This window comes from Grampus griseus (assembly GCF_964374135.1).
Source record: "Grampus griseus genome assembly, chromosome: 7".
NCBI lineage: Eukaryota > Metazoa > Chordata > Mammalia > Artiodactyla > Delphinidae > Grampus > Grampus griseus.
The window spans coordinates 35,312,771-35,384,859 of NC_139001.1; the positions used below are offsets into that span (position 1 = coordinate 35,312,771).

Genomic DNA, 72,089 nt, shown 5'->3' on the forward strand with positions numbered 1-72,089 from the left:
ACAAAGCGGTGTCTGCAAAGGTTGGGAAAACTGCAAACTGCAATCACCTGCCTCTGGGGAGGGCTTAGGGTGAAGGGCCATAGCTGGGCAACACCACAGGAACAGGAAGCAAGCAGGAAGCAGCTAGTTCTTCCTCTTCCTGCCACCTTTCTGTCTCCCTTTGGCGCCCCCGCATGGAGACAAGTGGCTGAGCATTTTTCTCAGTTGCAGGGCATGTGCATAGCTTATTAATTAACCTATTTACAGCTTATCGATTAAGCTGTGCTGCAAACTATGATCCTGGGGGATGAAGTAAACAATTCAGCTCTATCATAATCACAGGAGTCAGAAATGGCCTCAGAGAAGTTATAAATGGACCCTATGCTTATGTGGAACCAGTTTCCTTGGAGAGGAACATTACTTTGGTAGAGAGTACACACAGCTAGGAGCCAACAGTTTTTATTCTCTTTCTGGCTCTGCTACTGAGTGGGAAGTCTTATATAAGCCACATAATCTCTTGTAAAATAACAGTAATAAAAATTAATTCTTGTATGGTGCTTATCATGCATCAGGCACTAAGTGTTTTACATATATTAACTAATTTAATCCTTGCAACAGTTCTATGAGGAAAGGGACTTTAGTTACGTCACCTAAGGTCACAAAATAGTGAGGAAAAGACCAGAGCATGAACTCAGCAGTCTGATACACAAATTTTCTCTTCATTACCAAGCGTTGCTGCCTCGCGAACATCTATATGAGGCTTATTACATGCCAGGTACCTTTCTATACCCTTGAAACAGAGAAAACCCCTCTGAGGTAAGGACTGTCTCCCCCATTTTACAGATGAGGAAAATGAATCCAGGAGGCTCTCTGGCCTCCATTTCTCTGTCTGTCAAATGAGGAGGTTGGATCAGCTGACACTGAAGGATGTTTCTGCAAGATGCTAAGATTCTATTACAAAAGAACTCAAGGGTCCTGGCTAAAACTGGACTAGAAAGACTCGTCTTACACATTTGCAGACCCTCTGATCTCACAAACTTGATAATAGCCCAGTCGTGTACAAAAGTACAAAAATTGCCAACTTGACACTGGTTATTATTCCTCATCATCTATTCTCTTGCTAGGAATTAGATGGGAAATAAAAGGAAGGGTGTCAACAGCTTTAAAAAAAAAAATTCATTTAGGATAGCATGTTTCTCGCTTTTGGCAAGTAGCTCCGAGACCATATCCACATCTGACTCTAACCCTTCGTGTTAAATTGGGAAGGGGATAACACAAACTTTTTATCACCTTGCTCTCCCCCATTTTTATACTGTTTGACTTGTAGATTTTCAGTCTATCACAAGCCTTTGAGATAGGTTAGTATTTTCATAGCAGAAAGGTTCAGAGACTAGGGAAGCTCAAGATCTTGCCTGAGGACACCCACCTGGTAAGAACTGAACTGGGATTTGAACTTGTGATGAGTTTTACCTAAAGTGACAGTATCAGGACTGCGAAGACTAAAATTGATCTTGTCTTAGAAATCCCTTTTTTTAAAATAAAAACTCTCCTGTCAGTGTATAGAACCTTGTAACTCTTGACAAGTCAGGGATAGGGACATTGATAAATCTGCAGCCCTTCAGTCAAGTGACCTGACACCAGTGAGTCGCTGGCAGCAACACTGCAGCAAGTCACAGGCCAGCCAGGTCCCACGCTGACAAGGTCTGGGGGTCCCCAGGTCTCTAATGTCCCTAGGAACTTCACATCACACTATGGGGCCTGGTATGTGAAATATGGACCTCAGGAATTCAGTGATTTTTTTGTAGGACGGACACCCATCTTCTCAGAAATGTTCCTGTGAAAAAAATTGTGCAGGTAGGCAAAATCAAGCCCTCTCTGTTCACCAACAGATGACTTTAGCCAGCATGTTTACAGTGCCACTTTTATAAAAGTTCCTGATAGTCTTGTGGACCCTAACCTGCTGGGAAATGAGGGTTTCCCACAATAACAAGAGGCCTGTCTCAGAGAGAGATTTGATTCCTCATTTGAACATCTGTAGAACGCCTTAAATTATTTAGACAGGAATGAAAATGAAGGGAGGAGAGCAAACCTCCCCAGGGAATGGTCCTGGAATGCAGGTTCCATGTGACTTACTCTAAGAAGGGTTCAGTGGAAAGAGGGTGGAGAGCTGCTTCAGTTTCACCCCCTCCCTCCCCAGAAAGGCCAGAAGTCCTTTGGGAATCCTATACTCCCCTATACAGTACACCTCCCACAGCTTGTGCCCCATGTCTGCCTCCAACTTGGAAATGAATTACTGTAATCAACTATCAAGGTCAACAGCTAATTGAATCCAACACTACTGAAGGGAAGTTGGAAGGCTTTGGGGGTTTGTTACATTGGGCTCAAATCCTCCTCCATCGACTGTGCAAACCTATGCAGGTACTTTGAGCCTGGGTTTCTTCATTTGACAAATGAGGTAATAATACCCTTCTCATTGGCTGGTGTATTTGTTTCCTATGGCTGTCGTAACAAAGTACCACAAACTAGGGGCTTAAAATAACAGAAACTTTTTCTCTCATAGTTCTGGAGGCTGGAAGACTGAAATCAAGGTATCAACAAGACTATGTTCTCTCTGAAGGCGCTAGAGAAGAATCCTTCCTTGCCTCATCCAGCTTCTGGTGGCCCTTGACGTTCCTTGGCTGATGGCAGCATAATTCCAACCCCTGCCATCTTTGCATGGCCTTCCCCTCTGTGTCTCTGTTCTCCCTTCTTATAAGGATATCACTCATTAGATTTAGGGCCAACCCGAATCCAGGACGATCTCATCTCGATCCTTAACTAATTACATCTGCAAAGACCCTATTTCCAAATAAGATCAAATTCTGAGGTTCGAGGTGGACATGTGTTCTTGGGGTGGGGGGGCACTACCAACACAGGATAACTGGTTAGGGGGTTGAATGAGAAGGTTGTAGTTAAAGCACCTCATATAATACCTGCACATTATAGGTCTTTAATAAATACAGGGGTGAATATTATTTTCTGTTATTATTGCTGCAGCTGGGGTCACCTTTGCTTTTCTAGGGAATAAAGACAAAGGTTTGATTTGGGAATGAAAGGACAGGGCTGGGGAGTAGCAGGGGAAGGGGCAGCAGAGAAAAAGTAGGAAGTTTGGAAAACGAGAGGAGAAAGTGCTGAAGGGACACACACTGCCTGGGCTTGCTTGGCTCCTGTGCCCTCAGAGGCCAAGGCCTGGGATGCACTCGGCATTAGGCAGGAAAACTGGACACCTCAGCCTGGCCCAGGCCAGCCACCTCCCATTGTGGCCTCCTTTCCCTGAGGGATAAGAAACTGAAGAATCTGGGGAAAGAAACTCTCTATGTGCCCACTTCTTCCTCTCCTTCTGGTACAGGTATTTCAGAATTTTTCTTATGGGAGTGGGAGAAGAATTGACTCTGGAAGCAAGAGTCGCAGAGTGTAGAGGCCTCCTCCCTGAAAAGTAAGTGAATCTCAGCGCTGAGTGTGGAGAGAAACTCCTGTTATTTCAGAAGATTCCTGAGTCCTGGAAATGAACCAAGCATAACAAAAATATGAAGTCAAAGGCAGCTGGAAAAGCTAGGCCTCTTCCTCCCCAAGGCCAGAACGATGGGCATCCTGGATGCTCTAAAATTAAGTCAATTCTGAAGACACCAAAATTTCATCCTGATGTAAATTTTACACTGCCAAGCACTGTAGCTAATGGTTTGATAGAACTGTGGTACATGTTTAGGTCACTGGAAGAGATCGAACGGCAAGAAGTGAGTCATGACTAAAAATCATTAAGTATAAAGATTCTCTTGAAGTCTAACTTCTTTCCTCCAGAGACCAGGCCCAGTAGCCTGTCAGCCAGGTGTTTGTTTTTTTGTAAGTGTTCATGAACACTCAGTCTAAGTTCATGGGCTACTTCTCAGAATAATGTTTTAAACAAAACAAAACAAAATAAAATAAATAAAGTAGTACAAAGCAAACTAATAATATCAAAAGACAGTTATTAAAATACCAACAACAAAACAACAGATTTGTGATATGGTCCATATGTGTTTCTTTCTTAATGTACTAAATCACAAGATCTAGCAGCAGGTCCTACAGCTACTGTAATTTCGCAGTAAGGAGGGATATAAACGATATTTCAAGATCTCTGCAGAAACCGTGGTGAGTTCGACAAATATCCGTGATTTGCTGTCTACATTCATAATTGAAGAAAATGCTAAATTTCAGTTGGAGGGTAGTGGAAATAAACACAGTTCTTTTCTCATCCAAGTTCACAGAATTCTATTCTTAGGGATCGGTGGGCCCCATATTTAGAACCCCTATTCTGAGTACACTTTTCAAAAGTACCCAATTTTTGGTGGGGCTCTGCCAGCAAGCCCAAGTACCAATTCCGTTATGTTAGCAAAGGAGGCCCCCTGCTGGCCAAAATGCGCATGCCATCCATCCCAAAACATTTAATTGGCCGTGTTAGAAAACAATGGGTCAGGCAATTAATTCACTGACTCGCATCAAGAAATGAAGCGCGGAAGGCTGCTTGTCAGCCAGGCCCCGGGGTATCTAATCAGTACAGATTTAAAAGCCCCATTTGGCTTAATGGGCAAGTGCTGATGGCTTGTGCTGTTGTTCATTAGCAGAAGAGGTGATGCCAGCCTGGACTGCTGTTTCTAAGGGGGCCGCTTTCTACTCTCCCGGTCAACGACAAATGCGGCAGATTGCTTAAAGGTTACATTTCCCCAGGGGCTTGTCTGACCAGGGTCTTTAAACTCTGCTTTCAGTGCTTTTGGAGCTTGGAGCCAAGGGCAAAAGAAGAAGAGGAGATACGAATTCAGGACTTAGTATGTGCTAGAAACCAGGCTAAGTTATTTTCACTTAAGCTATCGCAGTTAACTCCTCAAGCAATCCTGCATGAAGTTACTATTATTATTATTTACAGAGGTAATTGAGGCTTGGAGAGGAAGGCTGTCACTTGCTCATGGTCGCTGTGAATGAAGGGCTGTGTGGGCTAGGGGTATGCGTAGCACATCTGATGCCCAGTTTCTGCCGCCAGAGGCAATGAGATTCCCACACCAGTGCCGACTACTGTTAGCACAGAGTTCTGGGGCCTGTTGTCTGGTTTGAGCCCGAGGCTTCACTCTTACTGATGGCGTGAACTTAGACATGTTTATCAATCATTCTGTGCCTCAGTTTCCCTATCTGGAAAAGTACCGGTTGTAAGAGTTGTTGTAAAGATTAAACGTAAAACCCACAGAACGGTGCCCAATATCTGTAGATATTCAAGGACTGATAGCTATTATTACTCTGAGAAGATACTGCCTCCTGAACATAAAAGCAGCAACACAGCAGCCAACAGCCTAAACCAGTGTTCCTCAACTACAGGCAGTTTTGTTCCCTGGGGGGCATTTGGCCATGTCTGGAGACAGTTTTGGTTGTCACAACTAGGGCCCATCTAATGGGTAGAAGCCAGCGATATCGCTAAACATCCTAGAGCGCACAGGACAGCCTCACCACAAAGAATTATATGGCCTCACATGTTAATAGTGCTGAGGCCGAGAAACTCTGCCCTAACCCTGAACACCAGTGAGGTGGAGAATATTTTGTCAGTTACAATGAGGGGCTAGGTTGAAACTGGAAGCCCCCATCCTAATGGAGGGAGGCTAGGTAATAACCAAGTAAATAAACAGGAAACTATTAGATGACAAGAAATTCTGTGATAAAAATAAAGCAGAGTGGCAGACAGAGAGTGATGGAGTTGGGCTCTTTCTAGTGGATGAGCAGAACGTACTCTTAGAGGAGGTGGCGTTTAAGCCGGACTTGAATGACGGGAAGTGACCAGACATTGAAGATCTGAGCAAAGAGCCTGGTTGGCAAAGGAACAATTCCTGCGAAGGTGTCAAAGCAGGGACAACCTTGATGTGACTGAGGACAGAAAGAATAGGAAGTTAGCAAGTAGTGGTAGGGAGGGAAATAGGGAGTCAAATAAAATTCCAATAAGGCGTCACAGACGGCTTCCTTTAGATAGTCCTACTTCTTGATGTACTTACTCCCTAGGAAAAAATCTTGCCTCAAAGTATTTGACAATAACTAAAATATGTGATTTGTTATGTGATATAAATTTTAAGTTGGTTTTAAAATTGTTGTTGTTGTTTCCTTTAGGAAGCAATAACAGGGAGTCTCTTCCCTGGCAATGAATTAGTTAACAAGGTCAATTATTGGATTTGGTTACTTCCGGTTTGAGATAAACCATATTGTGTCTTCCCGTTCTCTGTAGCATGGGGCTTGTTCAAATGCAGTACCATAAGAGGAAGTTTAAAAGGAGGGAGACCAGAACACAGTTCCATTTTGCTCCGTTTGAGCCTTTCAGCTGCCCTGAGTAGAATGCAATATTTTGAGAATCAATAAAGCCGGGATAGGAGGCGGGGAGGACGGCAGGCAGAGTGCCAGCCTTGCCCATAGCTACTCTGCACTCACAACATCAGAGGCTGAGGAAAGGTCCATAAAAGGAATCGATTATCTAATTCTTCCTCTGTTTCTGGTGAATTTCTCACATATTGCTGAGCCAGAGTTGTAATTTATTAAGCAAGTAAATGAAGTAAATTTTGATAGAATGTCTAATAGACTGGTTTATAAAATGGAGTGGGAGGGGCAGGCAGAAGGAGGTTTCTATTTTTGAAGATGGGATAAACTATATTCAGGGTCCTCCAGGCAGAAATGTGTGTGTGGTGTAAATAACAGGGACTGAGCCCCCAGAGGTCTGGACAGATTGTTTGGAGCATCCTTAAACAGCTCTAGAATCGAAAGTCTTCTCCGGTGCTCTGTTACATTTAGTTTAAAAAATTTGCTGGGCATTGTTTAGGACTATTACCAGACCCCAGTTAGAAAGCACACGGGCTCCTAAAGCTAGCTCTCAGTTAGTGAAGCTGGCAAAGCAAGTCAGCCAGCTACCAGAGTCAGCACTGGTTCATGACTCAAGTAACCCAATTAGGGCAAATTGCTGTCTCCTCCTCTTCCTTAATCTTAGGACCCCTAGTTTTATTCAGGACAATAAATTATACTCAGCTAAAAGACTATGTTTGTATTTCCCACCACAACCAAAGTTGTATGTGGCCATATGACTAACTCCTAGCCAATGAAATTAAGTGGAAGTGTTTTGTGTAAACTCTTGGAAAGCATCTTAAAAGACAGCTGATGTATACACTTAGCTCATTCTTTCCTTTCTCCCCTTCTGTTGCCTGGAATATGGATATGATGGTTGGAGCTCTACCAGCCATTTTGTGCTATGAGGACAGGGTCATACTCTAAGGAACGTAGTGGTGACTAGAAAGAGCCTGGATCCCAAAGACCTTTGTGGAGTTGGCATACCAGCCCAAAGAATCCTATCTCTGGACTTCTGTTGTATGTAAGAGAAATCAACTGCTTCTATGTTACTTAAATCATGATTTTAAAGTTTTTGTTTAATGCAGTCAGAACTAACCCTAAATGGTACACCAATATTTGTATAATGTACCCATATTGCGAGATTGAATGACCAAGATTAAGTACTCTCATAAAGCCTTATTTTATCTAAGTTTCTTAAAATTATCATTTTGAAACAATAAACAATTTATAGTAAGATTGACACTATATAAAGTCTGACCAATTTTGATTTAATCTAAGGGGTATTTTAATGCACCTTGGCAGATCTCATCAAATGAAGAGAATGGAATTCAGGTGTTCTATGGCCTTTTTCATTTAAAACTGGTTTAAGACATCTGCAATCATTGGTGTATACAGGACTAGAGAGAGACTAGAGAGATCTTCAGGCTCCTATAGCCGCGTATCAATAATTCTCAGTTTATGTCACCAAAAGATCCCAGAAGTCCCTCTATTTCTTGAGCCTCCTGATCTCCCAGATGCAATCGTGTGCACTGACTGGCTCTACAGTAGCCATCCCTGGGGTTAAAACAAGAGAGAGTTCTCTGCAGCTTGTGGTAATCATTACTGCTGCTCACCAAATGCTTCTCAGACTCTGCCTTCCAGCCACATGATAGAATTGTACTTCCTGGATCTCTGTGGTTGAGTAGGGCCATGTTCTGGCCAGTGAATTGTATCACCTCCAAGTCTGGCATGTATTGCTCACGTGAGACCCTTCAGAGTTGTATTTTTCATTTGCCATAGTATCAGGCAGTGGCTGCCCATCACCTGTGTCCAGGAGGGAAGGTGATGCCACCACTGAGCGGTGTCTCCAAGTGTCTCTTATTGGACATGTAGTTTTGAACAAGAAATATACCGTTTTTTGCTTCAATCCATTGAGATTTGGAGATTGTTACTGCAGCATAATCTATATTATCCTGACTGATGCATTACACCATCCAGAAAAAGGCTTCCGAGGATGGCAGTAATCACAGAGGAACTGAATGTTATAATCTATGGTTCCAGCAATCAGAGAAGACATGAGGGTAAAAGTTCCCTCTGATTTGACTCATACATTTAACCCTTTTAAATTCTGTTAAAAAACTTTTTTGTTGAGAAGCTGCCTATAACATATCTATGTACAAAAATCTGTCAGTAAGCAAAGCAATCCTGTTTCTCAGTGACTTCAGACCCTAACGAACTTACTGCCGATCCCGCATTTACATTCCATACACAACTGGCTCCACCGTGTGGTGTTCAGAATAAATAACATTTATTATAGGACTATAAAAGCAAGGTCACGTAGCTAGTAATACCATATACGCCTTGAGGGGGGACTGTACATGATAAAATAAATTACATCCAGCTTGCTAGGGCATTAAATCAAAAGCAAGAGGGAAAATATTTCTGTCACGTGAGCCAGGAAATGCAACAGGAGTGAGGCTCGCTCATTTATTTGTTGATTCAACTAATATTTACTGAGCTCTACTATGCACCATATATTATTCTGGGCCCTGAGGATATAGCAGTGGAGAAGACTGACAAAGTTCCTGCCTTAGTTGGAAAGACAGACAATGGAACAAATCAACAAAGTAATATTTACTACAATGTTGGATGTGACAAGTGCTATAAACCAAATTAAATCCAGGTTAGGGCATAGAGAGAGATGGGGAGGGGTTCTTTTAAATAAGGTTGACAGAAATAAAGGCAAACAATCCATATTTAGCTCTCCCAAAGTTCATTTAGATAAATGACCCAAAATATCAAATACATAGAAATATGAACATTCTCTTGCAGACATAAAAGGTTAAAATGCTTCAAGATGCCCAAATCTTGGTTTCTAAACATGATCCTGCCTCAGGCTCTTCAGGCTGGCATAACAGAAACACCATAGCCTGGGTGGCTTATACAACGAACATTTATTTCTCACAGCTCTGGAGACTGCAAAGTCTAAGATCAAGGTGCCAGCGGATTCAGTGGCTGCCGAGGGCCGCTTTCTGGTTCCTAGGGGGCCACCTTCTCACTATATCCTCACATGCAGAAGGAGGAAGCTCTCTGGGCTCTCTTTCATGAGGTCACTAATCCCACTCATGAGAGCTCCACCTTCATGACTTAATTCCTTCCAAAGGCCTCACCTAATAACATCCAACTGAGGATTTCAATATATGAGTTTGGGAGGGACACAAATATTCAGTCTATAGAAATTTCCCTGAAAAGAAATGATGACTCCTTGGAGAAAGCACTGATTTTTCAAATCTGAGGCAGGAAGTGGACAAGAAGATCCTGGGACTTGTTGTTGTGCCAGAAAACACAGAAGCATTCAGACAGGGTCGTGACAGTCTTTAACTTGAAATAGCAGATTATAGGGGATCCCACTGGCAAACTGGGGGCGATTTAAGCACCAAGAAGAATAACTACTGTAATTGATATTACATTGAATGATTAAAATTCATGAGTTTGTGGTGAGTTTTTTAAAGGGAAGGGGCTCTGCTTTATAGAATGCCAGCAAAAGGTATTATAGAATTAGAGAATCATTTTGCTAATTATAATGGAATACTGATTCATGTAAGGATTATCTTGTATATTAATTTCCTGTTGCTGACGTAACAAATTACTACAAACTCAGTGGCTTAAAACAATACAGATTTATCATTTTATAGTTCTGGAAGTCAGAAGTCTAAAATGAGTCAGCATAGCTGTGTCCCTTTTGCAGACTCTAGGGGAAAATCTGTTTCCGCCTTTTCTAGTTTCTAGATGCCGTCTACACTCCTTGACTCTCATATCACTGCAACCTCTGCTCCATTATAACATCTCCTTCTCTCTGACTCTGACCCTTCTGCTTCCCTTTTATAAGGATCACTGGGATAACACTGGGTTCACCCAGATAATCCAGGATACTCTCCCCATCATGAGATCCTTAATCATATCGACAAAGTGCCATTTCGCCATGTAAGATAAAACATTCAGAGTCCAGAGCTAAGGTTGTAGACATCTCTGGGAGCCGTTATTCAGCCTACCACAAATTGTATGTGTGTGTGTGTGTATATATGTACATATATGTATATACATGTATATGTATATATAATGTGTGTTATATATTATGAAGTACACAAATCACTTACAAGATATTCTTGAATCTAATTAAGGCTTTAGCCCTAACTTCCAGGTTATAGAAATGACATCATAATAAAATAATCAAACACATTCAGGATATGGGACATGCTGTATGTCTACTATCTCCTCAAAATTGAAATGTCATACAAAGGATGGAGGATATCCTAAAAATTTTAAGAAGACTTAAGAGATAATAACAAAATACAATGTGTGAACCTTGCTTGAATCTCAGTTCAAAAAGATATTTTTAAGACAATTGGTAGAATTTTAAATTTGTTTTTAAATATTAGATGATATGGAATTATTGCTAATGTTCTTATGTTTACATAAGATAATGTCTTTATTTTGGGGGAATGCATGTTGAAATATTTAGGAGTAAAGTATACGACGCCTGAAACTTACTTTCAAATGGTTTAGATAAAAACCGTGTGTGCGTGCGTGTGTGTGTGTGTGTGTGTGTGTGTGTAAAGAGAGAAAAGGAAAAAGAGATAGCAAAATGTTAATGTTTGATGAATCTAAGGGAAGAGTATATAGTTGTTTATCATAAACTCCTAGAGAAAGCATAGGAGGTAATCTCCTTGACACTGGTCTTGGCAAAGATTTTTTTGGATTTGACACCAAAGCAAAGGCAACAAAAGCAAAAATTAAGTAAGTGGGACTATACAAACTAAAAAGCTCCTGCACAGTAAAGGAAACCATCAACAAAATGAAAATACAACCTGTGGAATGGGAGAAAATATTTGCAAACCACATATCTGATAGGAGTTAATATTCAAAACATACAAGGAGCTCATACAACTCAACAGCAAAACCAAACCAAAACAAACAAACCCAAATAACCCAATTAAAAAATGGGCAAAGGATCTGAATAGACATTTTTCCAGAAAAGATACACAAATGGCCGACAGGTACTAGAAAAAGTGTTCAACATCACTAATCATCAGGTAAACGCAAGTAAAAATAAAAACCTAATACCTGTAAGGATGTTTATTATCGAAAACTCAAAAGATTAACAAACACTGGTACGGATGTGGAGAAAAGAGAACACTTGTGCACTGTTGGTGGGACTATAAATTGGTACAGCCACCATGGAATACAGTATAGAGGTTCCCCAAGAAATTAAAAATAGAACTAACATATGATGGAACAATCCACTCTGCATATATATATCCAAAGAAAATGAAAATGAAATCATTATCTCGAAATGATATCTGAACTCCCATGTTCATTGCAGCATTATTCACAATAGTCAAGGTATGGAAACAAACTCAATATTGACAGATGAATGAATACAGATATGGAATATTTGTGTGTGTTTGTGCATGTGTGTGTGCGTGTGTGTGTGGTAAATTATATAATGGAATATTATTCAGCCTTAAAAAAGAAGGAAATCCTGTCATGTGCTACAACCTGAATGAACCTGGGGGACGTTATGCTAAGTGAAATAAGCCAAAAAAGACAAATATTGCATGGTATCACTGATATGTGGAACCTTACCCCCTCGCTGCAAAAATAAAAAAGACAAAAAAAAAAAAACATTGAACTCACTGGGAGCAATTGGATTGTAAGATCTGTAAGGATAAAAGCTAGTGAGGTCAAGACAAATACCTTAGGACCCCTACCATACAACCTTAAATGGTCAAAATCTTTGGTGAAACGACTCATCACAGTAGGGATAAAACAGCTATATTCAATAACACGGATAGGAAAATTTTCCTGGGGTAGAAGATATGCCAATTTACTTCATCTGTATCTAACATAATTTGGGGGGAAAATTTAAAGATCGTTTAGAGACCAAAAGTGACCCAGTGCATCCAGCCTTTCAACCATCTCTAAGAAGGAGCCAGACGCACCAGTAAAGCCATGTTGGATCAGCTTGGCCTTCACATAAATATCCCCAAGTGACCTCAGTCAACACCACATAGAGCAGACAAACTTTCAAGTCAAACTCTGCCCAAATTTATGAGTAAAATAAGTGATTGTTATTTTTAAGCTACTAAGTTTTGGGTTTGTTAAATGGTAATAAATAACTTTCAACATTACCGCAGTCAGCTTTGATAGTGTCCTTGCTTCCCAGCCCAAGAATATGTCTCAGGCTACTCTTGCTTGTTTTCTGCATAGACCTGGAATTGCTCCCAATGCCCGTCTCCTTTCATTGAGAAACCATATACAAAGAGCATTATTTGGGTATCAGGTACTTTTTTTAAGAAACAAAACATTACAGTCACATTCCACTCCCGTCCTCCCGAGGTAGTTGTCACTATAATGAGTTTAGTGCCATATTAATCTCTTGCATTTTAAAAAAGTTTTACAATTTATGTATATTTTCACAAACAATAAATCACAGTGTATTTCATTGATTCTAAACCACACATTCACCATCCATTTTAAAATCACTGGAGATGCATCTTACAACAGATGGGAAGTGATAGTTTAACTGGTTGCATTTTTTTTCATTTTAGCAATATGTGCCTTACTGATCTATTATCTGTTTCATCTAAGATTAGATGAAACATAGATTAGCTCTTTTATACTTTATAAAAAATTTAATCATTTGAGCTTATTTTCCTACAAATTACTTTTCTTGCTAAATATTTTAGCAAACTTTGTTTAGGTATAATTTGCATTAAAAATATATAATAATGTAGGGGCAGGACAGGAATAAAGATGCAGACGTAGAGAATGGACTTGAGGACACGAGGAGGGGGAAGGGTAAGCTGGGACGAAGTGAGAGAGTGGAATGGACATATATACACTATCAAATGTAAAATAGCTAGCTAGTGGGAAGCAGCCGCACAGCACAGGGAGATCAGCTCTGTGCTTTGTGACCACCTAGAGGGATGGGATAGGGAGGGTAGGAGGGAGGGAGACACAAGAGGGAGGAGATACGGGGATATGTGTATATGTATAGCTGATTCACTTTGTTTAAAAAAACAGTATATATATATGATAATTTACATATAACAAAATGTACCCATTTTAAGTCCACAGTTTGATGAGTCATGATAGCTGTACAAAGCTGTTTAACTTTTCATTATTAAGCTATGAGCATTATTTATATATTCTGGATACAGGTCCTTTGTCAGATATATGGATTACAAATAGTTTCTCCCAATCTTTGACTTGGCTTTTCATTTTCTCGCTGCTGTCTTTCAAAGAGCAGAAGTATTAATTTTAATAAATTCCAATTTAGAAATTTTTCTTTCACGATTCACACTTTTTGTCTCCTAAGAAATCTTTCTCTATTCCAAGACAGCAATTTCTGTTTCCTTCTAGAATTTCTAGAGTGTTAGATTTTGTTAAGTCTATGATCCATTTTGCAATCTAAATTTTGCACTAAAATTGTGTATGGTGTGAGGCGAGAGATGAGGTTATTTCCTATTTGAATATATAGTTACCCATTTGTTAAAAAGACTTTTTTCTCATTGAATAACTATGGCACCTTTGTCAAAAATCAGTTGTCCAATATGCATGGGTCCTTTTACTCTATTCTGTCCACTAGCCCCTAACATTTCTTATAAAACAGGTCTTCTGTCAACAAATTCTCTCATCTTTTCCTTGTCTGAAAAAGTCTTTTCTCACCTTTTCTGAAGGATATTTTTGCTGAATATAGAATTCTAGGTCAACGGGTTTATTTCCTACGGTACTTTAAAGATGTCATGCCAAGGCCTCTAACCTGCATAGTTTGAGAAAAGAAATATAGTCATTCTCTGTATGGAATGTGTCTTTTTTTTTTCCTCTAGCTGCTTTTCTAATTTTCTCTAGTTTTCAACAATTTGATTATGATGTACCTTAGTGAGGTTTTCTTTTTTTTTTTTTTGCAGTACTTGGGCCTCTCACTGTCGTGGCCTCTCCCGTTGCGGAGCACAGGCTCTGGATGCGCTGGCTCAGCGGCCATGGCTCACGGGCCCAGCCACTCCGCAGCATGTGGGATCTTTCCGGACTGGGGCACGAACCCGTATCCCCTGCATCGGTAGGCGGACTCTCAACCACTGCGCCACCAGGGAAGCCTGTGAGGTTCTTTATGTGCTTCCCTGCTTGTTGAATTTCTTGGATCTGTGGGTTTACAGTTTTCATCAATTAGGAAAACTTTCAGACATTATTTCTTACATTGTTTTTGTCTCCCCTATCCCAACTTCTAGGAGTCCAAATACAAGTATGTTAGAAGACTTCATATTACTTCATAGGGGAGTAAGTTACTGTTCTATTTCTTTTTTCTCTTTGTGCTTTAGTAAGCCTCACTGATTTTTAGTACTGTAGTGACCCATCTGCTATAATTCCATCTGTTCTTTCTCATCCAGCTAGTGACCAAAGAGGTAATCAAATAGCAGCAGTGATTTTGAAAAAGAAATCTTACACATACTTGAATTATTGGTATAAGTGTATTAACCACAAATAAAATATTTAAAGACTATTAATTTTAAAATGTGTAATTTTTTCAATATCTTCTTTACTGTCTATAAAATGAGTTTGTGTATATATACATATACATGTAACATTAGAAATGATACTGAATATGATGCCAATGATGGGCTGCTGTAATTTTTTTACTTTGACTTCCTTCTACAGAAAGTGATGACAATCTGTGGAAAATGCTTTATTGTATCATGCCAATTTACTACAAGGAGTATTTCAAAATAATACAAAAGTAATCCACAGACTTGATTAAGTGAAGATCAACTGATCTGAAAAATTTTTCTTCCTTAGGTCTTCTCAGTAATTGCTAAAAGTCCAATAAGCTGATTTTTCCAAGATTGATTATTCTAATAACTTTGGGTGTTCAATCCGTGAAATGGTCCAGTCAGGCTTTACTCCTTGTGTAAACTCCCTCTGAAATCTAGGGAAAAAATTATAAATAATGTGAATCTTATATCAGTCCAAATACTTCCTGGATAACTACATAATTTGCAAGTATATATTAGAGGCAGTTGTTAGCAAAAAGCTAACAGTTAATGGTAAATAAAAATCAAAAGTTTAATCTACTAATTTGATCACAAAATATATCCCCACAAAATCAGAAGTGCATTCTCAACTAAAATGAGTATTTTTAATGGACTGATCTACATACTCTCCAACATCTGCCAGTCCTTGAGAGGAACTTCAGTGTTATTCTATTGTTAAGTACTAGCCATAATATACGCCTAATACGAGGAGAAATAAATTGGAATATGGTGATAAAAACAGCACTTTCATGGAAGCTGGTTTATGTGGTTAGACTTACTCATAGCTTGCATTAAGACCAATCTTGAAAATAGCAGTGTTTATGAGCTGCCCGTGATCTTAGTAGGGAATATCAGAAGAACCAAAGGTTAGTGTTGATTATAGTGTTCTAAATGACATCTTAAAAAAGAGACAATTCAGCAGATTTAAATTAAGTATTTAAATATACAGAATATTTTGGGTAATTACAAATAAAGCAAAATTCAAAACAGAAAAAGAAAAGAAAAAAAGTACATCTCCTTCAAGAAAAGTGAAGAAAAAGAAGATATAATTCCCTTTACCTTAGCAAACCTGCATATTTTCTTTCCTAGGTCGTTTTTGGGATTTGTTCATTATTTTAAAGCAAATTTGTATAACTCTGGTGACATAACAGTATTCTCTTTTAAATAGATATTAAAATATGACATAACAGTATTCTCTTTTAAATAGATATTAAACTATGTCTCCACTGACTCGCTTGACTTTTTCACTGTTCCAAATTTTATTAGTACAATAACACACTAGAGTGTCTCTTTTAAATAGTTTGTTAACCTCCTGTTAGACAGTACCTCCTTAAGGGCAGGAACCCTTCAATTCTGTATCTGAACCCCTACCAGAGTACTTGGTAAATAGGAGATGGTCAATAAATGTCTAGTGAGTGGATGGTCCATGTGCCAATTATGGCAGATCTTATTTTCCCAAGATGGTCATAACTACATCTTGCATCCCACATGCTCTTCTGCAACGTGAACTTGCTGCTGCCCCATGAAGAGGTGGAGTCTCTCCATGCCCTTTCACCGTGCAGATCCTGTGACTGCTTGGACCAACAAACCATGGTGGAAATGATGTTGTTCCAATACTGGGCATAGCCCTTTACTGGTCTAGCATCTTCTGGCTTCTGCCTCTTGGAAGCCAACCACCATGTAAACATGTGACTAGCTTAACACTACCACAAGCCCAAGCCGCAAAGAGAGGCCTTGGAGAATGAGACGTCATGTGGAGAAGCCAAGGAGCACCATGGTGCTGCCCACATGAGTGAAGAAGCCATTGTGGAAATGAACCCCTAGCTCCGGCCACCCCACTTGATGCCAGAGGGAGCAGAGAAAACTCCACAGCGGAGCCTTTCCAAAATTCCTGAGCAGTAGAATAGCAGGCAAAATGAATGGCTGTTTGATGCCACCGAGTTTTGGAGTGGTTTGTAATGTAGCAATAGACAGCTGAAATACAGTTTAATTAAATTCAGCAATATTACCTCTTCCTAATTTCTGAACACTCCTGTTTCATGGCCAGTGTGTCTTTCTGACTTTCTCTCTTCATAAATAACTTGTCAAATTTCAATCTTTTTCTCCCTAAATCTCCCTTTAGTTTTCATACTTTCATACTACCTTCTACTTTCTAGAGAAAGGAAACAACGAAATGTGATTAGACTTACTCATAGCTCGCACTAAGAAGTTGTTTAGTTTCCACGTTCTGATCCCCCAACTTAACCTGGAACACACTGGCTCCACTTATAGTTTCACTGGGGATGTTGGCACTGGTTAGATACCAAAAGCACATCAGGATGTTAACAAACTTCCTTCCTTAGAGAAAAAACATACACACATACAAATACAAATCACAATAATCTATCATTCTTATATCCTTAATGAAATCAGCAACTGGCAGTAATTATACAGCTGTTACAGACCAAATTTGGGGCTCATTCTAGTCTAACTTAAGATACCTGTATTGACACGTTTTTATTTTTAGAAAATTCTCCTGGGGTTTATGACACCTTCCTCTCTGGATCACAGTAGTAAGAGCTACTATTTACTGAGCAGGTACTTTTTACCAAGTGCACTACATGGATTACTTTCAATTTGTGGCATTTTCTAAAATTATGATAACAGATATCTATTGTCAAACCAAAAATGAGGGGGGGGGAACACTTTTTTGCTGCTATGTCATTAACTTAACCCCAACTGCCAGAAAGAAGCCTTCTATTCTACCCCTAATTCACTTTACTATGCCCAGTGATTATGACAACGTCCTGTGCAAAAATCAGGTAGTAACCATGGTGCTAAGATGCAATTTGAAATATTAGGAAGAAGAAAATATTTATCATTAAAAGTACCTTTACAAATGTTTCAAATTAATATGTGTGTGAAAATTTTTTCACTATTAACAGTCCTCAGTCAGAACTGCCTTAGCAAGTGTGTAAGCAAAGAGTAGATTTCCTGTGTGCCTAGCACATAATACACTGCAAATATTTGTAGAAGGAGTAAGTCAGTAAGTTTTCAGGGAAAATAGGACAAGGAGATGAACAAGATAAAGGCTAAAGTTCCTTTCAACTATTTTCATCGTCTCCAAATAAATCCAATTTGGGAGTTCTGAGTTAATGTTACTTTCAAAACAGTCTTTAGCTAATATTATTTACTTTTTCTTTTACTCTTTACTCCTACTTAACATACAGCTAGACACCTAAAATATTCAATTGTTTTCCTTTCAGTTAGGAAATCTGAAACACAAATATTTTCATGTTAAGGTATGGGAGCAGCTTGTCTTAGACAATTTTCTTTAACTTAAGTTACAATGCTCTCTTCTGTGAATTAAATAACATTAGGGGAAAGTTCTAGATAGAAAGGCATAAGAAACTATTACCATGTCCCAAGTCTTCCAGAACTAGGGCTTTAAAGAATGAATATATTATTTTCTCTGCAGTTCTATAAATATCCACTTGTACCAACAAAATGTCACTATTCCATGATTATTCACTAACTTAGCTTATCTGGACAATCGTGGGTCATTTAAAGTTGACTATGCTCCAGCATTACCTTTCTCATCGTAGTAAATGGAGATGTCTCCTGTTGATGTATATACAATTTCATCTATGTCAGCAGCAAGGGCATTTTTATGGTTGTCAGGTAGTGAAGTAACCTTTTCTTTCAATACACGTAGTGTCTAAGTATGGAAAAAGCAAACCATAGTTCACTTGTTGAATTTTCAAAAGCTTTTCAAAAAGTGGAGTGAATTCTTCATGGAATGAATTTTGTAAAAATATTTTAAAATTTACTGCCATACTTATTCATTTTCAAAAGCAAGGCTGAGGGGCTTCCCTGGTGGCGCAGTGCCTAAGAATCTGCCTGCCAGTGCAGGGGACACGGGTTCGAGCCCTGGTCCGGGAAGATCTCACATACTACGGAGCAACTAAGCCCATGCGCCACAACTATTGAGCCTGCGCTCTAGAGCCAGAGAGCCACAATTACTGAGCCTGCGTGCCACAACTACCGAAGCCCGTGCACCTAGAGCCCACGCTCCACAACAAGAGAAGCCACCGTAATGAGAAGCCCGCACACCACAACGAAGAGAAGCCTCTGCTCGCCGCAACTAGAGAGAGCCCGTGCGCAGCAACAAAGACCCAATGCAGCCAAAAATAAATAAATTAAATTAATTAATTAAAAAGAAAAAGCAAGGCTGAAAGGGATCTGATTATTCAATTAGATAATTCGTAATAGAACTGTTCTTATACAGAATTCTATATAAGAACTGAAAGACATCATATTAACTTACTTATGCCTTAAGTAGCAAGTCATTCTATACTTTTATATGACCCCAAGTACCCCAAAGGCAAGATACAGGGACTCTACTTTGGCTGATGGCATGCATACTATTTTATTTTATTTTTTATTTTTTTATTTAAGGGTGATTTATTTTACTTAAGGGTGGCAGTGGGAATAGTCATAGATTTCTAATACAAACCAAATACAGAAGTCAAACAACCATAAGAATAATGAAAATCTAAATATTAAAAGCTAGTCTTTTAGGAGAAAAATAAGGAGACTTTTTTTGTTTGTCAATGGTAATGGATATGTAAGGATATTGACAACATTGGAATAGCAGAGGAATTGAAAATGCTATACATTGATCAATGGGAAACTAGCTAAATTAATTATATTGCATATACACAATAAAACACCATGAAGAAAGCAAACACATATATAGTCTTTGGTTGAACCATATACCATTCTAAGTGCTCTACATTACATATACTATCTCACGTGATTTCCCAACAATACTACTACTATCCCACTTTACATATAAGACAAGAAGTTAAGTAAGCATGCATACTACTTTAAAACATAAATAAGGACAACGTATATCATTCTACTGCAAGAGAATAATACATTTATTTTTAAAGGAAAAATAAAAGTATACTTTACCTCTTTGGCCACAAGTTCTTCCAATAGATCAAACTTACTCTGTGACAGCAACTTGGACACATGAGCAAAAGCCTTAAAAAAACAGTGGGGGGAAGGTGGTGATTATTATTTCAAAATATCATGTGAAATACCATACAATGTACAATGCTCATACTTGAATGTCTAAGTGTAACAAAGACTATTTTATGATAAAGGCAATAGACAATGTCAAACACTAGATATCGGTGTTAGGCATAACTCCTCCAAAGTTGGTTGACTTTTCTTTTCTCATATAGCCTTCCCACATGGGCTGAATTGTGTTCCCCCAAATTCATATGTTGAAGCCCTAACTCCCAGTACCTCAGAAGGTAACTGTATTTGGAGACAGGACCTTTAAAGAGGTGATGAAGTCAAATGAGGGTGGGCCCTAATCCAATCTGACTGGTGTCCTTACAAGAGGAAATCTGGATACACACAGAGATACTAGGGCACACATGTACATAGGGGGAAAAAAAAACAACATGTGAGGACACAGCAAGAAGGCAATCATCTACAAGGAAAGGAAAGAGGCCTCAGAAGAAACCAACCAACAAGGTGCCAACACCCTGTACTTGGACTTCTAACCTCCAGAATGTGAGAAAATAAAGTTCTGTGGTTTAAGCAACCCAGATTGAGGTATTTTGTTGTGGCAGCCCTAGAAATAATGGAGTTGAATTTTGAGGAAAAGCACACTTCCAAATGGATTCAAGGATCCCTTGCAAACACTTTAGAGGATCTCAGGGTTCAGAAACACTGTATGTTTTAGTAAGCCTTTGCGTGCAGAAGATGGGTGAAATTTGGTAAGAAGAAACAAAGACCATAACCATCATGTTGAAACCCAAACATGAGACTCTAGTTTGTGTGGCCAAAGAAGATCACACCTGAGCAAATTATCCTATAAGGTAATAATGAACCATTAGGAGGCTGCCCTGATAAGGCTTTGGTGATATAAGATTGCCTAACCTAAACAGGCTTCTAGGAAATAGCCCTCTTTTTCATAGAAAAGGCCAAAATATGCTAGCAAGATACAGGAAAACAGACAGTACATGGTTAGTGGTTTGAAAGCAGTAATAGGGAAGGTATCATGTCATATGTGCATATCAATGGAAAGTAGGGTTTGTGGAGCTAATAAAGCTGTTTAAGGACCACCTATTCCTCTGGCTCACATGATGAATAAAAGCTTGCCTAGATTGGTATAAAATAAGCTACAGGATATATCGTATAACGCAGGGAATATAGTCAATATTTTATAATAACTATAAATGGAGTGTAACCTTTAAAAATTGTGAATCACTACATTGTATACCTGTATTATATATATATATAATATATATAATATTGTACATCAACATACTTCAAAAAAATTTTTTTTAAATAATTTTTTTTAAAAAAAAGCTTGCCTAGATTGTACTTAACCATCTCAACTTCTAGTGACTCTGGAGGACCAAGACTGCTTATAGAGTGGGTTACAGGACAATGCACCTCAGCACTTGCTAGCTATGCATCCTTGAGCCAATCGTTTCACCTTTTTAGAACTTGATTTTTATCATCTGAAAGAATTAGACTAGGATAATGAGCACGAAGGTCCCTTTCTGTTTTATGTTCTATGATTAAAAACAAAAAATCTTAAAGAACATGATCTAATTGATAACTTGATATTCACATCCCAAGATAACATCTTATTGATAGGAGGTTAGTCTAAGGAGAAAGGGCAAATTGAGCCATGAGAGTAGATAATCTACCCAGTGTTTTTGCATCAGATTATTTCCAAGCCCTAGAGTTACATCTATGCAAAGGAAGGTATAGTTGCCTTATGAGATATAGTAGGAGGAAGGTTTTTCAGCTATGTCCTTTGAAGTCGTACGTGTTGAAAAACTGGTTTGCTTGATCCGAAAGGTATGTTAAAGTAACCGCTGGTTTAATGGAATCACTAAATATTTGCCATGGATGACCCAACATTCTTTTTGGAAATCAGAATGGTTAAATGCACAAAAATTGACTTAGATGAGGCAAGACTGTATACAAACTGGCTGATGAAGGGGTGCAGATACTACTTAATAGCAAGGATAAGGGCTAAAATAGCTCACAGCTGGAGAACCTTTAGGATCAAAGAGTGACTAAAAAGTGTCCCATGCTCCTCTGTGTTCAGAGAAAATAGGGACTTAGGCTTGAATCCTGCCCATAGTGGGGAGATGACTTCCATTCCTTATTGACACATAAATAAGCATGAGGTAGACAAGCTCAAGTCATCAGCAGAGTGGTGGAGAACAGTAGCATCATGCCCATTTACCTCTGCATGGACAAAAGATTTTGAGAACTGACACGAGCAGAGGTTTATCCCTTACAATGCTGTTAATCAAGCTTGCTCTTTACTTTTTAATTTTTTTATAAAAACATAAATCAGTCAGGAGTTGACTCGGGGAAGCAAAAGCAGGAGTTAATATTGACATTGATTATAAAGTTGAAAACATTTAATTTATAACTGACAGGTCACATAAATAAATATCAATGGCTGTGTTTATAGAAATAATCTGAAAAAAAGCTAGGATTAAATATATCAATACCAGCATACGATCAATTTTGTCTTTTTCAGAAAAAATAAAGCCATGTAGCTTTTATGTGGCAGAAACAGGCTTTGAATCCATTTCTGACTCAAAACCTGTAGAGAGTAGAAAAAGTAATTAAGGGACTTCACCTTGGTGTCTCCATCGAAACCCTATTTCTCGGCGACCTTGCAACAGAAGCAGAAGCTTAATTTAAATCAAGAAGTGGCCAGAGGGCTCTGTGTCTGGGTCACTACCCACATGTTATCATTTGAGACCCAGTGGAAACCTCGCCGCTAAACACTTCTGCGTGTCTAACAGTTGAATGCATGAGAGGTGGAGAGATTATTTGTAGAGAAATAAACAAACCTGCTTCGCTCCCTCTGAGAATTCTGCAATGCTGAACTCTTGGTCGAAATAGGCCCAGATAAGGAAGGAGTAAATTCGAGTCCGAATCCAGTTGATGGGGTTGGAGAACCCCAGGATGATCATCTTGGTTTTCTGGCGCTGCTGGGGCTGCTCCTCGGTGCTGTAGATTCGCCGAGGGCAGGAAGGGAAAGCGGGAAGGGTTGTGGGGAGTCCCAGAGGGCTGAGCAGGGGACGCTGAGGAGCTCGAGCAGGCAGCGCCAAGGCCGCGGAGGCCCAAGAGACTCGAGGAAACGGGGCCGCTCCCGAGCCGAGGCGGCGGCGGCAGAAGCAGCAAAGTCCAGCCAACGGCGGCCACACGTCGGCCGAACCGGGAGTCCAGAGTCGGGCAGCCGAGCCCGGCAGAGGCCGAGAAAGCAGCAAGCGGGGTAAGAGACTGACGGCCAGCGCCATTTTTGTGACCTTTCACCCCTTGCCTGTGCAGTACGGAAACAAAGTCGGCGGGAAACCACCTCGGCGGGACTCGGAGAAAGAGGCTGGAGAGTCAAGCTGGCCGCTTACTGCACCTCTGGTGAGTTCGCCACTTCCCTGCTCTCCATCACATGCCCGTCGGCCCCCAGCCCCGCGCTCGGAACCCGCCGCTCTCGCGACTCAGCCGGCCTCGTGGACCTTTTCTCTCCCGGACCTGTTTCCGGGCGGTCCGCGCGGTTGGAACGTGTTAGGGCCGAGGTTCCCAGGACTTGGAAGAGGACGGGCGTGAGCAACCATGGCCGAGCAGTGCTTCCCGGTACCCCGGCTCGAGGGCGTTTCGCAGGAGCAGTTCATGGAGCACCTGTATCCGCAGGTGAGGCCCTCTTGCGGGGCAGAACCGCGGGAAGCCGGTGGATACCCGTCCCTAGCGCTCCAGCGGCTCCGAATTGGTTTCTTGCGATCCAGGGTGTGGGAGGAGGTGGCTGTCGGCCTAAGGTGGGAGGTTGGCCCAGCGGCCAAGGGAGAGGGCACATAGGGGATGTTGACTGGCTCATCTGTTAAGTTTTCCGTTCCACGTTTCTGGGGAGCAGGTTGACGGCAGAGCGCTGGCTACGAGAAATATTTTGCCCAAGAAGCCCTACTAGCTGCTTAGCGGCCTTGCGGGAGTCTGATTACAAAGTCTTCTACCGTTACCATGGCAACCCAGGGAGTTCCCCACCACCACCACCACCAGTTTTCCATCGGGTTTTCTAAAATCTAGAGGAGGTTTCGCCCCCAACCCCAGCCAGTGGCTTGAACGGCGCCTGTCAGTCTACGCGAGTTACTGGATCTGAAGAAGTTTTTCACTGCACTGAGCCAAAAGGGGAAGCAATGGGAATCCCCCGACAAACTTCCAGTGGTCTTGGATTCTAACTAACGTGGGTTCTAGTTCAGACGTTCGATTCTCTTATACGTATAATTCGAACCTTAGTTCTCAGAGAAAAATACTAATGGGGAAAAAAAGTGTTTTTACTTGCCGTGCTTTGCAAGGGAATCCAGGCTTCAGAAAAACTAAGATAAAGAGGCCAGCAGATATTTACAGAAAAAAAAAAAAAACCCACAGGTTTACAGTTAGCCTGCTCATGATAAAGAAACCCGCCCCCCCTCCAGCAATTTCAGTTGATATTTACACCTATAAGGGTGGTCATTGAGCTACAGTCCTTACAAAAGTCAGGGATGAACTTTTTTTCTTTTAGGAGTTAGCAACCTATAGGGAGGATTCAAGCCTTAATTTATTTGGGAGACTAGTGCTAGATAGGTTGCTGTCCTCCCTACCTCACTGCAGGACACGTTAGTATAAGATGCCTTCAGGACAGTATTATGAAGACCAAATGATGTATGTATGTGGAAATGCTTTGGAAGATGAATAGCAAAAAGAGTTTTGTAATTTAGGCTTCCCAGACAAGACATACAATATGTCACAAAGCATCACTAAGCTTCATAAAGTGGAAAATTACAAACAACACTCTGGTCACATGTAATAAAACTAGAAATTAATAACTAAATTGCAAAACAAGACATTTTTACCTGAAAACACTGAAGAAAAGCTGTGAGGGGTTATAGTCCTATCAGATTTTTTTAACATGTTTTAATATTTAATAGTGTGGTACGGGTGCATGAATAGACAGACTAGAGGAATAAAATAGAAAGTCTGGATGAAGATAGACGTGTGTACACACACAGAAGTATTTATCCAGGCTCTGGAGATATATATATATATGGAAATTTAGCATGTGATGAACGCGACATTTTAAAAATCACTGGGGCAAAGATGAACTTTTAAATAAATGGTGCTTGGACAAGTGGATGGTCACAGTCATTTAGAAAATGATAAAATTAGATTTATATCTGACACCGTACAGAAGAGTTATCTCCAAATGGATCAGAGATCTAAATAAAAAAAAGAAACTACGTTAAGTACTAGAGGAAAACATGGGTAAATTTCTCTGCAATCTAGGTCTATGGAAGGGCTTTCTAACTATGACTCAGGTGCGATAAATGATTAAAATTGTACATAAAATACAAACTGGGAGAAAAATATTTGCAACATATTTTATTAAAGGGCAGTAAAAGCCCATGTACGTAAAGAACTTTTAAAAATTAATGGGGGGAGGGCAAAAATCTGATTAAAAAATCAACAGTTGACAAAAAGATAAAAACGGCATCTAAACACATGAAAAGATGTTCAGTTTTATTCATAAGAGAAATTAAACTGAGATACCATTTATCTATAATATTGGCAAAAATCAAAAGGCTTTAATAATAATATTCTTTGTGGGTCTGTGAAGAAGCTGGTACTCTCACGTTTTATGCCAAGTAGTACAACCCTCATGGAGGGGAATTTGGCATATCTAACAAAACTATTGATGTGTTTACTTTATGATATAGCAGTTCCTCTTTCGGAATTTACTCTGGGGATATATTTCCAACAGTATGAAAATTTCTAGTGTTTATTATGCTTGCGAATTATTACAAATAACCTAAAAACGTATGCATAGGAGACTGATTAAATTGTCCATTTACACTAAGGTGTACTAAGCTGTAAAAAAGAATGAGGGAAATAATCTGAACTGATAGTAGTGATTTCCAGGATATATTTTTAAATTTTTAAAAAAACGCAAATTACAAAAACAATACATAATAAGACACTTTTTGTATAAAAACGAAGGGGAAATAAGAAAGTATATATATTTTTGGTCACTATGCAAAAAAGAAATACAGGGACGATAAACCAGACATTAATGAGACTGGTTATGTATAGGGGATGAGTGATTATGAGGTGGGTGATTATAGATGCGGTGACCTTTTTTGTACAATTTTGACTTTGGAGATCACGTTACTGTTTTATATTCTACAGTAATAATAATAGTAAAATTAACAAGGATAAGGAATGGTTCAAAAAAACCAACCAAACTCTAATATAGAATATAAAAGTAAGAAGTGAACCTAAGTAAGGGAGAGGAGGAGAAGTAACCTAAATCACTTTTGAACACAATTCTTTGATTATATATCAGTCTAAAAACAAAAAGAACCATAAACAATACTGAATTCTAGTTTGTAGACTTTTTTTTACAGTGGTATAACTTAGCAATTGCAAAAGCACTTATTGTGAATTCTGGGATTGTACAATTGATTAAACATTGAGGATGATAGGAACCAGGTTTCCCACTAAGAGAAGGGAGTTTACAAATATATAAACAATGAATATTAGAATAAATCTTGTGGTATAAGATCAGAATTAGGTATCCATATTGGGAGTATCATGGTTCATCATACATCCATTAATTGTGTGTGTGTGTGTATAGTACATATTGAGAGAGAAAGAGAAATAGATAGATATAACTATATGCATATGCAGAATATGTGTGTGTATATATATATATTTGGGGAGGAGTGAGTATATACACACCTTCATGTGTTTCCTAGCTCTGTCCACTGAGAAGGCCTAGAAGTAATGACACACCAATAGTCATAAACACATTCAGCACCCAGATCATGGTTTCTAAACAGCATTCCCCACTAGAAGAAACCAGAGCTGCTTGAAGAAATGACTAGAGGGCTGGGACAGAGATGTAAAAGGATACTGGATTGTGTTATTTTTCCATAAAGTAAGAAGTGCTCAGGTAAAACGTCACAAGAGGCAGGTCGAAGGGACTCCTGCTGGCCAAATCTGGGATAACTTGAGCATCAAAATTATGTCAGTAGACTATAACTCAGTGAATAAAATAAGTGAATGGAGAAGTTAGAGCTGATTTTTACATTAGAATACCAACTAGTACATGTAGAAGGTGATGGAGTTTTTTTTTTTTATCACGATTTTTACACTCATCGTAGCAATACTTGATTGAGGCAGGAATTACCAGTTGATCAAAATTAACATCATAAATAATAGGGAAAATATCATGTGCTACCTGATGTGTTGCACTGAGAAAGACACAACATTGCTTTTGTGGTACATTCTTTCCAAAAATGTGTAACCTGAATCTAATCATGAAGAAACATCGGATAAACCCAAGTTGAAGGGCATTCTACAAAATAACTAGCCTACTCTTCAAAAATGTCAATGTCATAGAAGAGAGTCTGAGGAACTGTTCCAGAGTAAAAGAGATATAGTAATTAAATACAATGTGGCATCTCAGATATAGGGAAAAAATATAGAGGATATTATAAGGACAGTTAGCAAAATTTGGATACAGTCTGGATTAAAGTATTATATCAGTGTTAAATATAATTTTGATAATTATTCTGTTGTTATATAAAAGAATGTCTTTGTTCTCAGAAAATATACTCAAGTTTTAGAGATAAAGGAGCATGATGTCAGCAACTTACACTGAACTAGTTTAGAAAAAATTAAATTATCTTTAATATGTTTCTCTCTGTACACATATAACAAGAGTGAGAGCAGATGGTAAAGTAAGTGGAGCAAAATGTTAAATTAACAACTAGTGACTCAGAGTAAATGGTATACGGGAGTTCTTTGTAATGTTCTTACAACTTTTCGTTAAGTTTAGAATGGTGTCAAAATAAAAAGTTGCAAACAGTATTTGAGTATAAAGCACAAATTTTAATCAGTTGTATGTTTTGTCATAAATAACACTCTAGAGAATGCTTTAAATAATACTCAGATTTCTGTTTCTAAGCTTATGGTGGCACTTCTGTTTTGTTTGGTTTTGATTTCCTAATGTTAAAATTTTGTTCTAACTATATTACATGGGTCCTCTTCCTGTTTTAGTTACAGCATGAATTGTCAGAAGGTTTGATTTTTAGCATCTTGGGATAAAGAATCATTTCTTATTTGTTTTTATCCCTTTATTACCAAATACAGCTCCTGATACATTGTTGGTTTTCCCTAATTTTTGGTTGATTTTTTCCACACAGAGAAAACCTCTAGTGTTGGAAGGAATTGATTTGGGGACATGTACAAGCAAATGGACAGTGGATTACCTAAGCCAAATTGGAGGGAGGAAAGAGGTGAAGATTCATGTTGCTGCAGTTGCCCAGATGGACTTCATTAGTAAGAACTTTGTGTATAGGTATTTTCTTCTGAGGTTTACTCTGGGGATACACATAACTTTTTTTAAACCTTTAAAATATTTTTGCATTATTATACAAAGATTATATGGCATTTTCTCTTTTAGCTAGTTTGATATAATTGTGGAATAGCTTACTAATTTTTAAAGAATGGCTTTTAAAAGACAAGAATTCTGAGCTTACATAATTATACAAAGACATTTCCAAAGACCATTTTAAAAATATAGTGTGTACCCAATACCTTCTGGAGTCATGGAAAGAGCAGAATTTCTGTAACTAAAGTTAGATTCATCTAAAGCTCAGTGTACTGTATTCATTCAATGCTTCATTAATTACTTGATCCTCCCACATTAGTAATTGTTATCTAGAGTAATAAATTCTAAAGTTTTCCTTTATAACCTATTTTGATTTTTAAGTGCCTTATTTTGGGAAGATTTTTTAATTCCAGATTGTTTTTAGATAAGTATAAGCTCATGTTTTCTTTTTCTGCCCTCTCCAGAAATATAAGACAAGTGGTTACTATGTTTGGTATAATCTTTTATCAACTTAGATAAATCAGGTTTAATTTTCTTTTTTGTCCAAATAATCTTAAATACTTTAAATGTCCCTCATGGTTGTCGTTTTATGCTTTGGAATGTCTTAAAAGTAAAAGATAGGTAAATGCTGTGGAATATCTAAACTTGAAAGCTTTAAATGCTACAGCCTTATAGATTTAATATGCTATTTATTCCCATGAGTTTATTCCCTTGAGTTTCACTAAAAATGTTAAATTTAAAAACAAACAACTTTCAAATTCTGAGCACATGCAGTTCCCAGCAAATTCAGTCTATTGAAAAACCATGTTGTTCACAAAAGACTGATTTTTAAAGAAAGGTGGCTTTCACTGTTCCTTCCAGAGTTTAAAGATGAGTTAAACAGAGCTTCTAATGTCCAGGGCCGTTCTTTTCTCAGTAGAGTTTCCCAAGTTCATATAGCAGCTTGCCAAAGCATTTCTCGGTTTTTGATCCTTTGAATATTTGCCATTACAGTTTTGGTTTTTAATAGGCCATGGATTGAATTTAATTACCATAAATTTTTCCAAGTGTAAGAACTTTTCATTTTTTATTAAATCAAGAAAGTGGAAGAAAGTGCTGGAATGATGAGCATTTTTCAGCCTGCAGTTAATGATGTTTATTTTCCAGGGAGCCCAATGCTGTAACAAATGGGTATTGAAACTTCATCTTGAGTTGCCTTGATGTTATGTCATGTCCTATAAACTTTTCAAAACATGTTTTTGAAGCACATATATTATGTAATAGTTCCTATTCCAGCTTCCTCTAAGCCTTTCACTACAGCTACTAAGGAGTTGCAAGATTAGTTTCTTAGAGTAAGAAGGAGAATAGATTTAGTCATTTTTGGCAGTTATCAGGGAGTAGGAAAGAAGGGAGGCATCTAGACCAAAGACAGAGACTAGAAAGTAAGAAAACCTACGCACATATATAATTATTATCAGTTCAGATTAAGGTTGCATTTCTGCTTTTTAAACATTTGAAGATAAATATGTTTCCAAGTCTTAGCTTTTACTTCTCTCCTCTTGGTAGCTCTAGCTGTTCTTCCAGAGTCAGTATACTATAAAAAAGAAGAGCCTTGTGTAGTGAAAGGATACAGTTGTTATTCTTCTGGCCATAGATTTTTTTTTAAGTCTGAATCTTATATAAGCTTTGCTTCACTGCTTCTGCCTATCACATCATCTGACTCCTATCATCATCCTGCTCTCATTGTTTGTTATACTTTCATCATTCCTGATCTTGATTTTGTGAAGCAGCCTTTCCAAAATGGGGAGCAGAACAGTGAAGATTTTTTTTCTTCTTTTTCTTAATGTTGGTAACTACTGCATGCTGCTGTATTATCATTGTTGTTAACCCCACCACCTGTCCTTTATTGAACACTTACTATATGTCAGGTACTGTGCATCCTAGATTATATTGCTCATTTAGACTTCTGTGAGGTAGATTTTTTAAATAATAATTATACAGATGAGGAAATGGAAGTTTAAAAATGTTAAATAACTTAAGATTGTATAGCTCTAAATGTTGGAACTAAGACTTATACCCAAATTTGCCTGACTCCACCAAGTCCTAATAATCCTAAGTCCTCCTTGATACTACCTCCCTTACTGGTCTGTATGTCAGTCCAGACAAGTGGAACTTCTATAGCAGATGCCCTTCTTACTGAAACATGCATAGGATAGATAAGACCTTAAGGCCAAGGAACTTAACAATTCATATACCTCATTTCCTCTTCTCTCAACTTAGTTTCTGTAGAAGCTCTGACAGGTACTACGACCTAAAGGAGAAGGTTGCTGGGGGCACCCGAGTTCTGCTTATCTGGACTGAGCTACTCTATCTGGCCTCTTCTTGTAAAGGTCTTGGGTTCTCTCCAGTAAAAAAGCCTTAGCAACTGCACCAATTTCAGAGGTAGTTTTGGCCCAGAGAGGCTTCCACATTGTTCCCAAACTCTTCAAAGATGCTTTGGTAGGAATGAAGAGTATATAGTGAGGTCAGAGATGGAAAACATTGAACAAATAAATTTGTTGATATTATTAGCCAAAACTGTAGTAGTAGATTGGTCTGAGTAGATGACAGACTCCTTTCTTCTCTCTTGAGTGCTCACTCTACATAATTATCAGCAGTGTGTCCTCAAATTCTGATTGACACCTGCTAGTCCATAATCTGGCATCAGACTCACTTACCTTTGCAAAGGAATACAAGGCAGGAAACAGTATTGCAGCAGATAGAATCAGTGGGAGTCCTTACACCAATCCAGAAACCATTTTTTGGCTCACCAAGTGACAGCTTACTTGTAAGGGAACAAGACTGACTATAGAGGTGGATTACAGAAACACCCTAGCTTAGCTAAGCCACTTAGTGCGCAGAAACCAGCAGCATGAAATGGCTCATGACCTTGGCTTCTCAGTTCCTCCAAGGAACATGCTCAGTTACTGAGTTATGCTGCACAGGGAGAAGCCAAGTCCTCTGCTTCCTAACAGGTGGCTATAGTCCACTCACCATCCTTCTAGTCTAGACACAATAAATAAGGGGTCTTTTTATTTATTTATTTATTTTTGGCTGCACTGCACAGCATGCCAGATCTTAGTTCCCCGATCAGGGATTGAACCTGTGTCCCCTGCAGGGGAAGCGTGGAGTCCTAACCACTGGGCCGCCGGGGGATTCCCAAAGGGTCATTTTTTACAATAAACAATGTTACCTGTTCTGACAGCTGACATTCCACATTTATCTTAACCTAGTATGTTTCTAGGAAAACATTGCAAGGTCATCTTCTTACAAGGAAATCTTACCTCCCCAGTACAGATATCAAGTGGAAAGATATTTGGTAATAAGAGTGAAAGATTACAGGTATCATCTGCAGATAGGGGGCAGTACATTTGATTCTAGAAGGTTGAATGGATAGGATGTGATGCAGAGAAAAGACAGCCCTTCAGGCTCAAGAGCATGAGGTAAAGGAAACAAACTTTGCTTCTGCAGTGTTCAGCCCTGTTCACCAGGATGGAAGGAGACAGGCATTTGGGCAGAAATATTTAAGAAGAATAAAATTTGGTCACTTCACTGGAATTCCTGAGCTATTCCTCAGAAGCCTGAAATGATAGAGGGTGGTACAGGAGGATGAGAGCAGTTTTGTGTGCTACTGCCAGAAGGCAGGCAGGTTGGTGAGAAGCAGAGGGGCTTTGTCTTCATTGGACTGTTTGCTTGTTGTCTCTTCCGAAGTAGCATTGGTGTTGATAGCTTGCCCCATTCATCACAAGACTTGTTTTGCGAGGACACTTGAAAATTAGTAGCAATAAACGCTTGAAAGTTGGTTTATTTCCAAAGATACCGTATATACCATAGAACCAGAAACAGTTTTCTTAACAGCAACTTAGAATAGGAGTATATTGATATGAGAAGGATCCATCTGTACTGTAGATCTATTTGAAATCAAAATTTCAGCCAACCTAGGTCAAATAAGCTCAATGCTAAATGAATTTTGAAAATTTAGAATTCCACATAATAGGTTATAATAAAAATTATGGATATTGTAAAACAGAAGATATATCAAACTCCAACAAGCAGTGTGTGTGTATATATATATACGCATATATATATATGCGTATATATATATATATATATATATATATAGTGACTAGAGTATTACTAGATGATTTATTGTTACTAAGTCCAAGGATTCTTTTGTGTTTATTTCAGAACTTTACCTTTTGGCAAGTTGGTTCAGAGGGCAGCTGAAGAAAAGCATAAGGAATTCTTTATTTCAGAGGTAACTGCTTTTAACACATTTTCTTAGGAAAGCATTAATATGTAAATACTAAATTATTTTCTTATAAAAGAATATTAGATGTGTAAGAACTATAGCCTTCCATATATATATCCTAGCTGTGTTATTTATTAGGTCTCAAACCTTGTCCAAATTATCTTTCTATGCCTCAGTGTTCTCATCTATGAAATAGGAATAATAACGGTATCTATTTCATAAGGTTTTTGTGACAGTTAACTAAATAAAATCTATAGAATACTTAGCACAGTGCCTGACACATAGGAACCACTCACTAAATGTTAGCTATTAATATTACTTCCTCTGAAAATGCTTTGGTCTGATGTGCCAAGTTCAAATGCTAATGGAGAACTTTATTTTCATATCTTACTATTAGACTATTTCTATATTTTATTATTATTATCAATGTGACTTCTATTGTGTGTATTTACTATAATATTTGTTCAGGATTAAATGCAGAAGAATTCTACTTATTTACATTAAATCCAGCTTTAAATAATTTAAATGTCTTGAGATAAGGCATTGAGGCTTTTATAAATACATTTTTGTAAAAAAATTTACTCTGTTATCTCAAAAGCACATTTGAAAAATAAACTGCTTTTTAAGCTTTGAAGAAAGCTATTGTCTGCATCTGAGCCAGCTGGGCTGCTGGTCAGTTTGGTGGTAAAAATGTTTTGTTTTCACAGTTCTGTCATCGGGTGATGTTTACACTAGATCCACCAGTATCCCTACAAACTCCAGAAATCTGTATTCTGTAGCATGACTAGAATATCTACTAAAACTGAATCCATTAGCTGTACCTGAAAAATGTTTTTTAACTTTACAGCCATGCTTTAACATACATGTTCAGTTGCCCTTTGGTATCAGTCCTTTCCTGTCCAAGGGTAATGAGTGGCACAGATGTAAATAGCCATGAAATGTCAAGTGAAGTAAAAGAAACAGACAAGATAAAGGGCAAGACAAGATAAATTAAAGTCTAAAAATTAGGGTGAGTGTGTAAGTAAGATGAATATGGACTATTAGTTCAGTTCTCTAGGAAGCATACGCTGAGATGGAATTAGGACTACAGAAGGTTTTTTGGGAAGTAATACCTGTGAAAGGAAAGGAGAGGATTGGGTAGAGGGTGCCATCAGACGGTGATGCAGAGCTGACAGTCTCTCTGCCAGATCAGTGTGGAACTCCTGAGTGAAGACGACCTCTTAGAGGAGTCCTGTCTTGGGTAGCAATGTCTAGGCCTTTTACCATCTTGCTTAGTCATTGGCTGGGGCTACCCCACGAAGAGCATGACCTTTAGTTCAAAGGATGAGGTGGACCTGCAAGAGTTAACAGCTGGCAGCTGTAACTTAATCACACTCCTTGCAATAAGTTATGAACCCTTTCTTGAAGGGCAGTCTGCGGTGCTTCTCTGTACCTGCCACATGAATTTACCTTTTAAATCCTGAAACATTAGAACTGGAAGAGACTCTTAGAATTTTAAAGAACATACTTTGAAATCTATTTAGCCAGTAATAAATTTATGGAACTTATCTGATATGGTACTAGTTAAAATTTTAAAAACAGTGAATCTAGGAGTTTAGTAAAATTTATGAACAGAGATGTATAATATATTGTTAGGGTAAATAAAATACATTTTGAAGTTTGTGTTATAATGGTCAATGTAAGTATAAAAGAGGCAGAATTCTTGAGTTGGGTTGCCCCTGTGTTTGACCTGATATATCTCAGTTCTCTAATTATTACAGGAAATGCAGGCAGTACAGTGCGTCATAATTCAAATAGTTCCCTATTAGAGCTACTCAGTGAAGTTATAATTGACAATTTTTTAAAGCATCAACTTAAACTTATTACTATGAAATTACATATTTCTAATTCGTACATGAGCTGACTCTTAAGGATTTGGCTTGAGAATTATGTGATTAGGGATAAACTTAGCTTTATAAAATGCAATGTTTCAGATTTTTAAAAGTATAAAGTATTTTATTTATCTTCTATTCTACATTTATATTATATTAGTTTGTCGTTGGCCCTTAGCAATGCTCTGAGATCATATGTGCTATACAAATGGGAGTTCTTTTAAGTCTTAAGGCACTGTTAAGATTGTAAATAATTTGGAGTATAAAGTCTAAATTAAGCATTGTGGCTTTAGATGTGGTATGTATGTGTCGCCTTTAGGATTTATTTTACTTAATGTTTTGTGGATCCTGTCGTTATTACTAGCGGCATATAGAGACATTTCTTCATACAGCCACCAGAGAGCATTAGTACAAAGGGTAAGAAAATGGAACTTTTTCAAAAATGACTTGAGGGTTAGCTTTTCAGATTCATTTCCTTCCATCTTTACTTTCTAATATTTTAAAGTAAATACTGATGTTGTTTTTCTTTGGAATGTTTAAGGATGAGAAGTACTACCTACGATCACTTGGAGAAGACCCTAGAAAGGTAAGAATTCTGAATGTAACAAGTTGTCTAATCTCTCCACAATTAAGAAATCTGTTCTACTGTATATTTTACAGATGGCCATTCAGCTAATAAAATATAATCTAAAATAATTATAAAAATCCTGGATAATTCATATATATGTATTCAGAATCAAATTGATATGGACACAGTGTTAAGGAGTGGTCCCTAAAATGATCAAGTCAGATTCTATCTTTTCTCTTTATGGCACTATTATTTCTTTACCTTCTTTTATTCTTCTCCCTTAGTAGTACCCACAGGTTTTATGTAATTGATAACTTATATTCAAGTTGATGACTCCTAAACTTCAATATTAGATTAGATGGCAATTGTATGATTCTTGCTTAAAGTAGGAAGAACTTTTCTATTAGTGAAGCATATTAAGCTTAACAATAGTGATATTGTTGAATGTCTTGGTACATAGTCTGTCATTCCTTCAGTTGAAAGATCATGCATTGGCTATGGTCACATCCTAGTATTTAAAGCAGTGAGCAGAGTTTTGCCCCATTCCTCCTTATTATCATGGGCTCTGATGGCAGCCTTAGATAAAATAAGCATTATGCCAATATTGTGTTTATTATTAAAATTCTCATTATGTTTCTCTCAATGCAGGATGTTGCAGATATCAGAAAGCAGTTTCCTTTATTGGAAGGAGATATTAAGTTTCCAAAATTCTTCAAAGAAGAGCAGTTCTTTTCCAGTGTTTTTCGAATTAGCTCACCAGGGTTACAACTTTGGACCCACTATGATGTATGCTACATAAATGAGAAATCTAAAACTACAGTAGCTCTTTAGAATTTATGGACTTAACATTCACAGTTTCAACTTTCTGGAGGTTACCCCAAAGATCTTTGACATGTAATTTGCTGAAACATGAAGTTTGAAAACAGGTGCTCTGCAAGGCAGTGGTATGGGAGTGAATTATTTTAGTTAATGCCAAAGCCTAGTTAGTTTCTTATATTTGCATTTCTCTGTGGTCTTATTCTTGGTTCCTCATAATATATATACTACGTTTTTTGAAATGTTTTTTTTAACATGTGAAAAGTGGACACCAGATGAGGGGGAAAGCTGCGAAAGTGGGAAAAATGTTAAGGTTGTAGTATGAGGATGTTGAAGTGATACATGACTAGATGGAACCATTGTTGAGGAGAAAGGCAGAAGTTTGTGGAGAGCCATTTCCAATTATAAGAATTTGGGGACACCTGAAGGTCTTAGGCTGTATATCCCTTGAGAATGTCAAGTGTCTGCTGTATTTATTGAGCAGCAAGATGTGTAGAGTATTGATCTTGATCATTTATTCTATGGTGTTACAATTTTATTTGCTTAAACATATGCATATAAGTATCTAAAAATATTAAAAATCTAGTATTGTGTTTGGTTTGGTGTTGGGTGGAGAAATTTAGAAAGCTTAAAGCAATACCTAATAGGTTTCTAAAGATAAAAGAATATTTTGAAAAGTTCTGAGTTAAATTTAATAAAGTTTTAGAAGTGTGTTTTACAGTTTAGCTGAGGCCCTCGGGAGGATTTTAACATAGTAACTCTATAATTAAATGAGATAGATATAAAGTCTTAGCATATTTTTTAAGGTTTTATTTACATGAATGATAAGGTGAGAAAATGATGTAACTCAAACTTTTTAACTGTATTCAATGACTATTTTATGTAGTATCCATTTTATCTTAAATATTATAAAGTTTTTCTTAACCATAAAAATAAGTCAAAGGAATGCTAGTTGTATAGTTAAAGTTTACATAAGTCAAGGGTTAGTGGTAAAAGGAGAAATGCTTAGGTAGAAGTGATATGTACTCAATAATCATGAATATATCTTGCTTAGTATATATTTTAATTCCTTAGCTGAGAATTATGTAGCTCTGCCTTTCAACATTTTTCAAAATTTGTACTAATGTAGTGTACCCTTACAAACACAGGAAAAGTCAGGATTGCTCCATTATTAATAGTTTCATCAAGAAAATTTGCCAAGTTATAGTCCTATAGAAATAATTTGGAAATCAAGATACATACCTATAACCAAATTATGGTTGGCCATATAGTAAAAGAGTTTAGCAGTAGTTGCAGCAGTACTGTTTATTTTCCCAACACCTGGTTTTCCTAAGTGCTTTCAACCTGTTGTCTAATTTTGGCCTTATAGCATTCCTTGACAGATAAGTAAAATAGATACTTACCAAGGGGAGCCTCAAATAGGTGTAACTATACTTGCTGTCAGAATGGTGGGGCAAAGGCAAATAGTTTTCTGACTTCAGATTTCCTAATAGCTTGCCAATCCTTCCCATTTTAAGACAGTGTTGGAGAAATAACGACACAGTTGTGTAACACAACTGTTTTCCTTGTTAGATTAGAATACTACTATAAGTTTTAGGTAATGTGAGTCAAGCTTTATTAAAGGATAGGATTTACGGTTAACTGTTTGGAATACCATTGGTTCTGTGTATTTGAATTTTAGATACTGCTTATTCATAAGTTCTTATTTGTCTTCAGGTAATGGATAACTTATTAATACAAGTGACAGGAAAAAAGCGTGTTGTACTATTCAGTCCTCGAGATGCCCAATATTTATATTTATCAGGTACTGTTTTTTTTTTTTAAGTTTAAATTTCTGAAGTTTTATTTATTCAGTTAGTTTTTTTTTTAATCTCTTCATTCTCATAGAAAAACTTTATAGGGCTTCTTCCTAATTATGATGTATTGTATTCTCCATTGTGTATGTAATGATAGGCAATATGAAGAATGAGATTTTCAGATTATCTTAATTATATTACATGGAAGTCAATGGTTATAAATAAAGGATGTGTTATTGAAAATTGTCTTAGGTTTCAGGAGAATAGTAATCATTCTCACATTGTGAGTACACAGAAGTAGTTGTACAGGAAAAAAAAATTTTTTCAAATTTATATTTGTGGTTACTTTTTAGAAAAATGCTAACTGCTCAATCTATATTATCCTTTTTTGGAACTTTTCAGGTACTAAATCAGAAGTACTGAATGTAGATAACCCAGACTTAGCTAAATATCCACTGTTTTCCAAGGCTAGACGGTATGAATGTTCCCTTAAAGCTGGAGATGTATTATTCATTCCTGGTAAGATTTCTAGACTTCAGTAATTTGATGTTTATAATATTTGTACTCTGTCTTCCATCCATTATATGATTATTTTAGTAAAAAAATTTGTTAGATGTATCCTGTCATATACAAGATGATTTTTATACACAGATGTGTGTGTGTTTAAAGTATGCTTAGACAAATTCTTACAATATTAACAATCTTGTTTTCAAAGGCAACCTATAAATATAATATTATATATATATAATATTATTATACTCTAATTTCTTTATTCTTTTATTAAAGGATCTCAAACAAGATACTTTATATCTAGGAGAAGATTATACCTCATTGTACTTTTAAAATCATTTTGTTTCTAAAATATTAACATGTTTTAGAACTGTCACTTAAGTATTTACCAAAAAATAGTAAATATATTTCAAAGCCAAGAGAGATTAGAGATTTTATTAAATATAAAAATGTTAGTCTTAATACCTATGATATCTTTTGTGTGCATCATTTTTCTACAGTCTGAATTAGTGTCACTTAATGTTTTTGAACAGTAAATAGGCATTAGTTACTGTTAGTAACCAGTGATATAATTAACATCTGTAATTATTATGCAAAACTGAATACCTGAAGATTATAAAGATTATAAAATCATAATTAAGATTAAAGGGATGCATTAACAAATTCTATTTATATAGTTTTATTTTCCATATCTAAGTTAATAAGTTTAATATGTTTAATAACTTTTCAGTGATAATAAAATTAAGTTAAAAAGTATTAATAATAATATGATATTCTCATTTGGGACTAGATTATAAATTCTTTGAGGACAAGAAACCATGTTTTGTTAATCTTTGTATTGTCCTGATAAAATGTCCTTCACATAATTGTGTATAAAAATTTGATACCTTGGGGCTTCCCTGGTGGCGCAGTGGTTGAGAGTCCGCCTGCCGATGCAGGGGACACAGGTTTGTGCCCTGGTCCGGGAGTGGCTGGGCCCGTGAGCCATGGCCGCTGAGCCTGCTCGTCTGGAGCCTGTGCTCCGCGACAGGAGAGGCCACAACAGTGAGAGGCCCGCGTACCGCAAAAAAAAAAAAAAAAAAAAAAAATTTGATACTTGACTTCTTAATCTTCATTGAAAACAACCAGCACATTTTTTTTTTAACATCTTTATTGGAGTATAATTGCTTTACGATGGTGCGTTAGTTCCTACTGTATAACAAAGTGAATCAGCTGTACATATACATATATCCCCATTTCTCCTCCCCCTTGCGTCTCCCTCCCACCCTCCCTATCCCACCCCTCTAGGTGGACACAAAGCACCGAGCTGATCTCCCTGTGCTATGTGGCTGCTTCCCACTAGCTATCTATTTTACACTTGGTAGTGTATATATGTCCATGCCACTCTCACTTCGTCCCAGCTTACCCTTCCCCCTCCCCGTGTCCTCAAGTCCATTCTCTACATCTGTGTCTTTATTCCTGTCCTGTTCATCAGAACTTTTTTTTTTTTAGATTCCATATATATGTGTTAGCATAATTTGTTTTTTTCTTTCTGACTTCACTCTGTATGACAGACTCTAGGTCCATCCACCTCACTACAAATAACTCAAATTTCTTTTCTTTTTATGGCTGAGTAATATTCCATTGTATATATGTGCCACATCTTCTTTATCCGTTCATCTGTCAATGGACACTTAGGTTGCTTCCATGTCCTGGCTATTGTTAAATAGTGCTGCAGTGAACATTGTGGTACATGACTCTTTCTGAATTACGGTTTTCTCAGGGTATATGCCCAGTAGTGGGATTGCTACAACCAGCACATATTTTTTAAATCCATTGCCATTACTTAAATTTTGGGGTTTTGTGTCTTGAGAGCATGGTTAAGGGTGATGCAGTTCTCCCTTATTCTGTATACAACTTTAAAAGAAGAAAAAAAACAAAACAGAAATACTGAACATTTGCATATATTTTGAAGTAAGAGCAAAAGTCCCATCTTCGGATGTAAATTTAACAGAATAGTTACCTTTTTTTCCTGTTACATTGAATATGGAAAAAAAGGTTCTGAAAGAAAGAGTAGTTAAGATTAAAACCATGTTTGGAACCTAGTTTTGTAATCAAAATATTTTAAGCTTTTGTTTCTCCCAGAGCACTCAGAATGAGTTTGTTTCTAAAATTTAGCTTCTTATAAATCTTCCTTTCTCCTTTCCACAGGATTAAACTTTTTTTGGATGTGACTAGTATTTCATCTTTATTATATTGTAGTGTTGCTTTAGTATTTCTGTAGCACCTGTGTTTTGAAAATATTTAGACTCAATTGAAAACAAAGAAGTAAGCTTTCTAGTGGAAGTAAAATATTAATTAGCTATATGATAAAAGTTTACTCATCCTCTCCACAACCAAAATATTTGCTTTAGTTTTATATACTTATTATAAAGGAGCTGAAAGAAATATAAGACGATTATAATTGCATTAGAAATGTAAAACTGAGGAGGCTACAGTGAATGCAGATTCAAGCAAGTTAGAAAACCAAATGCAGCTTGTACAGGAAGTCTTTGAGAACAAAAGTACTGTACTGAGTCAGAAAAGGTCACAGATACTCCTCAAATAATTGAAATGTTCTGTGTATAAAAAATGAACACTTTTGATGTGGTTGTGTGACTCAGGAAGTGTAAACAAGTAACACAAAACACAGCCCCAAATTACAGAACTACAAAACAAATATAACTTTATTATGTCTTTCAAGTTAAAAGGAAAATTTGCTACTTCCAAAGGTTTTAAACGTAGGGTTGTGCTATTGACACTTTAAATTGGTTGGCAATTCATAGAAGTTAAAATGATTCTGTTAAAAGCTGGGAGTGTGCTAACGAAGGGATCTAGTTACAAGAATTATTTCTTGCATTGGCTATAATGCAATTCGTGATATTTCACTGACATTTTGGTTTTTTTTTTTTAACTGTAGCTTTTATTTTTAACTTTTTTTTTTAAAAACTTCTCCAGCTTTATGGTTCCATAATGTAATATCTGAAGAGTTTGGAGTGGGAGTGAACGTCTTTTGGAAGCATCTTCCATCTGAATGCTATGATAAAACGGATACCTATGGAAACAAAGATCCTACAGCAGCATCAAGAGCTGCACAAATTTTGGACAGAGCCTTAAAAACCCTGGCTGAATTACCAGAGGAATACAGGGACTTCTATGCACGGCGAATGGTCTTGCACATTCAAGACAAAGCCTATAGCAAAAACTTTGAATAAATATTGAAGTGAATGCAGTGAGCATAAACTTTTAAATACAGTTCAACTCAAATACTGGAGAAGTATAACAAGATGTAAATTATTTTTTTAAAGATTTATCCTTTGTTAAAATAGGAAAGATAAATCAATCTCAGATTTACAGATTAAAGAAGTATGAAGGCATGTTTGTGTGGTTTCTACTTAATACAGATTGTTATGGTTGAAAAAGTGCTGCAGTGGGACAGCTCTTTAGCTTTCAGGTGCAAATAACTAAAAATCCAACTTAAAATGACCTAAACAATAAGAAAATGTATTGAATCATTATACATGAAGTCTACTGATAGAAAGGGCTTCAGTGTTTCTATTCCAGTGATTCAGAAGGGTCACCAGGAAACTTTGGGGGTTTTTTTCTCCCGTTTTCAACTGCAGCATTGGCATCATACTAGTGCTGGCTTCCCTCGTGGGATGGCTGCCAGTAGCAGTTGGGGCTGGGTGCATGTTCATTTACATGAAGTGGAGGAATCAGGGGATTCCAGGGGCCCTCTTAACATGCAAAGCTTTCCCAGAATTTGCCGCCAGATGCTTGGGTCTCATTGATCTAAAGTGGCTTAGACCTGTCCATCCCTGAGCCAGTCACTGGTAAAGGATATGGAATAACTCTTAGGTCAGTTGGAGCTACTGGAGCTGGAAGTAGAATCCGCTGCCCCTGAGACACATGAGGTAGAATGGATAATTTTTAGAATCAGAATCCAGATAAGGAAAAAACATGGGCAACGAACAATATGTACTACATTAATCTTTTGAGCTTTTTATAACATACAGATGCCTAGGCCCCACCTTTGTAGACTCTGATTCAGGTTTGGCATAGGTATCTATTTAAAAGAACTCATAGATTGTTTTGATGCATAATTAGGATTGAGAACAACTGGATTAGATGATAGTGATTTGGACTATTAGTTTTGTGATTTGTCCAAAGCAAGTGTTTAATCTGATCCTGGTTTTCTTGGTACCCAGTAAGTTAGGCCTGCCCTTTTCAGTTTTTGAATGTCAGAAAATATTCAAATCAGTTTTAATTTATACCTATGGCTAAACTTTAACCTAATTCAAGTTTTCCCCAGTAGATGTTTTCTGCCTATCCCCCTTTTTTAAAAAAAATTTCTTTTAAGAATGAATACATGAGAGATACCAATAACATCATTATTGAAGACAATCAGCGATTGTATGTGGATCTATGCCATTCTTTGTTTTGCACCTAGTAATTTTATTGCAGTGTCATTGAAGAAAGCCCATATATATTTACTGAATACAAATGTGCCCATCTAAAGCAATCTGAGTACATCGATTTAGTGCAGTTTAATTATGGAGAAAACTGTCTTTTAAAAATAATTTATCCACTCATACCGTGTTTGGAGTTGGATTAATTTCAGGTATGAAAGGCAAATTACAACAAATAAGAAAGGAAAAGTATATAAAAAAATTGTTCTCAGCTTAACAGGCATCTTTGGGAAGAGAGAATGAAGTTACTCAGGTCAACAAAAGAAGTCTGTCAAAAAAATTGTTTTATATCTAATTATTAGATTTTGATTTTTATTATTTCTTAGGTTAAGCAAAGAACTTCTTTAATGATTTTCTTTGGGAAGAAAAAAAATACAGCAAAACCCCTTTTAGTTGGAATAGTATTTAGAGTCAGCTCTTTAATAAACCCCTTTTTTTTTAACCAGTAAGAGAATCAGTGCAAAATATGTATGTCCAGGGTCATGTGGAAAACTAGGAAGCTGAGATTACAATTTGCCTAACGAATATTCATTTTAATTCAGTTTATTTGGAAAGTAAACTGGACTTTAGGCAAGTCAATCTCCTAAGAAGCTTACTTTCCTCATCTTTAAAATAAAACTTGAACTTTATAGGATTGCTACAGAAATAAAGGAGATAGCTGAAGGGCAGGAACATGGTTGATGGCTGGTGCTAGCTTCCATTTAATATTCCTTTGCTGAGAGATTTGAGGTAGTTCCTGTTGCAACATTATAATATCTGCAATACTGATGAATCCTTTGGGAGGTTTTATTTATTTTTGGGGGGGAGTTAAAATTCCTGGTCATAATTTTTAATGTTAGGGTCTTTTATTTTTTTGGCCACGCTGCGCGGCATGTGGAATCCTGGTTCCTTGACCAGGGCCTGAACCCATGCCTGCCCCCTGCATTGGAATTGCAGTCTTAACCACTGGACTGCCAGGGAAGTCCCCTAGGGTCTTTTATTTTAAATGCAAAATATTTTAATCTTTTTGCCTACCTGGCTGAGACCAAATGAGATGTTTTTCATATATAAAATAGTACACAGCATGTTAGCTGCAACTTGTCAGGAATTCCAAATCTCAGAATTTTGTTGCTGAAAGGGATCTTAGAAATCATCTAGTCAATCCAGATTGCTTAAATGACTGTCGAGGCTGACACAGCTGGGTGATAGAAACTTGAAATTATAGTTGTGGTGCCCAGATTAGTAACTCTCCATTCTTACCCTTAGGTGCAGCTCATCTCAGATACTTAGGGATACATTATATAGTTATTCTCTGGTTACAGTTCAGGGCCACAAAGGAATTTTTTTCCTCTGCCAGCAAAACAACTCAATGTGCTGCTTGCTACACAGACAAGAGATACAAAGTAAGACTAATGAACAGGTAGACAGCAGAGTGTAATATAAAAATGGAATAGCATGCAGTCAAAGAATGAGACAGGTATATGTATGTACTGGCAAGGTATTTTCCCAAGGTAATTAAATGAGAAAAAGGTTTGAAACTATGAGTACAGTACGATGCCATTTGTGTAAAAGGTATGCTGTAAATAAACATTTATTTGTATATGCATAGAATTATCTCTGCAAGGATACATGAGAAACCAGTGATAGTGACTGCCTCTGAGGTTAGACAAGTAGATGGGAAGACTGGAATTTGCAGTTATTATCTGATTTTTTTTTTTTGCCCTGGTATATATTATTCTTTCAAAATAAATTTTAAAAATACATGCGAAGATTGTAATTATTTTCTCCTCACAAACATTAACAGTATTTTTCTTGGTACATAATTACATCTGAATTCTATTTATTCAGTAATTTCAAACTTGTCACTTCGATGAAATATCAAAACAAGGGAAACAAGGTCAACATGGCTTATTTTCTATCCTTTTGAACAGCAGCTATGTGAACATTTGGAAAGAACCTTAGTAATGAGGCTTTTCTTTTCTTTTTTTTTTTTTTTTTTTTTGCGGTACGTGGGCCTCTCACTGTTGTGGCCTCTCCCATTGTGGAGCACAGGCTCCAGACGCGCAGGCCCAGCAGCCACGGCTCACGGGCCCAGCCACTCCGCGGCACGTGGGATCTTCCCGGACCGGGGCATGAACCCGTGTCCCCTGCATCGGCAGGCGGACTCTCAACCACTACGCCACCAGGGAAGCCCAATGAGGCTTTTCTTACCCATCTGATGTTGCCATCAGACATCAAAGCTTAATCTAAGAAGTTGACCCCCACCAAAAAATGCAGGAAGCAGGAATGCACGTCTGGATGGAGTTGGAACTGTGCTGCTGTGACTCCTTCCCCCAGTGCTAAAAAACAGATATAGTCAGGAGGAACTAACATAGATGATTGGTAGTCACCCACATATCTCTGGTGTTACCTTACAGTCTTTTTTCAAGCATACAGGCCATGGGTGTTTGGATGTCTTAAATACACCTAAGTTATATTGTATTTTTTCAAGTTCCATTAAATAGGATACTAAAATGACCATCCTAAGTGACTGCCTGTCTCTACCACTAAGAGCTGCTTGGCCTCTCTGCCTTTGTAAAGAGCAACCTGAATTCACAGATGTCTATCTACATGAATATCTTACCCTCTAAAGCATGTTTCTCTTAAAAGCCCTTAAATGAAGTGTAACAGAATAGCTCTTTTAAGAATAATACCTTTTTGTTTCATATTTTTCCTCTTAAGCCTTAGGCTATTACACATTTCCATCCTCACATGCTGGAACTGTTTTGTCTGTACTGTATCCTCAGTGCCTAGACCTTCTTTGCCCTTGGTGGGGCTTAGATATTGCATGAATGAAATGAAAAACAGATCACACCATATTCTAACCAAGTCTCTTGATGACAGCTAAAGGAATACAGATGATTAGCGTAGAAAAGGAAGAACTTACTTATTTTCGAGAGATTTTGTTGTCTAGGAAATCCAACAGAAGGAAATGATGCTATTTTCTGTGGAGCAATTTAAAGGAAAAGAAGAGATGTATTTTTATAGGAAAGGTTCAAAGTTGCCTGTGTAAAAAAACATGGAGGTTAATGAAAACACACACAAACCCAAACTGGCAAAGTGGAGAGAAATCGCTTCCTTCCAAATAACGATCTAAAGTTTTAACAAATCTAGTAACAAACAGCACATCCAAACAGACTTCTGTGGATTAAATTTAATACAACTGTACATTCATGCTGTGGCGGTAACAACTTTCACATTATTTGTTTGTTTGACTACTTTTCTCAGTTGACTCTTTCATGACACAAACACAAAGGCACAATCCAAAGGATACACTAACATTTATAATAGTTTTAAACAAATGTGGAGAAAGAACAAATTTTAAGTATTAAACAAATATTTGAATATGGATCAACTTGAATATATTTTCATTAAAGAAAATATTTTCAGTTCTCAACACTGTCTCATTTTGATGCAATGGCAATTCCAGGTGTCCCAGACAGTTATTCTTAATATCCATTCAACATATAACAATTACAATTAAGCATTTACATGACTGGATAGCTACAAGGACCATATTTTAAATATCTCAGATTTTTAAATGAATCTTTCTGCTAAAAGTCATACGTTTTCCATTTTAGTTAATCCTGTAGAAATAAATGCCTTTCCTTCCCCTCCTCATTAAAGTACTCAGTAACTTAGCTATGTTACATTAGATACACATAAATTTAACCAAGGATTATTAAACGTATTGAAAGAAGCCATCCAATCAATAATGGTGCTTTAAGACAAGGTAATAAGTCAAACGTTAGAATTAGGCTGACTTGTTTCCTTGTTGGGAATTTTGGGTCTCAAAAGAAACAGCAGGTATTTAAAAGAAACCAAAGCAATATAAAACTACTGTACTTCATCCTTAAGGAAAAAAACACTGAAAGATACTATTCTGAAGTTCATACAATTTAAGCATCTGGTAAGTAAAAATCCTTTCTTATAAGTTTCTGAATATTTGGAATATATTCATAGAGTCATTAAAATATAATTCTGAGACGAAACCAAGAAATTAACATTTTAAACTATTGTTTTATATATTTAGACCCTCTGGGTTATTGATATTAAGCTTCAGTCTTTTTTTCTTTTTCAGTCTGAAAGCAGCATGTTACTTCCCTGCTTAATTATTTCATGACCTGCAAAAGCTAATTATTAATAAACAATTTTTAAAAAGACCACTAGCCTTTTATTGTAATCTTTCAATGTTAGTTGATATTCATTAGATCTTGGTTTCTCAAAATGTATTTATCTAGGTCAAGAAAAATGGGCAGAAGGAAACCTCACCCAAATTATGTAGCAGTGTTAAGCAAATTCAGTCTCTGAGCCAAAATTAAATCATTTGTGTCTTCAAACTTTCTCTTTCAACTTTTCATATAGCAATATAGTTTTACATTTTGGCCAAGGAGAGATGCTTTCTTTGGGCAGACAAAATCATGCTTCAGGAGAAATAGTGACTTAGTTCTATAGAATCTGTCTCCTTTTCAATAGGGCACTACCAAATAGAGTATTATATTTTACCTAAGTTGCTCTCTTTCAAAAGATGATAGGATGAAACAATTTAAAATCTGTACTGTATTTTTACCCAGTATACATAATTATGTTCAATTTCAAACAATTTTCCAAAAGAACTGGTTTTTTGCCAAAATGCAAGAAACTCCAAAATGTCTTATCCAAAAGTTGCCAATTAAAAATTAAGCCACAGTGCTTAAGTGTAGGATTTTTAAAAACTAACTTTACACTACTGCACATTCTTAGATATGTGGAAACAAATACATTTTGACTCTTAAGAAAAAACACTTGATGGCACACTGAAGAATGACACCATAAGTTTATAAACATAAGGGGCAGGGTCTAGTTATTGCAAATTGATGGAAAACATCAGTGTGCCTTCACGTTGTTTGAAGAGAAACAGTGTTTCCACTCAAAAGTTTTCAGTGCTAAAATACCTAATTACCCTTAAAGTATCACCAAAATTGGTTTTAAACATTACTCAGAAAATAAACTATTTCCAACAATCACCATCTTAATTGCCTTTTATAAGGACTATATTATAACTTTCATTCTTAAGGGTCTTATATCTCCCTGTAGGATTATCACAAACCACCTTCTGGATTTCAAATAAACTAATTCTAACCCAGTCCCAATTAAAAACTATCCACGTTCACAAGCAAGGAACACTACTGCATGTTACACTCATAGTTTAGGAATGTGTGCTTCCTTCCCCCCACCCCCCACCAAAAAAAAACCTGACAATGCATCTATGAATTACATCTCATTATCTGAATTTATAGCACAAAGTGCTTCTGCTCTTCTGCATTAATAATACTGCAGTCTCAAAATACTTCATGAACCCTGAAGTGATTCTCTATGGAAGGAGCTTCGTTTGCAAAATGAATTTGGCTAGTCACCTGCATACCAAAATCTCCAAGTATCTGAACAAATTTCTTGTGCTCCTTTCCAATCCAAGATCTCATTGGATCATGTACTTGGTAAGGTGTTACATGGGTGTGAACAATAATCCCTGTTTGTGCAAATTCTTTCAAGACTTCTGGATAAGTAATCCAAGTATTGCTTCCCCCAGAATGACCGCCATCCAGCCAGTACATTGTTTTTATGCTTTTGATAAAAGCATCAATGTTCTTGTCTTTCTTGGCTTCTTTCAATTCAAAAAGCAACTGATTCAAAACAACACAACCTTTACTGAATCCAATCAAAGTAAAAGAAGCACCATTTAGTGATGGTGGATAAAAACTCATGGCAGACTCATCAAATTTTTCACAGGTCCTCTCTTTGTCTCCCCGGCAACCATTAGTAGTATGAGAAGAACTGGATCTACAATTAGATGCTTTGGCGTCCTTATTCAAATCTTTCACATTCTTCTTTGGTAGCAAACTCTTCTGACTTAAGTTAAAAGCATTAACTAATAACGTATAAAGATGCTTAAAAGCTCCAAAGTCAGTATTGTGTTCTGGAGCACCAAACATATTGCTTTTCACAAAATTGTCATAGCAGCTGAATTTGTGCAAATGCATTCGGGAACACTTTATCACCCAAATATAACTATTGGGGAACCGGTGGGCTAAAATGGTGGCAACATTTTCTAGACTCCAGTTTTCCCACTGATAATTCTCAGGATGACGAGTCATAATTTCATGGTAATTCTGAAAGGTAAGAAAGATAAAACAAATATTAAATACACAGTTATGTAAAATTATTTCCACAAAATTAGTTTCCCATTTTTATTGGGGAGGAAGTAGGGATGTTATAATGACCTATGGTTAATGTACTAGAAATGAAAACTATAAATCTATTACCTTCTGGCTTTAAGATTTTAAACAAATCACTTCTTCAGTTTAAGCCTCAAATCCATCAAACACAGGGTTATAAGATAAAGCTAAATAGCACAGTAGAAATTTTAATAAGAAAACACTTTAGAATGATTATAGATTTTTAAATGGATTTTATTTAGTATACATATGATCTATTATTCCTAAGACATTAACTGAAAATAAAAATTTGGTTTCTTAGACAGATTTTTTGACCAACACAGAATTCTAAAATATTTTCCTATTAAAGCTGCTATTCTGAACTCCTCCCTCTTTGGATTACTCTAGCAACCTGAATGCTATGTTTAATTTCAATTTTAGTATTACAAAGCTGCAATGAACATTATAGAAAAATCTTCATGTACATCTGTGATTACATCCTTAAAAATAAATTCCCAGATGTGGAAAAACTAGGTCAAAGAATATTCATAATTTAAGGTTGACTATATAGACTACAATACTGTCTTCCAGAGAAGTACGTATAATTTTTCTTTTATCTTTGTTAAATTTCATTGGCACAGGATAACTTATTCTAATTTGAATTTATTAAAAATTTAAATGAAGTTGAAATTTTGTTCATATATTTATTAGCCATCTGGATTTCTACTTGTGCCTGTTCATATCTTTTGCCTTTTTTTATTTGGTTTATTTATAAGTATTCTATATATATTAATAACTTTTTGTTTATGTTCTAAGACGTACATGTAAGTTTTGTTTTCCTTTCAATTTTTATTCATAATATCCTTAAAAAAGGGAAATTCACTCAAATTTATTTCATTTATTCTATAAAATTTATTGGATACGTACTGAACAGTCATGGATCAGAAGAGATGAAACCCCTGCCCACAAAGAGTGCACATTCTAGTACAGAGATACATAATAACTCCATGAGTTAATAGAGCAGCACCCTCCAACAGAAATATAACATGAGCCACATGTACAATTTTCTAGCAGCTACGTTAAAAAAAAAGTAGAAAGTTAACAGGTGAAAAAAAAATTTTTTTTTTTGGCCACGCCCTGCAGCATGCAGGATCTTATTAGTTCTCTGACCAGGGATTGAACCCATGCCCCCTTGTGGAAGCATGGAGTCTTAACCACTGGACCGCCAGGGAAGTCCCAAAATTATTTTTAATAATACATTTTATTAAGCCCAATACATCCAATATATTATCATTTCAACATGTAACCAACATAAAAAATACTGAGATTATTACATTTCTTTTTCTTTCTAAGTTTTTGAAATCTAGTGTATATTTTACACTTACAACACATCTCAATTTGGGTGCTAAATTTTCATCGGAAATACTTGATCTGAATTTAGATTTCATAAGATTTACAGTTGCAAAAGTAGATTCACATACCCAAGTTGCTCAAACACACTTAAAAGTTTTCCAGGAACTGAACTATCAGTTTTTAGATTTAAAGTTAGATACAATTTAAAATTTAGTTCTTTGATCACACTAAATTTCAAGCGGTCAATAGCTACAAGTAGCTAGTGGCTGGACAGCACAAGACGTTATACGTGATAAGGGTGATAAGGAGTGTAAAGTTTTGGAGTGGGTGGAAGATTATTATTTAAACACAGGGTAGTCTCCAATAAGACAATAGCTGAGAAGGGCCTGAAGGAGCTGAGGGATTGAGTCATGATTATTTCAGTCATAAGGAACTGCAAAATGACCTGAAGTGGAGCCATCGTTGGTGTAACCAAGATACACCAGTGAGACCAGTGTACCTCCAGTGAAGTGAAGAAGGAGCAAAAGTGACCACTAAGAGGGTCACAGAGATTGCTGGTGAAGAGGGGAGGTGCTGATCATGCCTCGTAAGATACCCTGAGGACTCTGGCCTTTGCTCTGATAGGGTGTGGAGTAGATGGCTGATATAATCTGTTTGGAAGGATTACTCTGACTTCTGTGTGCAAAGGGGCAACAGTTTGATGCAGGGAGACCAGTAGGAGGCTACTTAAGTATAACCCCAATGAGAGAAGGTGGCTCGAACCACAGTGGCAGTAGAAGCAAAGGTGGTAAGAACTGGTCAGATTCTGTATATATTTTGAAGGTAGAGTCAACAGCATTTGCTAATGGACTGGGTATAGGGTGTGAGAGAAAGGAAATAGAACTGTACTTTTTCCTTATTTCTAACAATCATATAGCAAACATTTTTAAATGCACCTCTCTTTTGACCTAGTAATTCTACTTCTAGGAGTTTATCTCAGGGATATACTTGCACACATGCATAAATAAATCTAAGGACATTTATTCCTGCTTCAGTTCTATGAGCACTCACACGGGTTGTAAAATACGGGTTGTAAAATAAGGGCTAAAAAACTCCCTGAATGCTGAGCTATCATTTGTGTTTAAAAAAAAAAGTTTGCCTCAGCATAGAATGTCTCTGGAAGGACATATAAATCAGTAACAATGGTTAGCCTTAGGGAAGGGAAATCGGAAACTGCCTCCAGTCATCCAAAGAGATGAAAAGGAGACTTATTTTTCAATGTACAACCTTAAATAAAATGAATTTTTAGCAACATACACATTTTTCTATTAAAAAAATTAAGACTAATAAAAGTAATACTACAAAAATTTAGTCTACATGCAAAGGTATAAGGAAGATATAAAAACCACCAATCCATAAAACCACCATTAGAAATAATCACTATTAAAATTTTGGTGTCTAGTATTCCAGTGTTCTGTAGTATACATACACATATACAAGTATGTATGTAAGAGAGCATTCTTTATTTCTTCCCTCAGCAAGATTATACACACAGTTTTCACTTAAAAATGTTACAGGCATGATTCCTTATCAATAAGTATAGATTTGTATAATTTTTAGACTTCCCATCAAAAAGATTGATACCAATTGATACTTCCACTGGAAGTATACATGAGTGCTTATTTTCTCACATCCTTACCCACACTGGCTATTAGCATTAATTTTTAAAATATCTTTGCTACTAAGATAAAATGATATCTTACTTTTAATTTGCATATTTTTATTCCTAATCAGGTTGAACATTTTTCTATGTTTATTGGCAATTTTCATTTGTTAATTCTCTATTCATATCCTTTGATAACTTTCCCAAAAGGATGCTCAAGTCCTTCTTAACAGTTTTTACCTCATTAATATTAAGTTTGTCATATATGTTAAAAAAAACCTATTCCCAGAAGGCCATCATTTAATTTTTTTATGGATTCTGCTACTGCCTTCTGCACATCCAGATTTATGAGATATAAAATTATCATAGGAGCTTGGATCTGAAAGGGCTCATCTAAATCCTTTTTTTTTTTTTTTTGATAAATATCTCTTTTTTTATTTCAGTGAGAAAACAAATTTGGGCCCTTTCCCTTGTCCCTACCTATAAGAAATCTACACTCTTTTTCTGCACAGAACCCTTTCGTCCAAAAAATGAAAGAATTTGCAATTCAGGCACCAATGTAAAGAATAGAGGGATGAACATGAAAGGAACTACCCCCACATGCAGAGGTGGGCATGCGTGCACACACATGAGCATCATCAGAAAGGGAAGGAACAAATTTCCAACACAAATTGAAAGGTGGAAATATTCTTGCCTATTGAACTTTGACTTCCATTTCTTCATATATTCATCAGTGGGCATTTGTGGGTCACTAAGCACAGTTCACAGTCCCTCAAGAACACAGTCCAGTGGGAGAGACAGAGATAAATAATTACAAGGCAATATGATTACTGCTGTAAAGCAGGGATATGTGAAGAACTGTGAGGGGACATAGAGAAAGGGAGACTCGAGCTATGTTTTGGGACATCAGGGAAGGCTCCACAAATACATGAGCTCAGTTTTGTAGTATTAGTAGAAATTCCAGAATTATGCAGTAGAATTCCTATTATGTCTGAAGTAGGAATATTAGTCAGGTCTTCATAAAGACACCCAAATATTAGTTGGGAAGAACAGCGCCAACACTGAATTATTCTATGGATTCCTAAATAGCTAGTTATAAGTGCCAAATACACAAGAAAGCACAAACATCTAAATCGTTTTTATAGCTAAGGAAACTGAGCTCCTACAAACTATACAGTTATTTATATTATATAGTTATTTAATGAGCTAAAATGAATAAGATTTTATGACTCCATTTAGTCTCTACCACATAGGAGGTGGTAAACCTAAAAACTTGGTGTTTTCTTTGATTAACCAGAGGTTACATGATCAGAGTAGGAAAATGCTCATACTAAGTAACTGTGTGTATGTATTAAAATGTAAAAGTAAGACTGTTACTCTTGTGTCTAATAAGTCCAAATCTAAGAACAATGGATAAGTACTCCCATATTCTAGAAAGAGACACCAGACATCCCCATAGGACTTGCTAACAGGTAGTCAAAACCAGTTCTGCAACCCAGGCTACTATACAAGGCCAATCTACAGAAGAGGTGGAAGAACGTGGGAAGAAAGGGTTTTCTTTTGAGAGAGTTTTCATCCCAGTTGGGAATGCAATGCACTTACTCTCCCTGTAAGGGTTAAAGGGTAGGAGGCATGCTTCCTCATCCCCAGTGAGGCAGGCGGCAAGAGAATCTCCTGGAGAGATTAAGGGGTAGTTACTCCACAGGTAGATGCTTGCTGACCTGCAAAAACATAAAGGCCCATCCCACACTGCTACTGAAGTACTGGTACAAAGGATTTTTAGGAAAACTTGACATGTGTCTCCATGATAAAGACTTAAGTTAGGTGGACTATTGTTATAGCAGAGTGAGGAGAGCTATATAGGGTACGAGCTGTACTTCCATAAAAAATGCGTCAAGGGGGCATCTTCGCTGAGCATAAAGTGGACATCTCACGTAAGCAAGCTAAAAGGACCGTAACAGGAACAGCCTAAGAAGGCTGCTCGTCATAGCACACGAAGCCCCAGGGTATATGGTCAGATGTGAAATAGTAGAGTGAGTGTGTGTGTGTGTGTGTGTGTGTGCGCGCGCCCATGGTTCTTGGCACAGAGCTCCTAAAACCCTTGGCATTTCATGGGTGACAGGGGTTGGTCACCAGAAAGACCAAGACATGATGAGAAGTTTGGAACTTTCAACCCCACTCCCCATTCTCCAGAGAGGGACTGGAAATAAAGTTAAAGACTGATCATACCTATGCAATGAAGCCTCCATAAAAATCCCCAAAGTACAAGCTTGGATAGCTTCCAGGTTGGTGAACACAGGAGGTGCTAGGAAAGAGGTGCACTCAGAGAGAGCATGGAAGCTCTGCACCTCTTCCCACATACCTTGCCCTGTGCATCTCTTCCATCTGGATGTTCACCTGTATCCTTTATCATATCCTTTCATAACAAATGGGTAAACACTATGTAAACTGTTTTCCAAAGTTCTGTGAGCCATTCTAGCATACTAACTGAACCCAAGGAGGGGGATCGTGCAAACTCCAATCTATAGCTGTTCAGTCAGCAGTACAGGTGATAAACTGGGACTTGGCGACTGGCGTCTGAAGTGGGGAGGGGAAAAGACTTGTGGGACTGAGCCCTTAACATGTGGAATCTGACACTAACTCCAGGTAGATAGCATCAGAATTGAATTGAATTATAGGACACCCAGCTGGTGTTGCAGAGAATTGCTTGGTGTGGGGGGAAATACCCACACATCTGTTGTCAGAAATATTCTGAGTGTGGTAATAGTGTGAATAGCAAAGGAGAATCACATAGGAGAAGTGAGTCTTTTCCTACTCACCAGGACATACACTTAGGGCATGGTCATCTATATATCCTAGTGTTTAGGAAAGCAAAAGTTTTTAAAAGCTAAACTTGGAAATGACCCAAATGTTCATGAACTGCTGAATGGGTAAGCAAATTGTATGTCCATACACAGAAAACTACTTGGCATTAAAAAGAAATAAACTTCATGACAGAAAAAACAGGAAGAATGCATTTCAAAAGCATTAGGCTAAGTGAAAGAAGCCAGACACAAGACTACATACTACATGACTCCTAACTAATGAAAATCTAGAAAAGGCAAAACTATACTGAAAAGAAAGCAGATTAGTGGTTGCCTGTGGCTGAGAAAAGAGATTGACTAAAAGTAGGGCACAGGGGTACTTTTTAGGGTGATCAAGATGTTGTATTACATGATTATTGTGATGGTTACATAATTGTATTCGTTGAAATTCATCAAATTGTAAACTGACACTTAGAAATAGGGCTTCCCTGGTGGTGCAGTGGTTGAGAGTCCGCCTGCTGATGCAGGGGACATGGGTTCGTGCCCCAGTCCGGGAAGATCCCACAAGCCACGGAGCGGCTAGGCCCGGGAGCCATGGCTGCTGGGCCTGCGCGTCCAGAGCCTGTGCTCCGCAACGGGAGAAGCCAGAACAGTGAGAGTCCCACGTACCGCAAAAAAAAAAAAATAAAATAAAAAAAAAGAAAAAAAAGAAATACCTACAATCCTGTATCCTGAGGATCTAAAAAGCAAGAAACTCAAGAAAATTGGACAGTACCTACTTAAAAAAATTCTGATCCCCCTCCAAAATCACTACTGATAAGAAAAACATCAGGAGGTACCTAAAGAAAAGTGAATTACTACGGCCTCAGCTTTCCTATAATTCAAAGGATAAAAGGGCAAGCATAGAATAAAAAAGGACATACAATAAAAGATGACTGCAAGAAGGAAATCAAAAAAGTAATGGTAATTAGCATTTAAAATTACACTGTCAACCAGATCCAATTAACATCAAATAATGAATCTGTGTTAACATGAGGCAAAACTTCTAATGGTATCCTACAAAGTTCTGTTTGGCCCTATTCTGTTCAATATTTATCCAAATTAAAAATAAAGATATAGAAAGAATGCTTATTTAATCTATATATGATATAAATGAAAATAAAGGTTCTAAAAGGATCAATACACTAAAAGATGAGCTGTATCTCACAGGGTAAATTTCATAAGAATAGACATTAGGCTCAAAAGAATCAAGTGCAAAGAGAAGGAAATCTGAGCCTAAAAGCCCTTCATATAATAATAGCCAAGTAGCACTTAATACATTGTTCAAAAGAACTTACGTTTATTCATTCAATAAGCTATCTACTGAACACCTACTTCATGCCACTCACTAAGCATCGCAGATATAACAGTGAAGAAAACAGACGTGAAGCGTGCATCATACTAGTGGAAGACAGACAAAATCCAAAATGAATAACTAATATAGTAAATGAAATGGACAGAAATGAATTATCCTAATTATTTATTAGGAGAAAAGTTGACAGGGATCCTGTGCACATGTATGATTATTAAATAGGATGGTCATCAAAGGCCTCACTGTGAAGGCAACTTTTGAGCAGAGACTTGAAATAGGTGAACTAATGAATCCTTACAGACATCTGCAGGAAAATTGTTCCAGGCAGTACGTGCAAACTTGAGGTCAAGTGTGTCTACCATGAGCAATATGAAGAAGGCTGGTGTGGCTGGAACCTTCTGTGGAGAGTAAAACAGATAAAGGAAACACTCAAAAAAGCAGCAGGGTGGGAATTCCCTGGCAGTCCAATGGTGAGGACTCCGGGCTTCCACTGCAGGGGGCACAGGCTCAGTCCCTGGTCAGGGAACAAAGATCCTGCGTGCCAAGCAGTGTGGCCAAAAAAGAGAAAAAAAGAAAAGAAAAGCTACAGGGTGGGAAAGGTAAATAGAGTGAAGGGCCTTGCATGCCATCAAGAGGACTCTGGCTTTTACTATGAGTGGCATGGGAAGCTGCTGGTGTTTCGAGCAGAGGTGTGGTATGATTTGACTTAGGTTTTTAAATGATTATTCTGATCACTTCTAGATACATTTAGGAGGTAAAGCCACTTTATTTGCTGATGTATTAAGAGAGGACAAAAGGATAATTTCAAGATTTCTAACTTGAACAACTAAATAGGAAGTGTTTCCATTAACTGAGAGACAAGATGATGACTACAGGAAGAGCAAGTTTAGGGACAAAGATCCAGAGACTTTAGGTTTGAGATATCTATTAAATGTCCGAAAGGAAATACGTGCATGTAACGGCAAGTTTAAAGTTCCAGGAATAGGCTAGAACACAAATGTTGAAGGTCGTCAGAGTATAGGTAGCATGTAAAGCCACAAGACTGAAAGAGATCACAAAGGGAGTAAAGGTAGTCAGAGGAAAAGTCCAAGAACTGAGCGCTACAGAACTCCCCAATAATTAAAAAGTTCATCAGAAAGATAAGGGAGGGTAACTCATTGGGTATTCACATATTTAATCCTCATTGATATCCTATACATCATCATTCCCATTTTGTAGCTGAGCTGGCTGCAACACAGAGAGATTTAACAATTGGCCAGATATTTCATAGCTAAAAAGTGCAGAATCAGGGTTTAAAACTAGGCGATCTGGCCTCAGAGGCTTTGATGCATTATTATTCTCTATTTCTTCTCTAAAAGCCCTGGGTTTTTAGAGGACTTCATACTCTGCATAAATCAACAGTATATCACTGTCCAAAAAGCTAATGGAATCTCAGGCTACTTAAAGAAATGGATGATGTCAAAATGAAAGGAGGTATCAGTCTAACTATATTTAGCACTTTATAGATTTCACCTGAAGATCTGTGCTATATTCTGACTTGCACACTTTAAAAATATTTAGTAGGTGTTCAATGACAGTTAGTTATCATTATCATTATCATCATTATTATGGATGCACACAGTAGCTGGTCCACAAAACCCTGGAAGTCACTGTCAGCAATGCCATGCTGATTTCCCAAACCGAGCAAAAGGGCATCAACTGAGTACAGTAAATTCCTCCTCTTAAATCGAAATACTAGTTTTGATTAGCAGTCAACTAGACCAGTCAATTACTTGGAGGGCAAGAGAAAAAACTACATTTACCTTCATCATGATCTGACTCAGGGCACAACGTTTGTAAACATATTTTTTTAAAGCATTAATTTCAAAAACAATAATTGTTTAATAAACTAATTATTTCACGGTTTAAGAAACACATTCAGCCATATTTTAGCTTCACCTGTCTATACCAGCACTACCCAAGAGAACTCTGTGATGAAGGGAATGTTCCGTGGAAATGCTCTGTAACTGCACTGTCCAGTACAGCACACACAAACCTTAGGGGCCGCTGAGCATTTGAAATGCAGCTAGTGCGACGGAGAAACTGGATTTTTAATTCTATTTAGTTTTAATTAAATAGCCCCATATAACTAATGGCTACCCTATTAGACAAAGCAGTTCTAGATTAAGATCTAGATTAAGGCCCAGCTTTCCAGGACAACATAGCCATGTATATTTGCCTGCAGCCGCAAGATTAATAATAAAGATAAAACCACACACAAAAAAGTACAGAATTTAGGTGAGCATCAAAATATTGACATGCTTAGCGATTCCTGTCCCTTTTCTTCCACCCATTCTCCCCTTCTTAGGGTTACTGAGAGCGTCACACCCTAGTACCAGTATTTTGTCTGTTTACTTTTTAATAACTGCCAGCACGCTAATTTAAAAGCCCTCTCTCCGCCTCCTGCCCCCTCCCCCACAGATCCTCTGAGAAACCAAGTTATAGAATAAATACACATTTTCTCGTTTCTAGGTCTTCAATTCCACCCCCTCGAAACCTGGACTGACGGCTGGCTCTTTCGATGTCGTAGCCCTCCAAGGACACCTCCTGTCTAGGGCTCTATGAGGAGGGGGTCAGGGCGTGGAAGGGGCGGTTCTGGATTTCGTGGAGCCACCCCGTTTAGCGCCATGTGTGAGTGTGTTCAGGCGAGGCAAGGAACCGGGCCCCAGCTACGAGGGAGGAATCTAGAGAATTCGCATATGTACAAGAAGAAGGAGCAGGTGCCCAGGCAGGCCGCAGGTTACCTGCACATCCCCGGGGAAATAGAGTACGTGATGCTGGGGCGGTGGTTGCGGCTCCTCCTTCGCCAGGTCCCCAGGGAGGTCCCGCCGTTCCAGTCCCTCCCCAGCGGCCGCCACCGCCGCCGCCGCCAGCAGGACCAACTCGTTGCCTCGCTGCGGGTCGGCTCCCGGCACCGCGGACAGCTGCACGCACTGCTGCCTGCACCGCTCGGCTGACGGGGAGCCGAGAGCGCCGCTGCGGCGGCTGCTGCCGCCCAGGTTCATGGTTCCGGCCTGAGAGCTGAACGCTGCGACTCCGATTCCGAGCTGCGGTAGCAGGAGAAGCAGCGGCGGCGACCGCAGGAGCCCGAACCCCCACATGGGTCGCCGCCGCCAGAGCGGGTCCTAGGGTGTGGGAGGGCCTGAGGGAGGACGTTGGGCCGGGTGCCCAACGGTCTGCGGGAGCGACCCGGGCGAGAGCCGACCCCGAGGGCAACGACGGCGTCAGAGGCCGACGTCCGCGCGCAGCGTGCGTAAGGGAAGGAGGGGTGTGCGCGAAATCCGACTCCGGTTCCCGGAGGGGGCGATGAGAAGGGGGCGTGGCCTGAGGCAGGACGTTTGTGATTGGTGGGTTCTGCCGCGGCCGGGAAGTTCGAACGGAAGTCTGGGAAAGAGTCTGAAGAGAGCAAAGGAAGCGGGAATGAACTGAGAACCCCGAGCAAGACGGGCGGCAGTTGTGATACAGGCGCAGCAGGTGCTGCCCGAAGGTCGCTTCTAGTACGGGGTAGAGCGTTTTGAGTATACCATGCTCCCCTTTCGGTAAGCTCAACTTTCAGGTGAGGTTTTTCTAGTCCTTCGAGCCTTAAAAGAGATACAACCCCAAAGATTAGAGTAATTCTGTCCTGTTACAGAAATCTGTGGGAAGTTTTCTGCATGCCCTGGATGAAGGGAATCTCCCTCTTCTCATACTCTCGAGTTTCTTTGTAGGTACACAAAGATTTCTAAGTTCTTGGGAATATATTTAGATAAGAAGTTTAATGCATCTCTGATTGGTAGCAGGGAGCAGGGCACATGGGGGAAAGGCGTTAGTTGTTACATACACATTTGCTGTCGGTGTTTGCAGTCAATGGGATTTGCTATTTTAAGGTTTTCAAAAACCAGCGTGAACAGTAGGAAAGTCATAGGTGTCCAACAACAATCTGTGACCAGTTGTGTATGAATAAGATTTGGACAAATGTATGCTAAAGACAGGGAAGGGAGGGGAGAGTCCAGTATTCTAAATTTAAGTGCTTGTGAGGCAAGGCACTGTAAAGAACCTTGTGGGAGAGAGAGAATATTAGTGAGAATTTAAAATATTACAGCTAGCATTTATTGAGGCATACTATAGGCCAGGAATTGAACTAGGCACTTCATATATTAACTGATCTGAGTTTATATATGTGTGTGCTTGAGCACACATACTGTTTTCTTACTCCACGTATCAAATATTAATAAATAGCCTTGAAGTAAGAGCACAAATTAGCAAATGATAAAATGATAAAATATATATATTTATATATATAGATATATATATATAAAGTATATATATATACTTAGTGACTTCATGAAGATGTAATGCTAGCCTACTCTAAATTATTGAGTTCCATCTGACATCATAATAGTGTAACCAATCAAAATTGTTTATTATTCTAAGTATGTCTATCTACTGCTTTCTAAAAATAAATGGTTAAAAAGAAGCAGAGGCTAATTATATAATAATGAATATATATTAACCATATTTTGGCAACCAGCCTTCATTCTATTTTGTGAATCACATGCACGTTGTTACTGTCTCTTGTTAAGTAGAGGATTACTGAAATGTAATCCAAAAACCCAAACATGTTCATGTACTCCAAATGCAGCTTTTGATTTTTGTGGTCTTGTTTTTAGGTTGACATTTTAACTGAATCTGTCACTATTGATGGGGATGGGGAGTTCTCATGTTTTGGAAAGAAAATTATTGTAGTAACATTAAATATACAAAAAGTTATTTCAATAGCTCTAAGGTAATTGAAGTCTTTGAGAAATACAAATAAAGATTTAAAGGGCAGAGTAAAGCAACAGACTGAAGTGAGCACAAGGTTTTTTCCCCACAGTCAAGGATTTACACAACCCTACAGGAGCCACTTCTAGAAAAAGTAATAGCTCTCAATTCATCGGTTGAGGTATTATGTCATTTATGGTAAGTCATTAACATTGTAATTCCTTCTGATAGGTCCCAGTGATATTATTGAAGTATCTGTTTTCTTTCTCTGTCCCCTCTTCCTTTTCCCAGGAAGACCAGTTTTGTAAATCACTACTTTTCTATCAACCATGGGCACAGACAGCTCAGCACTTCCTCTCTTTATTCTCCTTAAGAGCTGGGCTTTCCTTTCTCTCTAGAGATCTTACACATACAAAGTTACTGTAACCAGTTGTTTGAGTTTACTCCTTTCTAACAGATAGAGATCTCCACTAAAAACCATTAGAAATAATAAAGTTCAGCAAGGTTGCAGGACACAAGATCAATATACAACACTTAATTGTGTTGCTATACACTAGCAATGAATAATCTAAAATGAAATTAATACAATTCCATTTACAATAGCATCAAAAGGAATAAAATACTTAGGAATAAATTTAATGAAGGAAGAGACTTGTATACTGAAAGCTACAAAACATTGTTGAAAGAATTTAAAGACCTAAATAGCACTGGGTGTTCACTCTGGCCCCTGTTGCTCCAGCACTGAACCCCTCTGAGGCGAAGGTGTCCTTTTTGGGAGGGGGAGAGATCTCATGCTTAGAAGGAGCAGAATCAGCTCGGACCTGGCCCTCAGGGCTTCTGCCCCCACACCTTGGGACCTGATCCTGCCCCTGAGAGGGTGGTGACACCCACTGAGCACAGGAGAAGCCCAACTTACATGTGGCTCTGGTTCTAGCCCCTCTATCTCCAGCCCCTCAAAAAAGGTGACAGCTACCAGCACACCCTAGTGGAAGACTTGACCAGTGCTCACTTCAGATCCAGCTGTCCCACCAAAGCCACTGGGCACACATAGACTGAATAGAGATGTTTCCAAACAAGGACACCCCTTCAAAACTGGGATAGGTAACTGTTTCACCTAATTTCACAGAGACAGAGAAAGTTAAGCAAAATGAGAAGACGGAGGAATTTGTTCCAAACAAAACAACAAGGAAACAAACCGGAAAAAACAACTAATGAAACAGAGATTAGGCTCCTTGAAGGGAGGACTGCCAAAACTCTTGTGGACATATTTTAAAGCAACCACACCCAGGCTCCACTCCAGATCATTAGAATTCAGAGATCAAGCACAAGGGGAATAAAATAAGATATCAAGGAGATTTGGCTAAGTTATTATTTATAAAACACATAAGATGACTGAATGGTGGAAAAAAGAAATCAGACAGGCTAGAGACCTTGGGACTCAAGGAATATCAAGGTGGTGAATACCCTAGGTTTTATTTTTGCCTTACATACTGCAGAAGTGATGCTAAAGAATTCAGAAACACCAGTGGACACAGACAAATATGTGTCTTGAAGTCTCAAAAAAGCCTCTCCTAGACACAGCACCAGGAAAAGGGAAGCCTTGAAATATAGAAAACTTTCAGAAAACAAATTCTCTATCCCAGCCAAATATCACAGAAAAAGACTTTGGCTACACCCAACAAGCAAAGGCTGAGTGAGGAGCCTCAACTTCTTATAATGAGGTACCCCAACACCCCTGCCAGGGTAGTGTCAGAGAAGGCCAAGTAGAGAGCCTGGACTTTCATTTCCATTCCTCCCCCACACACCCCCACAGTGCAGTGGATACTACACTGGACTGGAGAGTCAGGACTTTTACCATCGCCCAGCAATAATGAGATCTCCTCTACCACAGTGTCATTATAGACCATGTGGGGAGCCAGAACATCTACATCCAGTAGTAATGAGGAACTGTTCCCTCCCATCCAGTGTCAAAACAGGCCAAGTGGGGAATCTAGACTTCTACCTCCACCTAGTAGTAATAAGGTAGCAACTCTTCTCAGCTGGAGTGGTATCAGAGAAAGTGAGTTAGAACTAAAGTTTTAAATAAGATATAGAATCATAAAACATAATATAAAAAATTCCAGTTTTCATTTGAAAACCACTTGTTATAACAAGAATGAGGTAAGTCTCAAACTGATTGAAAAATGACAACCAACATATACCAAAAGTTAGATGTCAGAGGTGTTAGAATAATCTGACAAATATTTTAAAGCAGCAATAAAAAACATGTTGCAACAAGCAATTACAAACACACTTGAAACAAATAGCCTCAAGAAAGAAATTGAAAGTTTCAACAATGAAATGGAAGATATAAAAAAAAAGACATAATGAATGGACTCAAAAGGAGAATGTAGGGAAGAGAGGAAGGAATAAGTGAATCTGAAGATAGAGTAATAGAAGTTACCCAGTCTGAACAACAGAGATAAAACAGACTGGAAAAAAAAAAAAAAAACTCAGAATGCTAGGGGCTTGTGAGACCATCACAAAACACCTAACATTCATGTCATTAGACTTTTGAAGAAGAGGAGAAAAAGAGTAAGATTGAAAAAGTATTAAATAATGGCTGAAAAGTACCCAGATTTAGCAAGAGACATGACCTATGGATTTAAGATTCTGAGTGAATCCCAAACAGGACAAAGCTAAAGTAATCTATGCCAATACCCATCACAGTTAAACTAAAGACAAAGAAAAAACCTTGGAAGCATCCGAAGAAAACTGACACCTTTCCTATAGGGGGAAAATAACCCAAATGACAGCAAATTTCTCATCAGGAACCATGGAGCGCAGGAGGAAGTAACACAATATTTTTCAAGTGCTGACAAAAAAGGAACTGTCAATCCAGAATCCTATACCTAGTGAAAATATCCTTCAGAAGTGAAGGGGAAATGAAGACATTTTCAGATGAATGAAAACTAAGAGTATTTTTAACCAGCAGACTTATCCTAAAAGGATAACTGAACGAAATTCTCTAAACAGGAAGGAAACAATAAAAGATAGAACCTTGGAATATCAGGAAGAAAGAAAGAACATGGTGAGCAAAAATATGGGTAAATACAGCAGGCCTTCCTTTTCCTCTTGAGTTTTTTTAAATTATGTTTGACAGTTGAAGCAAAAAATTACAACACTGTCTGATGCTATAATTTTTCTTCTACATACATATATAAATGTATAGAGGAAATATTTAAGACAGTTATACTATAAATGGGGAAGGGCAAAGAGAGGTATGGTATCTATACTCAAACTGGTAAAATGATGACACCAGTAAACTGATAAGTGATGGATATATAAAATAATACTTAGATCCAACTGATTAAGAATCTATACAAAAAGGTATACTTACAAAACACTATAGATAAATCAAAATGGAATTCTCAAAATGCTCAAATAACCTATAGGAAGGCAGGAAAAAGGAGACAGCTTGGGGGAGAGGTGGTGCTGGGGAACAGAACAAACAAACCAAAATTTAAAATGGCAGACTAAAACCTAAACATATAAATAATTATATTAAATGTAATTGGTCTGAGTACACTAATTAAAAGGCAGAGATTGGCAGAAGTGATTAAAAAGCACCTCCCAACTCTATGTTGTCTATAAGCAACTAACTTCAAATATAATGATACATCAAATAAAAACTAAAAGGGCAGAAAAAAATATAATATGCAAACATTAAACAAAATAAAACAGTAAAGGGTATCAGGTAAAATTGACTTCAGAACAAAGTAAATTACTATAGATGTGCAAGATGTTACCTTTAGGCGAACCTGAGCAATTGGTACATGGGATCTCTCTGTATTATTTCTATAACTGCACATGAATCTATAGTCATTTGGATATAAGTTCAATTTTTAAAAATTTCATTAGGCTCATTTTTCATCTTACTGCAGGCAACAGTTTTGCCAGTTGTTTGCTATCACATAACATAGGTCACTATTTTTCAAGGCTTCAATATAATTTCCTAATTGACTTAGTATCCCAGATTCCCCACACTGCCACCAGGCTCAGATATCAATCTAGACCTTTTTTTTTGCAATGGAAAGGGAATGTCATTATTCCTGATATGTGAAGAAAGACTTCTTACTTACCAGAGAATGAAAACAAAAGAAAACAAAGAGAATCAAATCCTAGTTTTAGTCCCTGAGGCCCTGGGCTGCCTTTGTTTCTGGGAGTTACCTCACTAGCCTTTTTTTTTTTTTTTATAAGAACAACTTTTTCATATTTTATTAAAGTACATGAGTTTTATATGTACTGCTTAGCAAATTTTTAAATTTATAACTTATTTTTAGAGAAGTTTTACATTTACAAAAAAACTGAGGGGAAGAGAGTTCCCATATTCCCCCTCCCCCCAACCCTAGTTTCCCTATTATTAACATCTTCCATTACTGTGGTACATTTGTTACAATTGATGAGCCAATAATGTTGATTACTTACATCTATAGTTTATATTAGGGTTCAATTTTTGTCTTTTACATTTTATGGATTTTTGTCAAATACATAATGCCATGTATCCACCATTAAGGTACCAAACTGAATAGTTTCACTACTCTAAATATCTCCTGTGCTCCAGCTATTTTATCCCTCCTTTCCTCCCTCCCCTAGAATCCTTGGAAATCTCCAATCTTTTTATTGTCTCCACAGTTTTGCTCTTTCAGGAATGTCATGTAGTTGAAATCATATAGCATGTAGGCTTTTCAGATTGACTTCTTTCACTTAGCAATAAGCATTTAAGCTTCCTCCATGTCTTTTTGAGGCATAATAGCTCATTTCTTTTTATTGCTGAATAATCCATTGTGTTGTTATACCACAGTTTCTTTATCCATTCACCTACTGAAGGACATCTTGGTTGCTTCCAAGTTTTGGCAATTATGAATAAAGCTACTATAAATACTTGTGTGGAGGTTTTTTATGGACATAAGTTTTCAAGTCATTTGGGTAAATACCAAGGAGTGTAGTGTTGATGGATCATATGTTAAGAGTATGTTTAGTTTTTCAAGAAACTGCCCGCTGTCTTCCAAAGTGACTGTACAATTTTTGCATTCCCACTAGCAGTGAGTGAGAATTCCTTCTGCTCTACATTCTCACGAGCATTTGCTATTGTCAGTGTTTTGGCTTTCAGCCATTCTAATAGATGTGTAGTGGTATCTCATTGTTTCATTTTGTAATTCTCTGATGACATATGATGTTGAGTGTCTCTCCATATGCTTACTTGCCATCTGTATATCTTTTTTGGTGAGGTGTCTGCTTAGATATTTGGCCCATTTTTATTTAGTTAGTTTATTTTGGGGGGCTTTGTTGGGTCTTAGTTGCGGCATGCAGATCTTTCGTTGTGGTGCTCGGGCTTCTCTCTAGTTGAGGGGCACGAGCTCAGTAGTTGTGGCGCATGGGCTTAGTTGCCCCACGGCGTGTGAGATCTTAGGTCCCCCACTAAGGATTGAACCTGCATCCCCTGCATTGTAAGGCAGATTCTTTACCACTGGACCACCAGGGAAGTCCCTGGCCCATTAAAAAAATTTTTTTTTCTTATTGCTGAGTTTTAAGAGTTCTATATACATTTTGATACAAGTCCTTTACCAAATATGTATTTTGCAAAGATTTTTCTCCCAACCTACTGATTGTCTTTCATTCTCTTAACAGTGTCTTTCACAAAGCAGAAGTTTTAAATTTTAATGAAGTCCAACTTATCAATTTTTTTCTTTCATGGATTGTGCTTTGGGTATTGTATCTAAAAAGTCATCGCCAAACCCAAGGTCACCTAGCCTTTCTCATATGCTATCTTCTAGGAATTTTATTGTTTTGCGTTTTACATTTATGACTATGATACATTTTGAGTTAATTTTTGTGTACGGTGTAAGATCTGTGTGTAAATTTATTTTTTTGCACATGATGTACGGTTGTTCCAGCACCATTTGTTGAAAAGACTATCTTTGTTCCATTGTATTGCCTTTGATCCTTTGTCAAAGATTATTTGACTATATATGTGTGGTTCTATTTCTGGGCTCTTTATTCTGTTCCACTGAGCTTGTCAATAGCCCTTTAATAATTTCCCTTATTTGCTCATGCTGATTTGAGTTGAATTTTTATCAGTTGCTGCTGAAATATCACTGATTAATTCAAGCAGTTGGTACATGCCAAGCACTGTGCTAATCTCTTTACATAAATTTAACCACAGCAGTCTTTTGAAATAAACGAAGAAACTTGGGATTTGCGAGTTTAAGTAACATGTTGAAAATCATACCACTTATAAGTGATCCAGGTCTGTCTGCCTGTCTATACTGTATTACCTGTCAAAGATGACCTTGTTACTCCTTACTAGGACTATTAAAGTTGCTCTAATAGTCTCTCTTCTGCTGTTTACTGCCTTTAATTATAGTATAGTTGCTTTCTAAATTAAATACTGAGTACTTAGCCAGCATTGAAATCCTAAACTACTTCTCCAGCTTTTTTTCCTGTACTCTCTTACTTGCTCAGTGGGATGACTATATGATTTTGTATTACACCCTCGCTTTACTATATAAGTATATCACCTAACCTATTCCTATACTTGCTGCATCTCCAAGTATTAAAATTCCTTCTGTCAAAGTTCATCTCAAATGCCTCTTCTCCCTTGACCCTTCCCCATTTTGTACCCCAACTTCACCCTAAAACTGGAATTGAGAGCTTTCTCCTTAAAATAACCAAAGCATTTCATTTAAACCTCACTTGTGACACATCTTATGCCTTGTGTTTTAGTTATGTGAATTTAACTACTAGACTGTCACCTCCTCAACAGCTTGTATACTATGTAGAACCTGGCATTCATTAAAAAAAATTTACTGACTGTATAATATCTACCAAAATCTGCACTAAATGCTGGAGTGGCAAAGATCAAACACATAGCCACTGCCTTAAAAAAAAGTTATAGAATGGTAGAAGCCAGACCAGAATGCAGTTACTTTTCTGTAATTTAAGTCTTAATATGAAAGCAAACCTCTGATACTGTGGGACAGAGTAGAGTATGGAGTACTTAATACAGTTTGAGTTTGGGAAGGAGAGAATACTTATCAGAGGACAACAAATAAGAGTTAGGCTCCTGAATTAACAACATATGCGATAGCAGAAAGGCCTAAGAGATCAGAACACATTTGGAGTGCAGGTAGTTCAGATTAGCTATACCATAGTGTTAAAGAATGGCAAAGGATGAAGCCAAAGAAGCTGAGAAGGGCTGTGTCTTAAAGAAATTTCTGAGTCTTGCAAAAGAGTTAGCATTCTTCTCCTGAGGACATGAAAGTCATTATAAGGTTTCAAGCAAGGTGATGTCATGATCTCACTCATGCTTAGATGGATCATGCTGACAGTTATGTGGATAATAAATTGGAATTGGCTGAGACTAATGACCAGAAGGAAGACCAGCTAGCAGAATGTTACAGTAGTCCAGGTTGTATAGTATTAGGATCTGAGTAGGCCAAGGAGAAAAGAGAACTTATTTGAGAGACGTTTAGGAGATAGAATTTATAAGACTTGGTGATGGGGTACAGTAATTCTTTCAGATCTCAAGTTCTCTACACCTGGGGATTCACCTAGACAGTATCTTTGTCCTGCCAATTTAAAGAGATACTTCTGGGCTTCCCTGGTGGCGCAGTGGTAGAGAGTCCGCCTGCCAATGCAGGGGACACGGGTTCGTGCCCCGGTCCGGGAAGATCCCACATGCCGTGGAGCGGCTGGGCCCGTGAGCCATGGTCTCCGGAGCCTGTGCTCCGCAACGGGAGAGGCCACAACAGTGAGAGGCCCGCGTACCGAAAAAAAAAATAAAAAAAAAATAATGAGATACTTCTTCCTAGTCTACTGTATAAATTACTAGGATCCATCTCCCTCCTCATCACCAAAAGCCCCCTTGCCAAGAGAACCTCTACTGCCAAAGGAACTCTCCAAGCCTTATTATCAGAGCCTCTGATGCTACTAGAAGATAAAAGAGCCCCCACTCACACTGCCAAACTTGGGAGAGATATACTCCTAAATGGAAAATTAGAACTTACTTTCTTAGAAATAATGTTAAAAGGTACTTAGACATGTCATGTGTTAAATATCCCTTTTATGGTCTATTCTAGGAATGTAAAACTGTTTATGGCACTTCAATGACAAGTTCTAAACATCCTTCTCTTTAAAAAACTTGAAAATTCAATTGAGGACTTTTTTTTTTTTTTTTTTTTTTGCGGTACGCGGGCCTCTCACCGCTGTGGCCTCTCCCGCTGCGGAGCACAGGCTCCGGACGCGCAGGCTCAGCGGCCATGGCTCACGGGCCCAGCCGCTCCGCGGCATGTAGGATCTTCCTGGACCGGGGCACGAACCCGTGTCCCCTGAATCGGCAGGCGGACTCTCAACCACTGCGCCACCAGGGAAGCCCAGGACTTCTTTTATATACTGATGTACCAAGGAGTGGGGAACAGTCCACCTCAGCAAGAAGGAATATTTTATTGCTGACATTCTTTAAAATTGCTGTCACATAATGATAAAGATAATTAAAAATAGACCTATTTTAGTCTGTTTTATTATTGTCTTTAAATTTTCTTGAAGCTAATGCATCCCGTATTGCCTACTCCTGGAGCTGATGTTTTCTCTTTCCCCTCTGCCCCACTTAGTACACTGCTGCTTATGTATGAATTAGAAGTTGGGAAGTGAAAATCAGATACATTGTGAGACAGGGAAGAATTCTGAAGGAAAGAAGCCTGGACATGAATCTATATTGTCCATTTTACCAACAAAATGATCTGGGCTAGTAACTACTTCTCTGAGCCTCAGTTTTCCCATCGTTAAAATAGGGTTATATCATACTAAGTGAAGTCAGAGACAGAAAGATAAATATCATATGATATCACTTATATGTGGAATCTGAAATATGGCATAAATGAACCTGTCTACAAAACAAAAACAGACTCATAGACATAGAGAACAGACTTGTGGTTGTCAAGGGGGAGAGGTGGTGAAAGGAAGGACTGGGAGTTTGGGGTTGGTATATGCAAACTATTTACATTTAGAATGGATATATAACAAGGTCCTCAGGTATAGCACAGGGAACTATATTGGATATCCTGGGATAAACCATAATGGAAGGGAATATAAAAAAGAATGTCTGGGGCTTCCCTGGTGGCTCAGTGGTTGAGAGTCCGCCTGCCGATGCAGAGGACGCAGGTTCGTGCCCCGGTCCGGGAGGATCCCACATGCCACGGAGCGGCTGGGCCCGTGAGCCATGGCTGCTGAGCCTGCACGTCCGGAGCCTGTGCTCTGCAACAGGAGAGGCCACAACAGTGAGAGGCCCGCGTACCGCAAAAAAAAAAGAATGTCTGTATGTGTATAACTGAGTCACTTTGCTGCACAGCAGAGATTGGCACAGCATTGTAAATCAACTATACTTCAATTAAAAAACTAGGATTAAAATGTCTATTTTTTGTGGATTAAATAATGTATTTAAAGTACCTGGCACTTAGCATATATTCTCAACAAATATTAATTCTCTCCTGTAGTAAACATTTTCATATTTTCTGGCTGCCCAGGACGTTTTGAATATATTTGCTATGTTTAGGGAATTTCCGATCTTAATGTAAGTGCTGTTTCCCCAAGGTAAGCTCTGAAAACGAAATTTCCAGACTGTCATAGCGAGGGCACAGACATGTGGCCTAAGCTTCAACATTCAGCATACCTGCATAGACTTTGATCTGGAAGTTAGTAGCTTTGAGGAAGCAAAGATTCTGATCGGAAGTCAATTTGCTGATAAAGGCATCTGACATTTGGGGGTGCAGTGCTTGCAACGTTAAATTCCTAGGGCAGAAGTGGCCTTGGTGGGAGTGGGAGGGGCAGCACTTTCTTTTAGTGTCTGTTGGGGCAGAAGTAAGTAAGACTCTGACTTCCTCATTGGGGCAGTTCTACGGGTAATTGTAAGCATTATTCCTGGAAGTTTAGTTCCATCCCTGTTCCTCCAGCCTCCCAACAATTTTCTGAGATCTCCCACTTCCTTTTAAACTTCTTTCTGCTCATTCAGTCAGAATTAGCTTATGTTACTTGCAACTGTGAGCCATGACTGATACACTTTTCATCATTGGTATTGTTAGCTTTGAGTAGCAGGCCAAGAAAAATGTCAAGGTAGAGGCAGTAATGTATATAATTTATAATCACCTTAAACAAAAGTACATAATTCTATAAAGTGAATCCTAGAAAATTTTAGTGAGCTATAACTGAGTGGAGATTGAAGAATATAGCTTTTAAGGAAATTATGTATAATATTAGAATACTTTTGTGAAAGTTTTTTCTCTATAGCTCTTGGAAATAGTTAAGAGAACTTAGACTTTCATGTCCCCCCAAAGAAATTATTTCAGAACCAGTTTATAAAGAAAATTTAATCCCTGGATATTGATTCTGCAAAGCAGTCCCAAGTGAGTTTACCAATTCAAGTCAAAGCCAGAATCAAAATAAATCAGGCATTATATGGCATATTAAATTTCTGGAGCTCAACTCAGTTCCCTTAATCTCTTAGCAGCAGTAACAGAGTGGCAGCTCTCACTCATTGCAGTGGGGAAATAACAAAGCAAGAGTAAAATTGCTGTTGCAAAATGAAGCCCATCAACACATTTCCATCTAATGCATTATAGTTCATGAATCTCCCAGGGGCCAGAAAAACACAGTGAAGCCTTTAAAAGTGAATCCAGATGTCAGCCATACCATAGCAGTGCTTTAATTATCAAAAAAGAAAGAAAGAACTCCTTAGGTACGTTCTAAGCAGGTGTTCCTTCACGGAAGATAGAATAGCTGAAGAAACAGCTGTGGCATTATATATCTGCTTCAATCAAGATAGAATTTTGCATGTATTAATCTATGCAACATGATGACTAATTAATATTAATTACTCCATTTTACAGATGAGGAAACTGAGTGCCTTATATGACAACCATTTTTAATTCAAAGTCTATCAGTCTTCGACAAGTTTATCACAAAATGAATTTATTTTGCAAGACCTTTTAAGTATCATATAGCATGCGCTGATTTTATAGAAAACATATATTTTACACAATCCATTGTCATTTTACGAAAATTATAAAATAAAGGTGAATGAGAAGGAAACCTTTAAACCATCTCTAATAACTGCTGTTTCAAACTGGGATTTAAAAACTGGGTCCATGGTTGGGGTTCAGAGGACCTGTGAACCTCAGAAACTAAGCAAAAAAAATGACCATG

The 72,089-nt window shown here is 37.8% G+C and overlaps 3 protein-coding genes across 4 annotated transcripts; 1 reads left to right on the forward strand and 2 right to left on the reverse strand.

Moving 5' to 3' along the window:
• Positions 1-15,016: 15,016 nt before the first annotated feature.
• MAIP1 (matrix AAA peptidase interacting protein 1) lies at positions 15,017-23,266 on the reverse strand (the record flags this gene model as incomplete). 2 transcript variants are annotated; one of them, XR_014296954.1, is made up of 5 exons in its annotated part: positions 15,017-15,325; positions 17,120-17,263; positions 18,501-18,627; positions 19,887-19,958; positions 22,817-23,266. XR_014296954.1 is itself a non-coding variant. In XM_082657710.1 (5 exons), the coding sequence occupies 5 exons, from the start codon at positions 23,264-23,266 to the stop codon at positions 15,247-15,249; spliced, it is 876 nt and encodes a 291-aa protein (XP_082513836.1). In that variant the 3' UTR covers positions 15,017-15,246. The 2 variants fall into 2 exon arrangements, 1 of the variants encoding a protein (XP_082513836.1); XM_082657710.1 differs by having other exon boundaries at positions 17,120-17,267.
• A 269-nt stretch (positions 23,267-23,535) lies between these two features.
• TYW5 (tRNA-yW synthesizing protein 5) lies at positions 23,536-42,068 on the forward strand. Its single transcript, XM_082658976.1, has 8 exons — positions 23,536-23,657; positions 28,202-28,356; positions 32,596-32,665; positions 35,072-35,116; positions 35,747-35,884; positions 37,631-37,718; positions 38,113-38,229; positions 41,197-42,068. The coding sequence occupies exons 1-8, from the start codon at positions 23,580-23,582 to the stop codon at positions 41,451-41,453; spliced, it is 948 nt and encodes a 315-aa protein (XP_082515102.1). The 5' UTR covers positions 23,536-23,579; the 3' UTR covers positions 41,454-42,068.
• A 3,843-nt stretch (positions 42,069-45,911) lies between these two features.
• On the reverse strand, positions 45,912-59,267 carry LOC309824882 (mitochondrial protein C2orf69). Its single transcript, XM_082658156.1, has 2 exons — positions 58,853-59,267; positions 45,912-48,874 (listed from the first exon to the last, which is right to left on the reverse strand). Exons 1-2 carry the CDS (start codon positions 59,207-59,209, stop codon positions 48,047-48,049), a joined length of 1,185 nt encoding a protein of 394 aa, XP_082514282.1. The 5' UTR covers positions 59,210-59,267; the 3' UTR covers positions 45,912-48,046.
• Positions 59,268-72,089: the final 12,822 nt, after the last annotated feature.

Excerpts from the sequence above, each read along its gene's own strand:
- TYW5 (XM_082658976.1), top strand. The coding sequence starts at position 23,580 with ATGGCCGAGCAGTGCTTCCCGGTACCCCGGCTCGAGGGCGTTTCGCAG. Across the intron at positions 23,658-28,201 it reads TGGAGCACCTGTATCCGCAG|AGAAAACCTCTAGTGTTGGA; the intron begins GTGAGGCCCTCT and ends TTTTCCACACAG. Across the intron at positions 37,719-38,112 it reads CCAATATTTATATTTATCAG|GTACTAAATCAGAAGTACTG; the intron begins GTACTGTTTTTT and ends GGAACTTTTCAG.
- LOC309824882 (XM_082658156.1), bottom strand. The coding sequence starts at position 59,209 with ATGTGGGGGTTCGGGCTCCTGCGGTCGCCGCCGCTGCTTCTCCTGCTA. Across the intron at positions 48,875-58,852 it reads ATTTCCCCGGGGATGTGCAG|AATTACCATGAAATTATGAC; the intron begins GTAACCTGCGGC and ends CTTACCTTTCAG.